The sequence below is a fragment of the Mustela erminea genome, chromosome 8 (genome assembly GCF_009829155.1).
Source record: "Mustela erminea isolate mMusErm1 chromosome 8, mMusErm1.Pri, whole genome shotgun sequence".
Taxonomy (NCBI): domain Eukaryota; kingdom Metazoa; phylum Chordata; class Mammalia; order Carnivora; family Mustelidae; genus Mustela; species Mustela erminea.
Genome location: NC_045621.1, coordinates 79,543,059 through 79,615,147, shown reverse-complemented (window position 1 = coordinate 79,615,147; position 72,089 = coordinate 79,543,059).

Genomic DNA, 72,089 nt, shown 5'->3' with positions numbered 1-72,089 from the left:
TCATACAGTTGACTCAAGCTCTATTTAGAATCATTTATTACTGTTGAAGCTGGCTTACAGTAAATACTTGTTAAATGCCACTGTGGAAGATTTGGCTGGTCATATTTTTATTATTTAGGATTCTTAGTGCCTTTCCTCCAGTTTGGTGATTTTAGATTAGTGTATGTTCATATGCTCATATGCGTATGTCAAAGGTGCCTACCTGTAACATAAAATATGTTGACTACTTTTTTTTTTTTATAATAATCTTATTAGACTAGCTGACAACTGAGTATTCAGCCCTATGTCCTAGGCTACCAACAGGTGACCAACAGGTCTTTGAATGAATTGGAGACTCTAGGTCACACATTTACCCCATTACCAATATAATGAGACTTATTGTCTTTTTTTAATTACATGGAAATTGCTTTGAGGCATTTCTAGTCATAACCTCAACTAACTTCATATTTTCAATATATTACTATTTAATTGCTTTAGGATACATTATCAAACGAATTAATTCAGCAGGAAATCCATCCTTAAGGAAACTCTCTGTGCATGATTTACTGAATATTCTCTTACCTAACACAATTTTTTTTTTTTTTGGTCAAAAAAAGAAAAAATCCTTACATGTGTATTTTAGTTATATCAAATGTCAAAAATAATCCATATGTACCAAACATGATTAATTCATAAGAACTAAACGAAAAAGGAAATGAAAATTCCCATTTGAGTTCCCTTGAGGAGAGAGCAGTTGTCGGTATAATTACCTTCTCTTTTACATTCATAAAAGTAGATCCCTGAAATTAGACACTCTATATTGCAATGTTTCAAGTGAGCTTTCTATTTATGTCAGCTTCTAGAATGAGGCAAAATTAGTTTTGGGAGAGAACTTAAAGGTCATGTACTCCAAACAGATAAGAAAACAGTTCTGTGAGGTTTGATGATTAATTGAAGACTGCATGGTTATTTAAAGATAGACACAATGTTTGAATACAAGGGAACGAGTAAGAGGGAATAGTCAAAGAAGAGTTGTCAGGCTAGAAATTACAGAAAGAGAAATGAGAAGGCAGAGATGATTTTTCAGAAGAGTGAAGAGCGAGCTTTTAGATGTGTCAAATTTGAAATAGAAATGCCCAGCCGACAATTAAGAGATACAGGCTTGAAATTTAAAGTGGAAAGATTAGAGATGAAGATGTGGGCTTTAGGATCAGCCTCAGAGTAGTGACTGTTAAGCAATGGACTCAGAGAATTCTCTGGGGAAGGTTGGACTGAGACTAAAAATTTCAGTAAGCATACATTAGGGGTGAAAGAGTGGAAAGATATAAAGTGACTTCAGGAGATTTTCTCTCATTTGTCTCGCTGCTGCCTCTGTATTGAGTTGCCCCTTCTATTCTTGTTCTTTTCTAACATTATTATAAAGAGTACTAAGAATCTACCATCTTTAATACAAAAAGAAACAATGTCCCATTTCTCTGGACAAGCCAGTGTTTCAAAGCCACCTTTCTTAAAAGATTGTGAATTCACCATCTTCACTCCCTTCTTTCTATATCTACCTCCCCACCCCCACCAACTCCTATACTCTAGCTTAAGCTCCCACTTCTCTACTCAGCTTTATAAGGTCACCAATCAATGCTTCCTCATAGTAACTACAAAGAACAAACTTCAAGGCTTATTCTGCTTGACTTCCTGGAATGAAGTGATTATGTTAAGCACTTTCTCCCATAATATTCTTTTTCCTAAGCACTATGCCTGTCTCTTTTGCTTATCTTTTTCAGTCATCACTTTATTGACCCTTTTTCCTTTTCCTCAAGTGTTAGTGTTCCCTGAATTCTGCAAGAGATATATCTCATTTCTTATCGAAGAACCACACCTAGATAATTTTACTCACAATCTTTTGTTTAATTGAGTTAACATCCATAAGAACTAATACAGAGTAAGTGCTCTACAGGAGGGCAAAAGGCATTATTGTCACCTACGTGTTATTTAGTCATAGGTTACATCTCTGTTTTTTCCAGGAATTTTGCACTTGAGCAAACTCATGTTTTCTAATACGCAAAAGCCCTAAGAAATGCATTGAGCAAAGATGGAAGTATACCCATATTGAACCCCACAGGCAAGCCATTTGGTACTATAAACTATACATGCTTAAAACTGATCTGAGGACTCAGCCCCCAACCTCAGTTTTTTCTTTCTGTGGAATACTGATCTCTTTATGTGAACACATGTGCTATGTGGAATTATCAGCCCTTCTGCATTGTGAAGTGCTTAGAATTTCCAAGCTTACAAAATAAAATAAACTCCCTATTGATTTGTAAATAAGGCTCACATGAAAAAGGCAATGTCATTTTCCAAAACCAAGTCATTAACATGTTTTTAAAAAATATATTTAATTCATTTATTTTGCAGATTGAGAGAGAAAGCACACGAGTTGAGGGGGAGAGCAGAGAGGGAAGCAGGCTCTATCTGAGCAGGGAGCCTGACATGGGGCTCCATCTCAGGATCCTGGGATCATGACCCGAGTCAAAGGCAGATGCTTAACCAGCTAAACCACCCAAGCACCCCGAGTCATTAACATTTTGACATAAAAACAATAATTTTTAAAGTGTAGAAGAGAACAAATCTAAATTTAGAGTGTAGTTTTTCATTTGCTTATGTGAGGTTGAGGGGAAAAACACACATGTAAATTTATCAGGTTTGTTATCATCATATTTAAGTCAATGTTGATTTTTTTCTTTCACAGCAATATAACCATAAAGAGATAATATTTCAAGTTGAAAACCAATTGTATCTTCATACATTTCTATTCCTCCTACTTTATGGTAAAATCCCAAAGAGGCTTTAAAGATTTTGAGACACTCAATAAATTTCTGATGTGTCAGGAAGAACTAAGAATTACAGCATTAGAGATTTAAAAAAGACACAATTTCTTGAAGGGTAATCAATGATTCAAAGAACAGAGAATATGATTAGCAAGTAATCAATGGCCTTTGATAGGGAAGGTTAAATTGAATGGTGGGATGGTGGGATATGAAATTAGAGTAGAATAAATGAAAAGATTAATAGTTATAAAATTATGCTAAGAGAAAGTATGATTAGGATAGATGTGATATTATTCAGGGTAGGCTAGATAACACAAAAAATAACTCCTCTTTGGGAATTCTTTTTTTTTTTTTTTAAGATTTTATTTATTTATTTGACAGAGAGAGATCACAAGTGGCAGAGAGAGAGAGAGAGGAGGAAGCAGGCTTCCTGCTGAGCAGAGAGCCCGATGCGGGACTCCCTCCCAGGACCCTGAGATCATGACCTGAGCCAAAGACAGAGGCTTAACCCACTGAGCCACCCAGGCACCCCTCTTTGGGAATTCTTAACATCAAGATTGAATTCCTTTTTATGGTTGGCAAGGGTTCTGCTACACATAGTCACTTAGGGATCCAGCTGACATGGGATTACCCATTTTGTAGCTGTTAAAATACCTTACATTTTCACATTGGAACACTGTAACACACAGCCTCCTTAATATTTGTAGCTAGAGACAGGAGCTGAGGAGCCAGCACTGGACTTTTCCTGAATCACTCTGGAAGGTTTTAGACTCCAGATCACTAATCAGAACTAATCACGTGGCTTGACAGTGTGGGAAATCAAGAGCAGATAATAGAATACTTGGTGAACTACTGTGATTTCCATAGGTACTGAATTGCAGAGCAACTTACTTGACAGAATTAAATTCAGCTTTACCCCCTCACAATATATGGCAAGTCTAAAATAGAAATGGTTTAGAAAAACATGTTACAATGGCTAGAAAGAGAGATTATATTCAATATTCAGATGTGACTAACATTATGGCCTAAACACAGCTTACTATTTACTCTTTTCAATTTCCTTTATCTGTTCCTTTCTTTTCCTTTCCTTTCCTTTCCTTTTCTTTCTTGATTCATATCTTCAGTTTCTGGTTGCTTCAATCATTCCAGGTTATTTTCATGACTGTCCTGATTTCTTTACTTTTTTCTTAACATTTTACCCTATTCCATAATGCACCGCCTTATTCCTGGGACCAGCCTAGCTGTCAATTACCCTTCTGATAAAAGACTTTAAAAAATTTCTCAGTTTTTTTTTTCTTTATAAACCACCTCAGTAAGCAGCCCCAAGTGGTCTGTAAATAAAAGCAAGATATAAAAAATCAATATCTTTCTGAAACAGCAGGTTCAGACTATACAGAAGCACCCTTTATTAGATTTTTTAATCAAATGTGTTAATTTGATCTAGGTCTACTTTCAGTCATACCTGTTATGTGATATACTCTTTTTAAACTCTGGGAAATAGAGATGAAATAGTAAGATTGCTTCAAAAATCTCACTTTTATGTCATTACAGTTTCTGAAGATAATAAAATTGGTTATCAGTCATATAGAAAACATAGTTATGGGAGGGTTACTTGTTGTTTTGATTTGGTATACACCCAGGTCAGGAAAAACAAACAAACAAAAAGTATTACACAGAATTCTTTATATTTTAAAAAACACAGAAAAATTGAATTCAAAGAAAAATTAGTCAAAAAATAAACAACATGAATCCTTCTTAAAATGATCATCTCAGTGTAAGAGAGGAGGAAAATATGATTAAGGATTAAGATTTAATTGTTTTGTGTTTTTTATAATAAAGACAGGGACTATGATTTTGACAAAGTTTTATTTTTTTACTTTTAAATGATACAAAGATATATTTTTATCAATATATTTTCATTTGTACTTTTATAGTGTAGCTTAAAAAACAGCAAATGTGATTTTTAAAAGCCCATTCAGTACTTTTTGTCAAGTAATGTGCTGTACAACTTTGAAAAGATAGTCCATTCAATGTAATTTATCAAATTAATAAAAGCAAGAGTCTTTTCTATAATTAAAAGATTTTACTTATTTATTTGACAGAGAGAGATCACAATTAAGCAGAGAGGCAGACAGAGAGAGAGAGAGGTAGAAGCAGGCTCCCCACTGAGCAGAGAGCCCAACGCGGGGCTCTATTCCAGGACCCTGAGATCACGACCTGAGCAGAAGGCAGAAGCCCAACCACCATAGCCACCCAGGCACCCCAAAGCAAGAATCTTAATTCAGACTCTGAATGGCTGAAAAGGAAGTCTGGAAAAATTAAACTTGAAAAGTGAGACACAAGGCAAATTACGCACATTTTGTTTATTACATTTCCCTCTTACTTTACACAAAATAATTTAATTCTGTGGCAAAATATATGTACAGAAATAAAATGACTTAACGTGGGCTTCTTTATTGTTGTGGCGCCTGGGTGGCTTAGTGGATTAAGCCTCTGCCTTCGGCTCAGGTCATGGTCTCAGTGTTCTGGGATAGAGCCCCACATCAGGCTCTCGGCTCAGCAGGGAGCCTACTTCTACCTCTCTCTCTCTGTCTGCCTCTCTGCTTAATTGTGATCTCTCTCTCTCTGTCAAATAAATAAGTAAAATCTTAAAAACAAAACAAAATAGCAACAACAACAACAAAAATGGACTTCTTTATTCTCTAGAGAATGTACTCCCATATAACCACTTTATAAAAATATTTCTTATGTTAACTATACTGAAATTAAAATAAAATAATAAGGGCTGGGAAAAAACAAAAATAAAATTAAAAAATATTTCTTATGCTTTATTTGCAGTATTTGTCCTATTTGAGATGTGTTAAAATGTTATAACCATGTTAAAAAGATCATGTAGAAAGTTCAATAGACCACTCATTTTTCAACTTCAATATATTTACCCAAACAGGTAAGAGCAATGAATTATTTACTGGCCTCTTAAGTCAAATTTGGTATGCTATCTAGAGAATTAATGCCTCTAGTTGTTAAATTCTTATTCTATCATAGAACACAATAATATTTACTTACAGGATGTTTGTCCAGTCATGTTTTGACAAAGTCACAAGCTTTTCCAGTTGGTTTCACACATATTAGAGAAAGAGAAAAACACTTTTCTGTTATTTGTTTGATTGGCTTTTGTAATTGGAAAGGAATAATACCACGAGAATTAGGTTATAATTAAAATGGCACTATAGAAAGTAGGAATAAAGGGAACCCCAAATGTCACTGTCATTCTCATATGACAGTAGAATATTTTTCACAACACTCTTAACAAGTGACAACTCATTTCTCTTTCAACCTTTCATAGGAAAGAAAGAAGAATAAAATAGAAAGAAAGAGAGAAAAGGAAGAAGGGAAGAAGGAGGGAAAGAAGGAGAAAATAAAAGAAGAAAGAAAAAAGCAATCAAGCAAGCTTAATATTCCTATAAAACAGAGAATGTGGTCAATGAATCTGTATGTCACAAATTACTTTTAGTGAGGAAAATATGCCTCTCTTAATTTCCATTTATTGATCCAATTCCTAAAATTATGTGAGAAATAACCGTTAATTTTGGAAGGAGCATCTTCATAGCTAGCATTGAGCACCATTTGGCCAAATCTATGAAACACTTAAGCTAAATTGTTCGTAAGTTGACCCTTTTCCTCTGACATTATGTCAGATTCTGGAATCTTATGCCAAGCCAAGGTATACATTTGGACAAAGGAGGGTGAAAGGATTAGATTGTAATTAATTAATCAGAAATCCCTTCTCTAGAATGCTTGTGAAATGGTAACTGTGAAGGTGGGAGGGTTCTCCTCTGTCAAGTATTTTACACACTAGAATCCCTCTTCTTGCCTCAGTACTCTTGAATTTCTCTCTCAGACCTGTATTTCCCCCAAACCACCGAGTAGGAAAGGGTTTTTAGACCTTATGATTTTCCAAGATTTTTTTTTTAAACCCTCTAACATTACCCAAGGATTTAGGATTTTTCAATAAAAAGCCAGAAAAATAGTGAGATCTACCTGTGCTTTCTGCTCTGCCACAAACTTTAAGTCAATGAGAAACATTGAATTTGTGGAAATATGAGAAAAAGGTTATGGAGGAATAAAACAAAAAACAGAAATAAAGATCCCAAATTAGTATCGAGTATATGAACAATTCAGGTATTGCATATTATCTGTTGCTGCACATAAAGATGTCATTAATACCTACTCCACAGTCCTCTTCTTTTACCACCTCAGATATGCCAGCATATGATGTCATTTTCTGTCTTCCTATTCCCAGTTAATATTCTGATATATTTCCATGAGTCAATATCCAATTTTAAATGAGGCTCCCTCCCTGAACATAACCCTCCTGATTAGATATGACAGTTAACATTACAGAAGGCAAAGATGCCACATTCATACATGACTTTTCTGTCATAATGACACAAAATTTTATCTTAAGTTTAATATCACTGAAAAGAGAAAATTTCTTTTCATATTAACAAATGCTAAGATTTATATTCAATAACCTATGTTGTGTATTTAAATTTACCATAAAACTTTCCACTTACCTATATTAAATTCATTGGCATTTAATTATTAGCTTTAACACTTTCAAAAGTGGTGGAAGAAATTTCTCCTAGGTTATCACACCATGTTTATGAACAAAAATTCACCAATTTGGATAGTACTATTCTCTGAAGTATTTTCCCATTAATAAATTAGAAAAGATACTGTTAAAGATAGCTTTGAAAACCTATGGGTTTGACTTGCTGTATCAGTTGAGTAGACATGTATTTTAAATATACAGTATTACTTATGTTCTTTTTAAGTGAATTTATGCTAATCTTTCATTATTTTATATTCTAAGGGCCTATGGAAATAATACTCATATTCTAGAATATTGTGGGATAAATTATAAGGTTTGTTGGTCTATAATTTTAAAAATTTATCTTATAAATTAGGTGATTAAGTTCCAAGACTTAATGACCTCTCATGTTATACATTAATGACTTCTTTTATATACACAGTCGCTAAATATTTTTCAGAAGGAAGGAGAGGGGAAGAAAGAAGTTATATTCAAGTAAGTGAGTTGGAAGGAGTCCTTCAAATAATGTAGTCTTTCTTCTTTCTGGAATTAAAAAATATAACCAACAGATACTTAAAAGATAGTCACAGAGCCTCTACTTAAGACAAAATAATGAAAAACTACCTATCTTATTTCAAAGGAATTTAGAATATTTCCAAATAAAAAAAATCAGTATAATATTTTACTCTCCACTGATTTTGTTATATAAATGTCACTTTTCTATCACTGCCATTTATGTAATATTTATTTAAATAAAAATTTTAAAGGACTTTATTTATTTATTTGACAGAGAGAGAGTACAGGTAGGCAGTGATAGGCAGAGGGAGAGAAAGAAGCAGGCTCCCCACTGAGCAGATATAGCCAGATACCGGGCTTGATCCCAGGAACCTAGAATCAAGACCTGAGCTAAAGACAGACACTTACCCAACTGAGCCACTGAGACATCTCTATTTAAATAAATTTAACACAGATCAAACCTGTTTCACTTTTCAATGAATGGTTTAATTTTATAAGTATTATAATGCAATAAAATAGTGCAAATGTGAAAGTGCTTATACATACATCCTGGAACTTATTAAACAATTAATACATATTTGTAAAATAAATGAGTACAGATTTACAAATGACTTTTCCAGAAAAATCAACACTGTCAACTCAAGCAAGTCACCTAATATTTTAATGACTTGGCTTCTTGGCTGTAAAGGGAATATAAAAACACCTACTTCATATAATGTTTGTGAAGCTCTGACTAAATAAGTATATGAAAGAGCTGAACTTTAAAAGATTTTTTTTTTTAGGCTTTTTGTTACACTATTACTCTATATCGTTCCTATTTCATAGCCAAGGTTCTTGAATGATTGGTCTAAATTTATTCTTCTTTACACCTCCATCCACTAAAATCTATTCTTTCCTTCTAAATTATTTTGTTCAATTTCTTTGTGAGCTACTTATTGATGCCTGTCCTTTAATGATGATACTTTGACTCTGATTTTAGTCTCATCTTGTTCATATTTTTTAAAAAAAAAACCTAAAATTAAAAATAAAATATGTCCCATGACAATCTTATCTATTTTTATGTTATTGTTATTATTTTTTGTGGTGAGATGATTACCATGTACACAACTATAGTCTAAACATTCTTTTTGTTTTTTTAAGATTTTATTTATTTATTTGACAGAGAGAGATCACAAGTAGGCAGAGAGGTGGCAAAGAGAGAGAGAGGAGAAAGTAGACTCCCTCTCAAGCAGAGATCCCGATGCAGAGCTCTATCCCAGGACCCTGAGATCATGACGTGAGCCAAAGGCAGAGGCTTAACCTACTGAGCCACCCAGGTGACCCAAGTCCAAACATTCTTGAATGCAAGGATCATAATCTTATCATCTACTGAAACACTCTAAATAGATGCCATATGGTGTCATCAGACAGAATATGTTGAACACTGAATTCACTTTTTTTTTTTAAAGATTTTATTTATTTGACAGAGAGAGATCACAAGTAGGCACAGAGAGAGAGAGTAGAGAGAGAGAGAGATAGAGGAGGAAGCAGGCTCCCCGCCAAGCAGACAGCCTGATGCGGGACTCGATCCCAGAACTCTGAGATCATGACCTGAGCTGAAGGCAAAGGCTTAACCCACTGAGCCACCCAGGCGCCCCTGAATTCACTTTTTAAAACCAGGAGCTAGGGGGCCTGGGTGGCTCAGTTGGTTAAGTGACTGCCTTTGGCTCAGGTTGCGATCCTGGAGTCCCAGGATTGAGTCCCACATCCGGCTTCCTGCTCAGCAGGGAGTCTGCTTCTCCCTCTGATCCTCCCCTCTCCTGCTCTCTCAGTCTCTCTCACTCTCATTCTCTCTCTCTCAAATAAATAAATAAAATCTTAAACAAAACAAAACAAACCAACAATAGGAACTAGAGGGATGCCTGGGTGGCTCAGACAGTTAAGCAGCTGCCTTCAGCTCAGGTCATGATCTCAGGGTCCTGGAATTGAGTCCCACATCAGGCTCCTTCTTCAGGGGGGAGCCTGCTTCTTCCTCTGCCTTCAGCTTCCCCTGCTTATGCACACATGCTCTCTGTCTGACAAATAAATAAACAAAATCTTTAAAAAATGTTTAAATATAAAACCAAAAACTAGATAGAGTTTAGATATTTGAAATGTGTGGGCAAGAAATAGTTTTAAATGTTCCAAAACAAGAGATGAAGATCAGGATATTAAGATGAGAAAAAAGAATTATGAACTCTGATCAATTGTTAAATGAAAATTGTAGACATGGAAGATACAGTTATTGAAATATAAGAAGAAAACAGAAACCTACATTTAATAAGTGGGTTAAGTGGTAGATTCCACGCAGATGAAGACAGAATCAAAGATTTGAAAATGGCAGAGGGGCTGGGTGGCTTAGTTGGTAAGGCCTCTGACTCTTGATTTCTGCTCAGGTCATGATCTCAGCGTCATGAAATAGAGTCCCATGTTGGGCTCTGTGCTCAGTGCAGAGCCTGTTTGTCCCTCTCTGCCCCTCCTCCCCACTTGCTTCTCTTTTCTCTCTCTCTCAAATGAATGAATGAATGAATCAATCAATTTTAAAAAGTGTAATAGCTAAAATGAAATTAAAAAGTATGATACTTCAATGTTAACAAAATTTTGAAACAATGAAAATGTTCATACCCTACAGATAAGTTAATTGGCGCACCACTTTGGAAAATGGTTTAGCGATTTTTAAAAAAAATTAATCACATATCTACATAATACTGAGTAATTCTATTTCTAGATATGTACCCAGAAATAATGAGAATACATTTGTACATAGACACTTGCACTCAAATGTTCATAGGTGTTTTATCTGAAATAGCCCCAGTCTAGAAGTAATTTTAATTTCCATTAACAGGTGAATGAATAAGCAAATCTTGTTATTTCAATAACAGGCAATAATACTCAGCAATAAAATAGGAATTAATTGATATATACAATAGCTTATATCATTCTGAAAACCATTATTTTGAGCAAAAGAAACCAGAGAGAAACGAATGCATGATTCCATTTGTACAAAAGCCCAGAAAATGCAAACTAATTTATAATGACATAAAGCAGATCAATGGATTTAAGGAGTGAGAGTGGAGAGAAAAATGGATTACAAATTGGCATAAATAGGACTCCTAGGTGGTTCAGTTGGTTAAGCGTCCTGTCTTCCACTCAGGTCATGATCCCAGGGTCCTGGGGTAGAGTCTGGCATTGAGCTCCTTGCTCAGCAGTGAGTCTGCTTCTCCCTGTGTCCTGTGCCCTGACTTGCACTTGCTTGCTTGCTCATTCTGCTCACAAAAATAAGTAATAAAAAATATTTTAAGAATGATATGAAGAAACTTTGGGGGAAGAAGAAAATGTTTATCTTGATTGTGGTGATGATTATGCAATTTATACTTACATGAGTGCTCATTATTATTTTAACATAAGCACAATTTATTATGCGTCAGTTATAACTTAACCAAACTGTAGAGCAGAAACAAACAAAAAACCTTGCATTGATTTTCTTAAGAATAAATAGGATATGTCAGAAAAAATGTTCAATGACTAAAGATAGGTAAACAAAATGTATCCTAGCTGGTGAACACAGAGGAGGGAAAGAGGAAGATGTATAAAGAATCTTGGGGACTATGGGACTATAGCAAGTAGTCTGGAAATCATGAAATTGCATCTCTACAGGAAGAGAGAGATAATAGGGAGGAAAGTATGGTAAAGAAATAATGGCCGATAATTTTCCAAAGTTATAAAAAACAACCTACAGAAATCTAGCAAATCCCTAGCAAGAGAAATACAAAGTACTTTCATAATTGAACACTACAAAAAAATCCAACATAAATAGAAAATCTTATATCAGTCAAAGAAAAAAGAGCCATTGCATACAAGAAGGTGTTTTTATGAACAATGGACTACAATTTTGGACTAATACACCAATTTATAAGACTTATTTTAGAAAAACATATTCCACAAAAGTAAGATTCCATATTTTCTCCAAATTTGATTCAAAAATATCCCAATCAAAATACTAATAGATTTTTTGTAGAGAAACAAAATTTTATGTAGCAACGATTCTGAATTTTATGTAGCAATGCAAATGACCTAGAAGAGACAAAATATTTTTGTTTAAAAAGGGAATAAAATGGAGATTCACACCAATGTCTTCAAAATTCATTATAAAATTGGTGCAAGAGACAGAGTGATCAGTAGTGACACTGAGTAGAGAATCCAGTAATAATTTTAAGCACAGATAGTGAAATGATTTTTGACAAGGGTCCCTCACACCTTTTTATACAGTAAGGGAAAACCCTTGGTTTTTGTTTTTTGTTTTCTTTTCTGGACTAACTAATTAAATGAATGAGAAAAGTAACCTTGAGTCTTAATAGAATATACTGAAAAATTAGTGCAAGGTGCATTATAGACCTAACTAAAAATAAAACAAAAAATGTTTTAAAAAATGAACAAATAAATGTCTCATTAATAAAATGGTCTGAATACAGGAAACCCACTGGCATATAAATTTTTATAACTTCTTCTAAAATAAGTCACTGATGTTAAACATATAATATGCTATACTGAGTTTATTGACTAAAAGTGAATACAGTTAAGGATTTATTTTATCTTATAGTTTGACTTTTATTAGTTAATATAGTCAATATCAAAACACAACTTTCTCTTTTCCCCTTTATATAATTTATTGAAACTTAAAGGAATATGTATTCTTCAGTGTTATTTAAAGTAGTGTTTATTTCTTTAAGAAAGTAGTTTATATACCCATCAAAACATCACCAACATTTTTCACAGAGCTAGAGCAAACAATTCTGAAATGTGTATGGAACCACAAATGATTCTAAATTGTCAAAGCAATCCTGAAAAAGAAAAGGAAAGCTGGAAGCATCACAATTCTGGACTTCAAGTTATGTTACAAAGGTGTAGTCATCAAGAAAGTATAGTACTAGCACAGACACATAGATCAATGAACAAAGTGGAAAACCCAGAAATGGACCCTCCCCTCTATGGTCAACTAATCTTCAACAAAGTAAGAAAGAATATTTGATGGAAAAAAGATAGTTTCTTTAACAAATGGTATTGGGAAAACTGGACAGCCACATGCAGAAGAATGAAACTAGGCTACTTTCTTACACCATATACAAAAAATAAATTTAGAATGGATGAAAGACCTAAATGTGAGATGGGAAACCATCAAAATTTTAGAGGAGAACACAGACAGTAACTTCTTGGACAGTGGCCATAACAATTCCTTTCTAGATATGTCTCCTGAGGCAAGAGAAACAAAAACAAATATAAACTATTGGGACTACATAAAAATAAAAAGTTTTTGCTCAGCGAAGGAAACAATCAACAAAGCTAAAAGGCAACTTACAAGATGGGAGTATTATAAATGACATATAAAGGATTAGTATGCAAAATATATAAAGAATTATTGAACTTAACACCCCCCGAATGAATAATTCAATTAAAAAGTGGGCAGAAGACATGAATGGATATTTTTCCAAAGAAGACATCAGATGGCCAACAGACACATGAAAAGATACTCAACATCATTGATCTTCAAGGAAATGCAAATTAAAACTACAATGAGATATCACTTCATATCAGTCAGAATGGCTGAATTCAACAACATAAGAAACAACAGATATTGGTGAAGATGTGGAGAAAAGGGAACCCTCTTGCAGTGTTAGTAGGAATGCAAAATGATACAGCCCACTCTGGAACACAGTATGGAGGTTCCTCAAAAAGTTAAAAATAGAACTACACTATAATCCAGCAATCACATTACTAAATATCTATCCAAATAATAGAAAAATACAAATTCAAAGAGACACATGCACCCTGATGTTAACAGCAGCATTATCTACAGTAGTGGAATTATTGAAACAGCCCAGATATCCATTAACTGATGAATAGATGAAGAAAAAAATACATATGTATGTGTACACACACACACATACACACACACACACACACACACACACAATGGACTATTACTCAGCAATAAAAATGAATGAAATTTTGACATTTGCAAAGACTTTTGCTTTCTGAAATTTAGCTCAACTAGAACACTAGAACTGCAGGGTGATGGAAAGGCATGGAGGCAAATGGCCTCTTAGATAAAACAATTACTGTAAGCCCATCCACAACCGTGGAGTTCTAACAATGGAGCAGAATTCTACCTATCCCTTGTATTGCCTATAAGTAAGTATGATCCAAGGCATTGGTCAACAGCATTACATTTTAAATATGCAGTGCTTAATATATTTTAGCCTAAGTGAGGTCTAAAACAAACAAACAAACAAACAAAAAAACTAACTTTGGGAGCTTTTCCAAAAAGAAATCAAAATAAACTATGAATTTCAGTTCTCAGTTTACTAACTTTGTGCTCTTGGTTCACCAAGTAGATCTGACAGTAATTTCCCTTGCTACTGAACTCTCCTCACTCAGGTTTGTATCATTGATGTGTCTTACTGTTTGTTATAGCATATTACCACAGACTGGGTATATAAACAACTGAAATTTACTTTTCATAGTTTAGGAGGCTGGAAGTCCAAGAGCAGGGTGCTAGCATGGTCAGGCGAGGGTCCTCTTCTGGGTGGTGGAAGACACAAGGAATCGTCCTGTTCTCCCTGAGAAAGACTCATTTGGCCATTGCTGACTTAGGCAACAGAAGAGGGTAATCCAGGTAATGAGGGTAGCTTCTAGAAATTGGAAAAGGCAAGAAAATGGGTTCTCCATCAGAGCCTCCAGAGAGCAACACAGCCTTGTTGACACCATGATTTTAGCCCCATGAGGCCCATTTAACACTTCTGATCTCCAGAGGTATAAGATAATAAATTTGTGTTAATTCCTTTAAAGATTTATTTATTTACTTACTTATTTATTTATGAGAGGAAGAACAAGCAGGAGGATGAGCAGAGGGAGAGGAATAAGCAGACTCCATGCCGAGTGTAGGGTCTAATGTGGGGCTCCATCTCATGATCCTAAGATCATGGCCTGAGCCAAAATCAAGAATCAAGTGTTTAACCTACTGAGCCACCAAGGTCCCCCAAATTTGTGTTATTTTAAGCCACTATATTTGTGGCTATTTTTTATGGTAATTGTGAAGCAGCAGTAGCAAACACATACACTACAATTCTAATTGTTATTCTTATAGAATCACATTTCCTATAAGGGCACTCCCTTCCTAGATAAAGTGTTGTTCTTTCTACACTATAGTCATACCAACTTGCTGAACTCCCTCTGGGCCAGAAATACACATTGGTTGTGCAGTCAGAATTCCCAATCTTCACAATTATTTCCACGTTAAAGCTTAGTCTGCAGTGGACACAGAACTAGCTCTTTTCTAAAACTATTCTTGAAATTTCACTTTAACTCTTGTAAAACTTCTCCCTATTCCAACACACCAATAACAGTATTGTTTAATTTGGGGGCTAGGATAGGCAGTGGGGCCCCTGGGTGACTCAGTGGGTTGAGAGTCTGACTCGTGGTTTTACTCAGGTCATGATCTCAGGGTCAGGAAGTAGAGCTCTGTGGGGGCTCTCTCAGGTTTAGATTCTCTCCCTCTGCCTCCCCACCATTGTACCCTGGTGCACCCTCTCTCTCAAATAAGTAAATAAAATCTTTACAAAAATATAGGTAGCAAAGGAAGCATTGCTTTTACTCATTGTATGCTTATATCAACTGCTAATGCTCAGAATGAGCTCCAATCATAATTTCAAAAGTAGCCATTTAACATTCTAAAGTTGAAAGAACTTTTTATTTTTCTCTTTTACTTGTTTCACAACCTTCTCCTAGGGAATTACTGGAGAATGTCAAAATGTTTGAATGTAAGAAAAGACATAGGCTGAAAAGACACAATTAATAATTAAGATTACCAATATATTCTGTATTCACTTTTGTTAAAATTAGTTACATTTTTTTCTGAGAATATTTGTCAACATATGTCTATACAGAATTCTTACATTTGATATTCATAGTTATATTTTTTACTATCTCTTCTTTTAATGCTATTATTCTTTTTTTTCTTCTCATCGATCTTTGAATGATGCAGAACAATACATTCACAAGTGTTAATGCCTCTCTTGGACAAATATAATGAGGGCTACATACAGAAATCAACAGATGAATAGTGTTAGCTTCTAATTCATTTATTTCCATAGTTCTAAAATTATCATTATTAATCAGATCTAGCTTTAGAACAACATAATTTATATCCTCTTAGTTCTTCTATTAAAATTATTTTATTCTTTAAACATTAGCATATTCAGGAACTGAAACAAATAATCTAAATGTTAATAAATGTGTTATTGGTAATACCATGTTTTATAAACAAATTAACTGAATTGAAAGCACTCCCAGTAATCAAATTATAAAATTCATTTTTGAAAATCAGAACAGTTTCATATTTTTTTCAAAATTGTTAGTTTTCTAGCACAATATTCATTGCCAATGTTTTTTAATCCAACTTTTATAAACTCGTATCCCTGATACTTGTTATGGATGGCTAATGTATGTTGTTTCTCTCTTTCTTTCTTACTTTGGAATGGAAGTACTTTTTAGCACATTGAAGAGGATGTTAATGTGGTGGGTATCCATAATCCAATTTTCATTATCAAGACTTATTTCCAATGACAACTTCATGGAAGGGAAGCAAAATTCACCATAACATGAAAAATATTCACAGATTAAACTGATAATAAGAGATAGTTTCTACTTAAACACAGGTCTTGTTTAACCCTAGGGCCTTTTTTTAGTCTTTCTAGGGAAGGTTTTAAAAGTCAGTATCCTCTACCAAAAAAAAAAAAATAAATAAATAAAAATAAAAGTCAGTATCCTGTCAACTGACAAAAATGCAAATCGATTACTAAATGAAATAGTTTATTTTTCAGCAGATGAAACATTTCATAAAATTAATTACAGTGTTTTTGAATATGATCTCATAAGCAAAGCCAAGGCTGGTAATCAGTTGATATGCCCTTGTTCCGAACCTGTTAAGATGCTACATATTCATGTCATACCAGTTATAAATATTTTGCATAAAACTATTTAAAAGATGTTGGCATCTACAGATCTGGCAGAGATAGACTAGTGATCAACTGACAAAGAGCAAATGGACAAAGATGATGATAGTAGATATGGTTCAAAAGAAAATGATTATTATATGAATAGATTTAGAGTGGTCTTTGGAAAAAGTGATAAGGCTTCAGATAGTTTGACATACTATTTTAAGATCATGTTCTGGGAGGCTCCTGGAAAGATGATTTATTTTGTAATTAAATGATTTTGTCTGGAAAAATCATCCACAAAAGTAAACTTAATTCATTTTTATTCATTCATTTGTTTATTCATTCATTTATTCAATATGTAATCATAATTTGAAGAAATACATTAAATATATATGTTCACTGAAATGATTTTAATCTCATTTAATTTAATTCTGTTTGCTTTATAGTTACAATATAATTTTGACCCCATGCCAGAGGATTTACATTAAGTAGACTTTTTCATTGTAATAATTTCCCATGATTGGTAAGAACCCCCTCAAATGACAAACTGTGACAAATAAAAATGAAGGAAATATTAAGAACTCATGGAGAGGATTTTTAGGGCAGTGAAACTACTCTATATGGTACTAGAATGGTAGGTATATATATGTCCTAAATTTGTCCAAACCCACAAAAAGTATAACAGCAAAAGTGAACCTTCGTGTAAACTATAGACTTTGGGTGATAATGATGTGTCAATGCAGTTTCATCAATTGTAACACATGTACCACTCTGGAAGGAGATGCTGAGAATAGGGCAAACTATCCTTGTGGGACCAGATGATACATGGGAAATCTCAGTACCTTCTGCTCAATTTTGCTGTGAACCTAAAACGACTCTAATTAATAAATTCTATTGAAAAGAAAATCCCTGGGAACCCCCAACAGAGGTACCTTTCTTAATCATGGAGGATTGGGAGACCTCACTAAGAATATTTTTATTAGTCTAAAATGTGTATGCTGAATAAAGCAGGAACAGGATTCAGAAAGATGCAGCATGTTCTTCAGAGAGACAGGAGCTTGTGAGAAAACCTATTGGTAGGACTAATTAAGTACAATACCTTTAGCAAATGGAAATAAAATAACCTGGCCATAGCATGTAAAACAAGAAGCATGACAGAATTGAGAAACACAAAGAAACCAGGTTTGAGGTTAGTGTATTAGTTACTATAGACAAAACAAAACCAATTGTAGACCTAGATATATTGAATAAATAAAGATATAAATAAAGAATTTAAGGAATTGGTCCAACACAATTGTGGGGGCTAACAAGTCTGAATTCTGCAGATCAAGCTGGTAGCCTGGATCCAGGAAAAAATTAATGTTTCAGTCTTGAGTTTCAGGCAGTCTGAAGGTAGAATCTCACTCTTGTTTCTCTAAGGCCTTCAATCAATTAGCAGAGACTCACCCTCATTATAGAGGGTAATCTCATTCTCTCTCTCTCAATTTTTTTTTTTTTTTAATGGAGTTTCTACTTCCAACATGGGGCTTGAATTCATGGTCCCAAAATCAAGAGTCACCAGTTCCACCAACTGAGCCAGCCAGGCACCCCACAGAGGGTAATCTCTTTACTCAGACTACTGATTTAAATGTTACTCACATTTAAAAAACATCTCCCCAGCTACACCTAGACTGGTGTTTGACCAAACATTTAGACACCACAGCTTTGTCAAGTTGACACATTAAAATTTAACATCACAGTTAATAATGGAGAGCAGGAAAAATAATATAATAATATAGGTCTACAATCCCAAATCTGAATCCTGGGACCATATATGTTTAGGAATTCAGACTGAGGTGGGTCATGAATTAAAGAGATAATAAGTTGCATCTATTGCATATTTAACTACACTGCAAAATAGACCAGGCATGGAAACTCATGAATATTCAGATTAAATGGGATAAGTAAATAACATCATGTCAGTTAAGATAAAGTTTCATTACTAATGGATTTTGGCAATAAACTTATAAAAGATGTGACAGATCAAGATTAAAAGCAGAAACACACAGTATTAGGCCACCTTTTTTCTTTCCCTCTCTCTTTTCCCTTCAAGTGTGTGTTTCTTCTCTGCTCTGTCCCATATTATGACCATAAATATTGAATTCTACTTAGCCACCTCTATATTCTTTTGAACTCTTGACACAATTAACATTTGGCATTTCAGTTTCTTCTAACTACCTCTAGCATATGTCCCACATTGCTGAGTGGTGTTCTGGTTTAAAATTGTGTCCTCTCTCACCTTCAATACATTACATAGTGACACCATTACTAAGTCAAGCAATTAACCAAAACATTTTCTCCAAGTAATGGCATTTTTTTCTATGTGAAATTCTGATTATATCGATATATTAATTCAGTTTTCTCCTATTAAAGTGACTGGAGTAGCTGGTGAAGTGTATTTGTAATGTGAAACATGAAGGACCAGAGGACTGCAGTTAAAAGGGAAGGAAACCCTTTTCCTTTTCAAAGTATCATTGCGATCAACCTGGGGATTTGCCCCAGCTGAAAGCCCTAAAACTCTGTTGTCCCTTTCAGTATAACTCCAACAGATCCTTCTATAATCTTAGTGAATTCAACCTGGCCTGCTGGAGCTGCTTCTATTGGCTGAAAAATAGATAATGTTGTTTTAGATATAAGAGAATATCTGCTCCAACAGTTTAACAGTAAAGGGGTACAGGAGTTGCTGGTCTCTTCATCAAGGTAGCAATAAAAAAAGATGTGTTCTTGATATACCAAATTGAAATTTTGAATGAACTTTTCTGATTATTTATTCAGCGACTACTTGGAAATATCTATTTATATATTAGATCCTATTCTGGGACATGGCATACTGCCCCGTTCATGTACCGCTTATATTGTAGTAGGGAAAACAGACAATAAATGCTATACATGGTAAATGTGTAAACTGTATAGTATGTAAGAAGTTAATAAGTGCAATAAAAGTTAAAAAGTAGGGCAGAACATATTACTCAAGATGCCAACAGGAAAAAAAAAAAACACACACGCAGAAATGTGATTAAAAAGAAGTTAATAATTAGACTATTTCAAAAGCGTGGACATAGTTTTGGACTCATGTAGGGACTAGCAATACTGGAAAACCTTTACCACACCCAGACCTGAAGTGACGAGGGAAGGGAGCCATAAAGCACCATGCGGTGGGCACTGTACCTACGGGAATATGGTTGACCCACAGAAACCATAGTCGTAAATTAAGGAATGCAACACTGCAAAACTAGGGAATAACAAGAAAGGAACCATGGGATTAAATATTCTGGCTTCTCTTATTTTCTAATCTCTTGCGAGTGCGATATAATAGTCAGCCTCAACGTGGAGCAAGGGAGCCTGAAATGCCAGAGCACAAGGCAAGCCAGTACCATGAAGCTAGAGAAGAATGTCCCTCAAGACTAGAGTTATTGAGAGAGTGAGTCACTGTGGTATTATGGGTAGTTTGCAAGGTTAAATAAATTAGCCTAGTTTCATCTCACTATTGAATATGTTAGTCATGTTCTAAAACATTGCTAGCAAAACATTATAAACACTACATATATTACATTGTTTACCATAAAGCTTAGTAAATATGAAAAAAATGTTTCTGGTGAATAACTTCTGTTTATCAACAACCTGTTTGTACATACATTTTTATACCATTTGTGCATGCATTCTAAGCCTTTAAATAAATTGGGTATTTATTATATTTAAGCACTAGAAATCAGATCATAAATTGTTATTTTGGTAAGCTATCAAGTGAATAGTGTTTTTGCTCTGTTTTTTCGTTCACTCTTAATATAATCATGCAGTTCTGTGAAAGCTCTGCTAGTTTCAAGAGTTAATATATGAGCAAGAAATATTAATAAAATTGACCTAAATTAGATGTGACTGGATAGCTCATCACAGACAATGTGATAAAAAGGAAAAGAAAAAGATATCTTTCCTTCTCAATTTCAGACTTTCCTACCCTAAACTCAAAATTATTATTTTGTTTTGGATTTCAATATACTACTTAACTATAATTATAGCCAATTAAATCACTATAATTTTATAGTCCAATGAAGCATTGTTCTATGAAACTAACAATGAAACTATTGTTCATATAGCATGTTCTGATTTATTCAGTAAATACTGGAAACCTGAGACAACAGATTACCAAAACCTCAAGGACATAGATTGGGATGATACCATTGGTAGTGATTTGAATTATTCTCTGAAACCAATTTTAAATCTCCAATTTTAAGAAATGCCACAAGAAACAACTAAATATCTTCCTTCATTTAGGCACTGTAGTTGGGTATTTTGCTATTTTTAGTTGATGACAATGCAAATGGATACAACAAACTTGGTCTAATAAGATAGAGGTACATAAAAGAGACAGAGATTGAATACTTGCAATGATTTAACATGTAAAGGTATGGCAATATGAATTCTCTGAAGATGGTACTAAAACCTAGTTTTGAGAAGAAAATTATGTGTTAAAGTTACTTCAGAGCTGAGTTATTAGATAAACTAGGAAACAACAACATTTTGGAGAAAGGAAGCCATTTGAGCAATGCCAGAAAGGTGAAAAACCCTATTGTCGTAACCCCAACTATTGGGTGGGGAACCCAATAGATGGTTTAAATGTTACACATTAGTTGAATAAAGAGATAAGCCTAGAATGCTAAGAAAACGCAAGATCACAGGGGGCATTTTATTGTCTGCTAAATGGCAGAAATTTTATCCTATGTGGGGAACAGGTTTTTGTTTTGTTTTGTTTTGTTTTGCTTTGCTTTGATCAATTATCCATATTTAAGAGATGGAGTAAAAATATCTCAGAAAGAGAAAGAGAAAAACTTTGGGGAAGTATGAGAAGAATTAGGAGAGTTTAGTTATATAGCAGCCAGTTGGCAGGGAGCTTCAATAATGATTAATACAAATAACCGTTCTTAAAATTTGTGTATTACTTTTTAGTTTTGTTTTGTTCATGTACCTGCATTTTCTAGTAAGCACTTTGGAATGTACACTAAATGCATATTTAAAATTAGATTGCTATTATAAAAAGTTTTTAAAAAGATCTTTGCAAATAAATAATAATCATCTAAGTGTAATGATTTCTTCTTAGCCCATTTTTATATGCTTAGAATGTGAAGATGAGCTGGCATTCCTGAGTGAATGACTTATCTGTCTCTTAACAGATGTGAGGAGTCCTGTGTTTTCTAAACATTACACAAATGTGTTCTAGTTAGTATGCCTTTGATAAACAATGATTCGGTAGGACAACAGTGTGTATGGAGGTTATTTGAATATATAGCTTAAGTATAATCTCAATTACATTAAACAAAACTACATGGATTCATGGATTATTTTCAAAAGAAAAAAGAAAAGGATGATTCTACATTAAAAAAATAAGTTCATAAAAGAAAACATTGCATCTGGAAAAACATAGGATATAGGTTTATAAATATTAGTTTTTAAACCTTATATCAAGTATTAGCAGTGCAACTTTCTGTCATGAATGCATATTAGAAAATGAAATGTTTTCATTTCCTTTGAGTATCTCATTCTCAGAAGTAAATTGCTGGGGGCACCTGAGTGGTTCAGTCAGTTAAGCAACTATTTTCCAGCTCAGCTCATGATCCCAGAGTCTTGGGATTGAGCAACATGTTGGGCTCCCTACTTGGCAGGGGAGTCTCCTTCTCCTACACCCACCCCCCCCCCCCCCGCCAATCATTTGCTCTCTCTCACTCACATGCTCTCTTTCAAATAAGTAAATAAAATCTTTAAAAAAAGAAGTAAAATTGCTGGATTATATGGTAGATCCATTTTAATTTTTTAGGAACTCCATATTGCTTTTCACAGTAGTTGAATCAATTTACATTCCCAGTAATATTGTATAAGGGTTCCCTTTTCACCACATCTTTGCTAGCAGCTCTTGTCTCTTGTCTTCTTGGTAACAGCCATTCCAGCAGGTATGAGGGGATATCTCATTGTGGTTTTGATTTCTATTTCCCTGAGATGTGTTGCATCTTTTCATTCAGTTTTCCTGCCATTTTTAAAATAAAACTTTTTTTTTGTTATTGACTTATCTGAATTCTTTATGTATTTTGGATATTAACTTCTTATTTGACATGCAGTTTGCAATTTTTTTCCAATTCTATAGGTTGTCTTTCATTTTGTGAATTGTTTCTTTTACTATGCAGAAACTTTTGAATTTGATGTAGTTCCATTTGTTGATTTTTGTTGTTGTTGATGTTTGTGCTTTTGGCGTCATGTCCCCACAAATTATTGCCAAGACCAATACCAAGGAGCTTCTTGTCTATGTTTTCTTCTAGGAATTTTACAGTATCAGGTCTAATTTTTATGTCTTTACTCCATTCTCAGTTGATCTCTGGGAATGGTATGAAATGGGGGTCCAATTTTATTGTATGCGTGTATTTCTTCAGTTTTCTCAGCACCATTTATCTAAGACACTATCCTTTCCACATTGAGTATTCTTGGCTTCCTTGTCAAGTATTGTTTGACCGTATATGCTTGGGTTTAACTCTAGATGCTCTATTTTGTTTCATTGGTCAATGTCTATTTTTGTGTTGGTACCATATTGTTTTAATTACTATGGCTTTGTAATATAGTTTGAAATCTAGAAATTGACATCTAATTTGTTATAGTACAAATTTTTGGTTTCTCTTAACAGAGCTGATTCACTGCTAAGGTTGGCATTAAAAAACACTTAAAAGGAAAGATTAGCAACAGAGTAGGGGGAGGGGTATAGTTAGCACTTGGAGTTTTGAGTGTGCCCACATCCAGCTTGGGGATCCTCAAGTGGGAAGATTCCATATGTCTTTAGTCAGTCTTCTTGTCTCCTAAGGTAGACAGCAGGAGATGCTTTCTTTCGGTTCTCTTTGCTTACTTCCCCTTCTTTTCCCTCCCTCTAATCTCTATAATCTCTCTTCAGAGAAAGCAACTGGTCTCTCTACCCGAAGCACATGTGATGGGCAGATCCTCACTGCTTAACCCTCTACCTCTTCTACTTTTACGATCACGCTGGCTCACTGCCTGGCTGGCTGCTGCTGCCTTCTCTGCCTTTACTAGTAGGGCAGTAGGGCTCCATCACCACTCGCCCTAAACTCTGTCTCCTGCATGCTCTAATCTACCCACTTTTGTGTACACAGGGACATGGATATCTCAGGTGTTCTGGTATGTTGTGCAGAGGCATATATCATCTATCTATCTGTCTGTCTGTCATGGTTATGGATACCCAAATAATTGCAAATCATTTGCAATAATTGCAAATCAAAGGGGAGAAAAAAATAGGCATAAGTCACACTGTCATGATGCTGACCTAAACACCACTTTTCAAAGTTGAGATTTAAAATCTAACAATTAGATTGACTTCCTATTAATTATGGCAAACTAAACACATGCCCAAGTTTCCTCCTAAAAATTTACTAAATTGACAGTAAAATGTTCATATAAATAAATAGTTTTATTTAAGAAAATATAATAAGAGTGATTTATAGGCACACAATTTTGGAAGTTGAAAAGAGCACGAATTAATGGAAACTGGTTTAGCAAGTTGGAGAAATAGTACTTGCATTGTAGCAGAAGAAACCCCAGAGTAACATGATCTTCACTGCAAAAGTCATTAAAATCTCAGAAATTGGTAGCTCAAAACATGGAGACAAAGTTGGCTTGACAGCAAAAGGATTTGTTAACTTGTTGAGTTCTTTTTAGAAAATGGTTTGATCTTCAGAGTCTTCCTTTACACTAGAGTATCCGTATGGAGCACCCCAGGAACATCTAACTTCAGGAGCACAGTAGTGAAAACAATAGGATATGTTGTCAACCCAATTTTTTTAGAGGAAGTACATTCTGATTTAATACAAATAGATGTAAAACAGGCATTTGTCATGGGACAGGACTCATTTCTAAAGAAAGAAAAAGAGAGTTGGATTCATCACTACTGAAAGAAACAGAGACTTATTACTTAGGGAGGGAACTTGGTTTTTCCAAGAAAGGGGTCCATTTCACCCACACAGTGGAGCTTGATGAAATGATAAGGGAGACTCTAGGTTACAGTAGATGAACAACCAGCACCATGACAGTGCTGTTTCATCTTTGGAATTGGCAGCAAGTCTTATAGCCTTCTGGGAGGGAAAGAAGATTTTTACCTGAATATTTTAGCCAGTCTGAATTATACCTTTGAAGATGCCCCTAGATTATTGATTTGAAGCCTTTACTTAATAAGCTTTGCCTAAATACACCAAGCTTCTGCTCAACCTTTTAATGCCTACCTCTTAACCATGAGTGTATAGCCACAAATCCCCAAATATCTGAGGAAAATTAATAAAAATCAGATACTGAGACACACCTGCAGGAAAAATAAGATTGGATGACCAACAACAGTGTCCTCAGAGAGATGAGAAAGATATATTCCTGTGAAGAAAAGTACTCAGAGTATAAAACAGGAGTTCTTTGAATTAAACATACTATAGCAAAAAGGTTTTTTTTTTATTAATAATTTTTTGGAAAAATAAAATCCAAAACATTCCTTTAAGAAGGGAGAAAAACATACGCAGAGTAATAGAAATAGGATAATAAATTTGAGAAACACTTTGGGTCTCTAATACCAAATATCTGAAATTCCAGAAATAAAGAAAAATTTGGTCATGATGCACACCTGGTTAAGCTGGAGGTTGATTAACATTTGCTGGGTTGGTGTATCCTATTATTACCTTGTTGTAAATTTCCCTCAATAACTTCTATTTCTAATTAAATAATTCTTAATTATAATTTTTAAATATAAATAATCTCATTTTATCCTAGTGCTATGCCTGTGGCCTCTATGCATATCATTTCAGTGGTTATGACTTAAAAACCTCACCATCAGCATTTATTCCTCCCTTTTTTATATATAATATTTATCCAAACTTACCAAGTCCTTCCATTTTTGCTGCCAGCTACATATTTCTCAACTCTATCTTCTTTTCCATCACTCCGATGTTTGGTTAAGATTTATTTATTTCTTGCTTTATTGTAGGGGATGGCAGAAATATACAATCTAATGTGATTTGACTGAATTTAGTATTGGTACTGTTTGCTTTCTGCCTCCTTCTTTAAGAAAAAGTATATGTGGGAGGGATTCCTTTTGATAAAAGCCAGTAGAAAAAATCAGATTGAGATTAATATTTTAGAAATGAAGCTTCACAGAAGTATTCTCTTCATTTTATCACACAAAATTACTTCTGCTTAGACATTATCGAGGTTGGACATTATCAAGATGTAGTAGAGGCAACAAAAATCTGTATTTGGAAGTTAGGGAAAATGACTTTTCAAAAGTACATGCTGTATGCTATTGTTCTACAATGAAGGAAGGGTTAGGAAATTTTATTCAGGACATAGCAAGTATGAAGTTTCTCATTGACTCCTCTCAAACAAAGATTCATCTGACTTCAAGAGAGGAGCAAAAGCACAGGGGTTTTGAAATCAAGTAGAGTGAGCATGTAGACATGCCCTTTAAAGGATCAATAACCCAACTGGTAATGAGAAGTAGAGTCTATTTCAAGAAGTCTGATACCAAAACTCATAGATTAGGGGTTTTATTGTACTTAAACTTTCAAACTCAAACAGAAGAGCTAAAGAATTCATAAGAGAACGAGAGAGAGTCGATGGTCTTTAGTAAATCACCCTGTGACTTTCTCCACCACCAGTGAAGTTCCTATTGCAAAGACTAAATTAAGATCTAAGTTTCACAGCTTATTTTGAAGATGTTTTCAGGGGAAGAGGCCGAGGCAGTCAATTTTCTTTTTAAAGGAACAACACCAGCAAATACTCGTGCCAAAAAGCTTGAATATCTTCCTGGATAAAACAGTCCTTGAGGCAAGAAAAATCAAACAAAAATCTGTCTTGAGCTTTGATGAGTCTTGATCTTTTCAAATTTTATTTTTTAAGCGTGAGCAAGGTTTTGTGAAGTATACACTGTATTTTTATCTAAAAGCAATATATCTTATGTTTATAACTGTCACCTTACTTTTGCATTAATTTTTATTATATAATTCTCATATTAATCTGGTAGGATATTAGGTCTTGTCATCATTTTTCTGAGTCTTGAATTCCTTTTCACACCATGGATAGTTTCCCTTGTTCAGTTTTAATTATATTTCTCTCACAAGTTTTTCCATTAGTTTCTAAATATGATAAAACATTTTAATGAGCGAGGGATTATCATAGGATTCTGGAGGATATGGGGGTTCAATATAAATGTCAGTATCCAAGCATTCTCAAGAAAGAAATAAGATCCCCTTTTTAAATTTATACTTTGGGATTATATGGTTATATTCTTTAAAAATACTTTTTAAAGCAGTTTTCCATCTCATTCTCAGGAAGAACGAAAACACACACACATACACACACAAAACATACATGTTTTAAGTTTACAAAAAGATAATTTAAAAGTAATCATTGATAAATACTGTATTTATGACTACTGTACATATAACACTTGTCTAAGAATCCCTTTAATTTGAGGTAAAAATGTCAACTAGCAAGCCAATGACTATTTCTCAGATTCATGGATTCAAGTTGAGGAGATAATCTCCTTTTTAATTTTTGCATGCCAAACTGTTCTGTGATGAGAGGCATATAAATTTATCAAATTTTTGAAATTTGTGGCTGTACATAAAGTTGTTACTATGGTATTGGAATGCTCATTTTATGCCCATAAATTTCTGACTACAGATCTCATGAAAGTGATATTTGTTCTTTAATAATTGATTTTCAAATAGTTTTGCACCTCTGTTTAGTTTCTGACCTTAGTCCAAGTTCTTTATCTCTCCCTGTGGCTCAACGTCCCCTTCTGTAAAATTAAGAAATAGAAACAAATTGTTATTGACCCCCATCTCTAGTATTCTAGATTCCATATCCAAATTATTGGTCATCTGAAAATATGTTACAGTAACATGCATGAAAGCTCTTATTTTCTAAATACTTACCTGTCATAGACACTGGAATAAGCTCTTTCTATTATCCTATTTAAACTTGATAGCAACCATACACATTATGGCACAAATCAGATAGTTCAAGGAGAAATAGCAACCATACACATTATGGCACAAATCAGATAGTTCAAGGAGAAAAAAATGACTAAGAAATAGGACCAGTGACACATACAATACAAGATATGGAAGATCTGTGTTTGATACCAAGACCACACTCATTAACACTATCCTATACTGAAATTATTGTTCCTGTTCTGTGGACAAATTGTGCCTTAAAATTTAAAGTTAAATATCAGAAATGTGCCTTCATTATCTTGGGGGTGGAAATACAAGCCAACAGTTTCTTTCTCTCTTTTTGTTTTTCATTTTCTATATCCAGTATTGCAAGATTCCCGGCCCAAGTACCTGGCCCCTAATAAAACTGAGGACAATGGTGACTAGCTATCTAAAGACAACCAGGAAATTTTCTGATTCCAGACCTAATACTTCTTATTTCCATTCGTGGCAGGCTGAAAGCCAGTTTCCCAGTTGGTGCTTGGAATAATTCACCAGAGGCATCACACCAACCCCTTTTCCTGTTCTGTTTCTCTGGCATGAGATCCCACTAATATCTAAGTAGTAAAATTTCCCTTCCAATTCAATGTGAGTATTACCTCCTTCAGTGGAAACATTCTTTTCAGCCAGGCCCAAAGTGCCTTACAGAGGAATAAAAATTATTTTTATGGCACTTTGAGTTTTTTTGTGATAGCCTCTCCCACACCTTGATTCCCAGACTTGTGTATTTTGACTACAGGAAATTGAGGCTCATATATTATAGTCACAACTTCAAAGTTTAGAGATCATTTTGTAAAACAGCACACCAGGTTTTCTGGGTATTGTCTCCCAGATGGTAACACGAATAAGTGTTAGAAAGTATTTTTCAAAATGATAATGATTGATTTGAGAGTAATTCTAGACTCGTTCAGAGAATACCCAAGTTACACTTGGCCTGGTAGAGCTGCTGGTATTCAAGCTACCTCATATTTTTTTTTTAAATTAATTTTTTATTTTTTATAAACATATTTTTTATCCCCAGGGGTACAGGTCTGTGAATCACCAGGTTTACACACTTCACAGCACTCACCAAAGCACATACCCTCCCCAATGTCCATAATCCCACCCCCTTCTCCCAAACCCCCTCCCCACAGCAACCCTCAGTTTGTTTTGTGAGATTAAGAGTCACTTATGGTTTGTCTCCCTCCCAATCCCATCTTGTTTCATTTATTCTTCTCCTACCCACTTAAGCCCCCATGTTGCATCACCACTTCCTCATATCAGGGAGATCATATGATAGTTGTCTTTCTCTGCTTGACTTATTTCGCTAAGCATGATATGCTCTAGCTACCTCATATTTTGATACCATTTTGCATTCATGGTACGGGTACAGCATCGGTATGCAGTAGGAGCCAAAATATCATGTGTTCGGTGAAACCATCAGTTGGTCATATTCCACAGCAAAGCTCAGTCTGGGTGTGCCATAAGACTTCTGACAAGCGTTATCTCTGAAGTGTCAAAGGACAGTCTGGTGGAATGAGGCAACCATATCATCGCTGTGTCCGCTGCCCTCAAGCTAACCAGATTCTCTTGCCACATTCCATAAAGGCATTCCATCGCATTTACATTCAGTGTAGATGAAAGAGCAAATCAAATGATATTTCAGGTATGTGGTAGCAATCTTCTACCCATCACACACAGACAGCTGTCTTAGCAATGTGTCATCTTGATTCATAGCCACACAAGCTATAGGTGACTGGATGTTCGGCAATTTCCACCTGGTGCCAATCAAAGTAGTATCCGTCTTGGGTTATCAGAAAAAAGAAGCAAATTAGTAAATATAGCCCAGAGATTGTGAACCAGATAGTAGGTCTAACTTGCTACCTATCAGTTGAGTGATCAGGGGATTCTGTCAAATCTTTTCGCCAGATTATCCAGATTTTGTCTTTAGACAGAGCCCATGAATCTTCAGGAGTCCCCTTTCCCTTCTATCAGCACCAGCTGTCTTTCAGCAACAGACTGAAAGAAATAGAGTATTATTTTCTTGCTCTGGGACACTCTCATTGGAAAAAAAAAAAAAAAAAAAAAAGGTGTCGAATTCTTTTCATTACCCAGCCTGTTATAACCTACAGTCTCTGCGCTCACTACATTCTTTCTCTTTCCTTGTTCATTTATTACCCGTTTTAACTCATACCCTTCATTCCCTGGTAGCATTTGCTGGCTTGGAAAATAGGTATTGTTTCATCAAGGTTTAAGAAGATGCTGGAGGATGTGACAGGAAAATAGTTAGAGATCTAATCCTGCCACTTGGTAACCTGGCCATATTCAGGAGAAGTTATAATGTACTCTGATAATCCCCTAGAAATGCATGCATACAATTGAATTCAGAAGCATGGACATAATATCCTGTGGATTGATACTTCTCTTTCCCTAATGGTAATGTATCAAGTGAGTTGAAAAAAAAAATTGGAAGATGAAAATGTTATAAAGTTGTGTGGTTGTAGCATTCCTCACCTTCTCATTCCTAAATGCTAAAAACATTTCCAGTGAAACTTTTTCTATACTGCCTCTCATTTGTGAAAACATTCATTTAGGCAGTTTAGGTAGCCAGTCAAGCCTTTTATACCACTTATTTTAAGTAACAAATATCTAGTTGTCCATTTCATTTCAGTGAGACCAATGAGACCAATGTTCTGAGGATGATAAAGACTGTGATGTTTTTACATGAAATTATGTTTCTTGCTTATACACACTACTTATCTTTGTACAATACTAATATAAAGTGCATACCTTGATCTCAGGAAATGCATGCATATGAGCAAATCGAAAGACTATTTGCAGCTACAATCCTTTAATTAGGATTAATTATTCATTGTGGTTAGTTCTGATACAGAATAAGGGAAACCTAGAATAGAACAGAAGATAAGCCACAGATAAGAGAAAACATTTGAAGTTTATATATCTGATAAAGGTCTTTTATCGAGAATATATGAAAATTATCAAACTCAGTAATAATTTTTTAAACTAGTAGAGGTTTTAAACATACACTTTACCAAAGAAGATAGAAAAATGACAAATACATGAAAATTATATTAAAGAAATAGAAATTAATTTGTATAACTTGATTCCTAAAAAGAATTGGGAACAGTTTTATGCACGAGAATATGCTCTATCTTAGGAAATACTTTGTGTGCTTTTCAAATGAGCGTGTATTCTGCTACTATTTTTTGCCTTATCCTAACATCTTATTTAAGGCAAGTTAGTTGTGTCTTTCAGATATTCTATATCATTACTGATATTTTCCTACTTATCCTATCAATTATTTAGAGATGCATCTTAACATCTCTGAATGCAATTGTGGATTTGTTTATTTTCATCTTTGGTTTAGATCAATTTTTGCTCCATTTATTTTGAAGTTATGTTATTAGATGGAAACATTTAAGATTATTATATTCTCTTGAGGAATTGATTTCTTTGCTATTACAAAATGTCATTCTTTTTTTTTTTTTTTTTCCAGCATAACAGTATTCATTATTTTTGCACCACACCCCGTGCTCCATGCAATCCATGCCCTCTATAATACCCACCACCTGGTACCCCAACCTGCCACCCCCCGTCCCTTCAAAACCCTCAGATTGTTTTTCAGAGTCCATAGTCTCTCATGGTTCACCTCCCCTTCCAATTTCCCCCAACTCCCTTCTCCACTCTAAGTCCCCATGTCCTCCATGCTATTTGTTATGATAATGTCATTCTTTATCATTGGCAATACCTTTGCTCTGAAACTTGCTTTTGATTTTCTGAATTGTTTTTTATGCTCCCAATATTGTTGATTTTTGCTCTAACCTTTATTAGTTTTTTGCTTCTGCTCACTTTGGGCTAATTTGCTCTTCCTTCTCTGGTTTCTTAAGGGAAAGCACAGGTTACTTACTGTTAGTTTTTTCTTTTTCTGGTATGAGTCTTTCGTGCTATAAATTTCCCTCTAAGCATTGCTTTAGCTGTACTTAACTATATTACATATCTATATTTCAATTAGTTAAAAATATATTATTTCTTTGGAAACTTCCTCTATGATCCATGGTTTACTTAGATAAATGTTGTTGAATCAGTTATTAGGGGCTCGTTTCAACCTATATTCCTGTTACTGATTTCTAGTTTGTTTGATTTTGTATGGTTTTATTTTCAGTTGTTTTAAATGTGTTAATGTTTGTTTCATAGCTCATTACCTGCTCCATCTACTGCATTGAATAGTTGTTCTTTGCGCACACAAGAATAATCTGTATTTTTGTGTTAAGTGGAATATTTCTAATACCCATTAGATCTACCTGGTTGACAGTGCAGATTTTCTGATTTATTTTATTCTATCAGTTACTAGAAAAATGTTACATTTCCAAGTATAATTGTGGATTGTCCATTTTTGTCTCATGTATATTGTAGCTCTGTTTTTAGACACATAAATATTTATAGCTATTATGCTTATTTTCCTTGGAGAATTAACCTTTTTTTAAAAAAGTTATTTATTTATTTATTTGACAGACAGAAATTACAAGTAGGCTGAGAGGCAGGTGGAGAGAGAGGGTGGGGAAGCAGGCTCCCTGTTGAGCAGAGAGCCCGATGTGGGGCTTGCTCCCAAGCCAAAGGTAGAGGCTTAACCCACTGAGCCACCCAGGTGCCCCAAGAATTAACCCTTTAACCACTATGCAATGCCTCTCTTTATCCATATTTTTTTTTTTTTGGTCTTGAGACCCATTTTGTCAGAAATTATTATAATGTTTCCAGCTCTCTTTTGGTTAGAGTTTGCACACTACATCTGGCTTTTCCTTTTCCTTTTAACTTGTTTATGTCACTCTGTTTAGAAAAGGTTCTTTTAGATGGCAAATTCAGGAGTTTACTTTCTTACTAAATCTGACAAACACGTTCTCTTAACTTGCACTTTTAGACCATTCATATTTAAGGTGATCATTAATATATTTGAGTAGAAATCTGTCACCTTGAAGGTTGATTTTTTAAAATATTTATTTATTTATTTATTTATTTATTTATTTATGCTGACTGTTTTCAATTTTTTTCCAAGCATTAATTCCTTTTGTTTTTCTTTTATTTTCTTTCCCTTCTTTGGCTTTAACTGGATATTAAAAATATTTTTTTATCTTTCCTATCGACTTAAAATTGAAAAAAAAATAGTGCTTGCTCTAGGGATTACAATATAAATATTTTTTAAATATTTGAGTGCACATTTATATACTATTATAAAGTTTCAAATATGGCATAAGGACTATGAAACAGCAAATTACCAATTCCTCAGGCCCAGTCCTTGAGCCATGAGTTTTGTTTTTACATATGCTATAAGTACATTATAAATTTGCTTTAATATTCAGTTCTTTCTAGAGCAATTAAAACAAGGAAAATAGTTTTTTATCATATTTATTTCATCTTAACACTTTTATTCTTTAGTGTGGATCCTGATTTCCAACCAGTATCATATTCCCCTGCTTGCAGAATATTTTTTAAATATTCTTATAGCCTAGCTTTGCTGGGATTGTATCTTCTTACTGTTTTCCTGAGAAACTCTTAATTTCTTTTTCTCTTTGAAAACATTTTTAGTTGGTATAGAATTATGGTTGGAAAGGGGTTTTTTTCCTTCTTTTAGCATTTAAAGATGATTTTTGCCTGCAAGTTTTCTGATGAGACATGTGCTGCAATTAGTATCTCTGCTTCTCTGTAAGTGAACTTTGTTCTGTGGTTGCCTTCAAGATATTTCCTTTCCCTTTATTTTCAGAAATTTGAGTATTTTATACTTAGATATTTTTGTGGAAGGGGGAGAGAGTAGTGGAAGCATTTATCTTGCTTGGCATGTATCTGAGATTTGGTATCTATCACCGATTTTTGAAAATTCTCAACAAGTATTTCTTAAATTATGTCTTCTGTTTAATTTTATCTTTCTTCTTCTGAGATTCCAATTACATCTATGTCTATGTTAAGCCCATACATATAGTACTTCAGCTCTTGTATGGCTCTATTCTGTTTTCTTATTATTTTTCTTTCTGGGTTGCAGTTTGGGTAATTTCTTTTGACTTATATTCAAATCTACTGATTCTTTCCTTAAACTCTACAAATGAGCCCTTCAAAGACATTCTTGATCCCTGTTACTATATTTTTTACTTATATAATTTTTATTTCACTCATTCTGATTTTCATCTCTCAGCTAGAATTACCTTGTGATCATTCATATTGTTGCCTTTACTACTAGATCCTTTAGCATATTAACTAGCGTTATTTTAAGTTCCAAGTCTGATAGTTACATCATCCTTTTCATATATGGGAGCAGAGAGGTCTGGTTCTGATAGGTGCTCCGTCTGTGCGAAGTGTGTTTTCTCTTACCTCATACATTATTTTGACATTATACATTACCTTATATATTATTTTTACATACATTACCATATACATTAGTTTTCGTAGTTGTCTGAAAGCCAGCTATATTGTTTGACCCAGTGACTATTAATATTAGTCCTTTTATGTTTGGGGACAAGCACATTTTTCCTTCTAGGCCTTCAGTGTGGATCTTGTTAAGTTTGGGCTGAGTTTGAAGCTTGTTGTTATTATGGTTTTCTTCTTCACACCCAAGGCTTCTAATTCCCCCAGGGACAGCTTGTGTTCACGGTGGGGGCTAATTAACCAGAGAGCTTCTCTCAGTGTGTCCCCCCACCCTCATTTGCCTTCTTCCCACTTGTCTTCGCATCTATTCTCTGCTCTGTTTCCCAGAAAGAATCTGTCTTCCAGCATTCTCTGATGTATCTTTCCCACTTAGTTTTACCTGAAGCCTGTCAGCCTCTTGATGTGGGTGAGGGAAAGCAGCTTTCCCTGATACTCTGAAGCTCCGGTTCAGACAGGACTGGGGCTCTGGGGTGTGGACGCCATACATTTCTTCCGCTCTCTTCCTGATGTAGCTCCAGGCCCAGTGGTACTCTTGGCATCTCTTCCACCAATAAACTTCTTTCCTTCCTTGTTTCCTTCCTTCTTTGTTTGCTTTGCTTTCCTTGCTTTGCTTTTTCTCTTTCTTATCTTTAACTGTGGCTCTCCACGAATTCTCTCAGGATACAGCTTTTATTGCTCCTCACCTGCAGACTGAGAAGGCTGTTTTGTGGGGAGGATAAGGTAGATGGGCTTGAATACATTTTCTACAGTGACTGCCATTCCCTTCTCTCAGCTGCAGTAATTTTCTAACAGTTCATTCAATTTATAGTTACCATTTCTCAGAAACCAAAACTTTTGTTCTGTAGAGGAGGTGAGGGAAATAGTTCTTAATGGAGTTTGGAAGTGGCTGCCACTCTTCCCCACCAAACCCCAGGAGGGTAACTTTCCTCCTTGTGCATGTCCAGTGAGGTTCCTGGAGAAAAATCCTGCATCAGGCTGTGAATTCCTTTATGTCTGCAGTCTAGAGGATTGACAGTCTCATGCTTGATTCACACGTTGTTGAAAATGCCTGGTGAATAGTCTTATTGGGTTATAGAGATGAGTTGGCCTCCCCTGTCTCCTTCCGTCTTCCCAGTCACCTCCCACCATGTTAATCAAATGCTGGGTCACACGGTTTTCCCTTTAAGCATCTTTCTTTTGTTATTTTCAAGTTAATTGTTTGACCTGATACCTTACTTTTCTAACATATTTAAGACAAACATTAATTTACAGTTTTGTTCAGATCTTTTCTTGTTTTAATTGTATTAACATTCTTTCCAATTTTCTAAGGCTGTAATCTAAAACTGCAAGTCCTTTTCTGAAAAATTATATATGTATATATATGTCTCTAATATTTTGTAATATATTTAATATCACATAGAAAAGTGATAAAAAGTAGTTATTTTCATCTAGGTAAGATTCATTTAAAATGCTTGGCTCTAGATAGTAAAAGGAAACTAATCATTTCAATGCTATCCTATTTCTGTGGGTAAATATTTCTTAATGTGCATGTATTCCATAACTACTAATGCTCAACAACTTGAAAAGTCGTATTGAGAACCTGCAGTGAAATATGGTTATCTTGAGTTGTAATATATTCATCCACATTTTATTTACAGGAAACTTTCAGGATGTAATCTTGCCTATTTCAGGTTGCTTCAGATTAAAACTTGGCTCATGGCTCTAAGTTTTTATGCACATTTTATTTACAAATTATTTAAAATTGTATGTCTAACTTTGATTTAGAGATCAGTAAAATGAAACCTCATGGCTTTGATTGATTTTTAGTATTCTCTAGATAGGTCCTAGTTTGGGAAAAAACACAATTTTGTGAGTATTTAGATTTTAATGTTGGTATATTGAAGTAAAAGTGCCTCTAAAATCTGTTCATACTTTTAAGTATCAAAATTTATTGCTGGGCATATGCAGTGGATAATTTTATTTTTTTTCTCTCAAATCAGCATTGGCAACATATTACAATCTTGTAATGGTATAATTAACCAGATTATTTTCTCAGTTTCACATTTTGACTATTCCTAAATACACTAACTTCAAATAAAATATTTAAATATATGGACACAGAGATATAAGTGAGTTAAAAAAAAGAACTCATAACAGTCTAACAACATAAATCTTGTGTGTTAAAAATAAATACATTGCTATATCATATGTAATATGATTTTTAAGTGGAATATATTATGTTACTATGTAGATACACTTTCTTCTACAATGTTATAGAAGTCATATATATGTGATTATTTATATCCATATTTTCTGAGAAACTCACATTTATATTGGCAGAAAAAAACCACATTTCTTGACTTTCCTTATAATTTGGAATAACTTTCCTATAAATGTTTTCTCCACTGTATCATATTCTTGGCCATTTTTTATGCTTCTATGCCTTCTTCAGGTGGGTCTCTGGCTTTAGCAGGGAAAGAGCACAGCAATCTCCACCAGCCAACCCAGTGGTGGGTGGGAGAGAACTTCACAAGCTCTTCACTACAGCTGGTTTGCTACATCAAAATTTGCTCCAAGGATGAGGTAGCATAAATATTAATTGTAAAGAAAGTGACAATAATATGACCTTTTATTTCTACCTTAAACCATTTATTTTTAGATCTAATAGAAAATTATATTGACATCATTTAAGTGTTAGGCTCATTTACTTTGTGCATAAAACAAATAAAATGATGTTTCCTTATATTGAGTTTGCTGTAATAAAGCTTGGGGATATACTGATGTAATGAAACATGGGATTATCATAGGGATAATACCTGAGGCACAGGGAATCGTATTATATTACTGAGATAGCCAATCATCAAATCCTCCTGAGTTTTTGATAGCTATCAATTTATAACTGGCTCTGATTTTTTTTAATTCCCCCTAAAAACTGTCTCTAGAAACCTAATATTAAGAAGATTTTTCATTTTTGAAAGTTTTTATTTTAATTCCAGTTAGTTAACATAGAGCATTATATTAATTTCAGGTGTATAATATAGTGATTGAACACTTTCCATACACACCCGGTGCTCATCACGACAGGTGCACTCCTTAATCCCCATCACCCATTTCTACCTACTCCTCCCTCCACACCGGTTAACATCAGTTTGCTCTCTATAATGAAGAGCCTGTTACTTGGTTTATTTCTCTCTCTCTCTCTCTCTCTTTTTCTTTTGCTCCCTTGTTTCTTTCTTAAATCCTACAGATGAGTAGAATTATGGTATTCGTCTTTCTCTGGCTGGCTTATTTTGCTTAGTGGAAGACTCTCTAACTCTACTCGTGTCCTTGCAAATGGCAAGATTTCATTCTTTTTTATGGCTCAATAATATCCATTGTCTATATATACCACTTCTTGCTTATCCGTTCATCAATTGAAAAACACTTGAGTTGTTCCCATATTTTGGCTACTGTAAATAACATACGATAAATATAAGAGAACATGTATTTCTTTGAATTAGTAATTTTGTATTCTTTGGATAAATACTCAAAAGTGTGATTGCTGGATCATAGGGTAATTTCTATTTTAAACTTTTTGAGGAAACTCTCTACTGTTTTCCACAGTGGCTGAACTAGTTTGCAGTCCCACCAACTGCGCACAAGGGTTCTTTTTTTTTTTTCCACTGAGGTGATATCACATTGTAGAGTTGATTTTGAATTTCCCCGATGATGAGTGATGTTGAGCATCCTTTCACATGTCTGTTGACCATCTGGATGTCTTCTTTGGAGAAATGTCTGTTCATGTATTCTGTGCATTTTTTAATTGAATTAGTTATTTTTGGGGGAGTGTTCAGTTTGATAAGTTCTTTTTTTTTTAAAGATTTTATTTATTTACTTGACAGAGATCACAAGTAGGCAGAGAGGCAGGCAGAGAGAGCGAGAGAGAGGAGTAAGCAGGCTCCCCACAGAGCCCAGAGCCCCATGTGGGGGCTAGATCCCAGGTCCCTGGGATCAGGACCTGAGCTGAAGACAGAGGCTTTAACCCACTGAGCTACCCAGGCACCCTGAGTTTAATAAGTTCTTTATAGATTTTGGATACTAATCCTTTATCATATATATCATTTGAAGATTAAGAGGATCCATCTTGTTCCTCTAAATGCATTACTTCTAAAGTTCTCTTTCTTTCTCCTTTACTTCAGTAAGCTAAGTAAATCTAATTTTTTACTTCATCTAGGTGAAGGGTGTTCTTGATCATCCTTATTGATGAGCGTTGATAATCCTGGAGCTTTCATTGAGATTTTGTTAAAATCTTTTTTTGACACAGATAAATACCTATAATTTAGAAGTAGTGTGATCACCTTATGTCTAAAACTGCTAAAGTCAAACTTGCCCGTAATAGTAAGGGAAGTTAATGCGGTATCTTGCTCCAAATATTTCATTGACCCATTCAAGGTTCTTTTTGTTTCTTCCTCAAGGTTTAAGAACCCAGAAATCTTTGCTTATCTGAGCTGTTTCTACCCATTTTCCTTGATAAAAGTCTGACAAATCTTTGATCGGTCATTAATCACTCTTTTTGTTTGTTTGTTTGTTTTGGTACTATCATATTTATTAAAGGAGTTCAAGGCATCCATAGGTCTGAAAAATGTCTTTCCAACTGATTTTGAAGTGTAGAAGCTCTCCTTAGACATTATCTTCTTTAGGACAAATTTTCCTCATGTTATAAACACAAGGAATCAACACTTTCCTGGGTCTAATCTATATACAAAGTTGGAGATGTTTTCTCCCTTGGGGTCCTTGTGTGGTGCAGTCAGTTAAAAGGCCAACTGTGGATTTCTACTCAAGTCACCATCCCAGGGGCATGGAATAGAGCCCTGCACTGAGCTCGCATTCAGCCCAGATTCTGTTTGTCCCTCTCCTTTGCTTCTCCGCAGCACACTTTCTGTTTCTCTTTCTCAAATAAATAAAAAATCTTTAAAAATTAAATAAAGAGGGCTCCTGGGTGCCTCAGTTGGTTAAACAACTGCCTTTGGCTCAGTTCATGATCCTGGAGTCCCAGAATCAAGTCCCATATCAGGCTTCCTGCTTTTCGGGAAGTCTGCTTTTCCCTCTGACCTCTCCCCTCTTGTGCTCTTTCTCTCTCTCAAATATTTTTTTAATTAAATAAAGATATTTTCTCCCACAAATTCCACTCTCCAAAAGACTCTTTATTTCTCAGTTCATCAGGCAGAAGCAGCGTGACCTTAAATTTCAGGATCAAAGATATGCACAAGAAAAAAAAAAAAAAGATATGCACAAGAGATACTTTTACTATTGGCTGATTGTCAACTATCCTGCAATAGATGGTCTGCTGGTAAATTTATTCTCTCCTGGCACTTGCTTCTGATTATCTTCCTATTTATTTTTCCAAAAGGCAGGACTATGCCAAGGACACTTTAAAATGGTTATAGTCACTTTGGAGAACTTTAAATATAGCCAAAATTGTATATTTGGAATGCACTCACTTGAAGAAGAAAAGAAAGAAAGAAAGAAAGAAAGAAAGAAAGAAAGAAAGAAAGAAAGAAAGAAAGAAGAGAAGAAAAGAACCTTTAGGTGGAAATATAAACCATAACCCTGAGCGACAAAGTATTTCACTGGAATCATTACATTGTTTTCATTGGAACCAAGCTCATTAGGAATTAAAGCAGATACTGAAACAAACCTGTTTCCTTCTGTGTGTTTGCAACAATGATTCAATTCAACAGAGGGAAGTTTTCTACCTCAAGAGACCAAGAATCAGTAGGAATCAGTACGGAAATTCAGAAACAGTTTGTTCTAATTTTTTTTTAAGATTTTATTTATTTATTTGACAGACAGAAATCACAAGTAGGCAGAGAGGCAGGCAGAGAGAGAGAAGGGTCAACAGGCTCCTGCTGAGCGGAGAGCCCTATGTGGGGCTCGATCCCAGGACCCTGAGACCATGACCTGAGCCGAAGGCAGAGACCTAATCCACTGAGCCACCCAGGCGCCCCAGTTTGTTCTAATTTGGCAAAAGGAAGATACTTTCTTCTTTCTTGCCCAGACCTATGTGAACTCTTCTATACTTTGTCTTAATATTGTCTCCAGAGATGTTCGTCATCTTGAAATACTACAAATATATAGTGTTGATCTATTGTATTATTGACATTATACTCATGCTACTGAGCAGAAAATAGAAGCACCCTATATTCCTTGATAAGATGCATATATGCCAAAGAATGTAAAATAAATCTTGTGAATGTTGGTCGACCTGATTTCGGGCGTGCAGAGGTATCCTCTTTGAAAAGAGAGATGAAATGTTGCACAGTATACGCCTCATCATGAAAATAAAATAAATTGTTGCCTCTTTGGGTTTCAAAGGTAACATGTATCGTATGTGCTTTAATCTCTTCATTGGTAACTCTTAGGGCTGCCCATTTCAAGTGGTATCTAGAGCAAAATATGGCTTTGCATCACTGGCTCAGACGCTATCCTTCCTGTAACTTTGACTTTACCACCTAGCAGACCAACAGAATCAGAAGTGGATCTTGCAGACAGACACGATACACCGAATCTTAGGAAAGGCCCACAGAGCTGGAAAATCTCAACTAAGACTATTAAGATTTTGGAGAAATCTATGCCACTATCTGCTGAAAATCATTGAAAAGTAGTTCTAGGATTGCTGCTAGACCCTGGTAGAGACTGAAACCTTGACCATTAACCACTGAAATATAATATTGGACTTGCACAGAATCATTCCTTCATAAAAAGGAATTAGTATATTCCAGACTAGGTCAAGTTGCTAAAAAATCTTCATAAAATATGGTCTTACAGATTTATTGCTTCTCCCTCAGTCCTGAACTAATGCTTTTTGGTGAAATTGCTGTTATTATTTAATAAAGGAGAAAGTGCAGGTTGAATCATGTTTGCATCTGTGGGATATGCCACAGCCAGTCAAGATGAATGGCATTTATATTCTAATCTCAATGAAGAGTGACCTTTAAGACATTGATAAAATGAAGTCCTTTCTGTGGGTTGTCTTTAGTTAGGCAATGCATCTCATTGTCTACTTCATATGGCTCGAGATATGGTTCTCAAATAACTTATGGGTAGTATCTAAGGGATTAGATTGCTACTCAGGACTTGGAAAGAACAAAATTGGAACAAATGGTGACAAGATCATGTGGCTGGGTCTTTCAGAATGTACAGAGTGTAAAGATTTTTCTATCCTCCTTAAATGTCCACCAGACAGCATCCATGAAGAAAAGCATTCTTAATATATAGATAGAAATACTGATCAATTTTTTCTTAGTTATCTTAGTGTTTACTCAGAAAACATGTATGAAGTACCCATGTGAAAGTAATAACATGGTTTCAACCACCTGTTTTCCCCGCAGATCATGGCTAATCTGGCCATACTCACCAATAAATACTGATATTGTACTATTTCCTGGTTGATCTATTACTAGATATTATTCTTTTCTACTTCCTAGTTTAACTACCTGGTGGGAGATAAATTTTATTATACTGCTCCTATAATGAACAAGACAACCTTCTATTCCCATAGAGTTGGCCATATATTTCAGATATGGATTTGCATTCCCTGACCATAATATTCTGGCAGCTCCATCATTAATAAATTTATAGAATTCCTCATTCAGCACTGTGGCATTGTGCATACATTGTCTCTATCCAAGGAACAAAGTTGATTCTACTAGGCAATATAATCTTTCACTAGGCTATTTTGTGTCCCTCATGTCTTTGAACCAATAGGGTTGAGGGGAAGGTGGTCACTAGATTGTTTTGAAAGATAAATACCCATTACAAGTGGTAAATCAGGTTGCTGTGTTCAATAACAATAAAGAGTACTATATTTGGAACTAAGAGGATTAATTGGTATGCTTTTATTTTATTTTTAGTATCTTTCTCAAATGTACTGGGGAATAGCGAATTAATAGCCAGACTGATTTGAAGGACTCAGATTCTGAAGTATTTAAGACTTGGACAAAAATCCCTGTTCAGCTGAAAGGCTGGCAGACGGTGAAGGGAACATAGAACGGGCAGTGAAAGAAGACAACCAGGGTAAGTCCCCTAAACCTCAAGACCAGTTTTTCAACTTTCTTTGTCTTTCAAATCAGTTTTTCACTCTTCTTTTGCCCATTAAATTATATGAAGAACACAAGTGATGGCAAATATTTTAGGATTAGGTAAGTATATAAGTGACTGTCTTTATGTCTTTGTATGCCTTATATGTCCATTTATATGAAGGATGATGGAATGTGTGTGCTTTGGGACAACTGGGTGAAGGCAATATTTTTCTTTTTTAAAAGATTTTATTCATTTACTTGAGAGAAGGAGAGCATGAGCAGGAGGAAGGAGCAAGGTGGGGGCAGAAGGAAGGGAGAAGCAGAAACCCTGCTGAGCAGGAGCCCCATGTGGGGATCAATCCCAGGACCTGGAGATCATTATCTGAGCCAAAGTGAGACACTTGACCACTGAGCCGCTCAGGTGTCTCTGGGTGAAGGTAGCATCAATGGACTGTGATGGATACCTTTTATTCTTATTCTTACCCCTTCTTACTAGCTTTCTAATTTAAGAGGCTGGCATGTATGGCTTCCAAAAATACTTCTCGTATCTCTTGGCTTCCAGTTAACTTCCCATTTCCAATGAGAAATGTGGATAAGAAAAGGGAGGAGAGTAATATCAGGAATTTATCCCCCTGGTTCTTTTCTTATGAGGTTAGCAGAGACTCACCATTCCCATTGACATAGTTTCACTGATTCTCTCAAAAAAGTCTATTCTATCCAAGTCACTCGGATTTTGATAATCATTCTCTCCACTTACATCTTTAGGCCTTGGATGAAAAAAAATCTCTGATTCTCTTAGCTCTGGGTTGCTTTCTTAAACCATCTGGTCACCTTCCACACCCAGAAACCTTCTCAGTTTCTAATTTGAATGCTCCATATAATTCTAGATGGGACCTAGAGGTTGAAAGGGTGGCCTATTTTGAAAAGCAAAACTAATTTATTGCATTGATAACTAGTCTTAAAATTATTTTATGAAATTGGAGACTGTGATTTAAATAAACTGTAGAGGCCTACTATTGTAAAAAGTTCCCCAAAGGCCACAATGTCCAACAAAAGTAGAACATATTACTTTGAGGTTATGCTATAGAAATAATGGAGGAAAGTTTAACAAGAGGGATTTGCTAAGAAAAAGAAGAATAGTAGTAAACATAGGGACAGAGAATTTACAAAGACTTCATGAAGGGAATATCTTATTCTATGTAAAAGAGATAAGGCAGAATGTGGTACTCATGGCATATCACAATAATAAGAGAGAGAAATAAATTACACATATTTAAAATAAGGATAATATAAGCTATTAATTCACATGTAATGCATATGATTAGGTGAAATTGATTTTTTTAAATTTATTTTTTATTTATTTTCAGCATAACAGTATTCATTATTTTTGCACCACACCCAGTGCTCCATGTAATCCGTGCCCTTTATAATACCCACTACCTGCTACCCTGACCTCCCACCCCCCACCCCTTCAAAACCCTCAGATTGTTTTTCAGAGTCCATAGTCTCTCATGGTTCACCTCCCCTTCCAATTTCCCCCAACTCCCTTCTCCTCTCTAATTCCCCATGTCCTCCATGCTATTTGTTATGCTCCACAAATAAGTGAAACCATATGATAATTGACTCTCTCTGCTTGACTTATTTCACTCAGCATAATCTCTTCCAGTCCCATCCATGTTGCTACAAAAGTTGGGTATTCATCCTTTCTGATGGAGGCATAATACTCCATAGTGTATAGGGACCACATCTTCCTTATCCATTCATCCGTTGAAGGGCATCTTGGTTCTTTCCACAGTTTGGTGACTGTGGCCATTGCTGCTATAAACATTGGGGTACAGAGGGCCCTTCTTTTCACTACATCTGTATCTTTGGGGTAAATACCCAGTAGTGCAATTGCAGGGTCATAGGGAAGTTCTATTTTTAATTTCTTGAGGAATCTCCCTACTGTTCTCCAAAGAGGCTGCACCAACTTGCATTCCCACCAACAGTGTAAGAGGGTTCCCCTTTCTCCACATCCCCTCCAACACATGTTGTTTCCTGTCTTGCTAATTTTGGGCATTCTAACTGGAGTAAGGTGATATCTCAATGTGGTTTTAATTTGAATCTCCCTGAGGGCTAATGATGATGAACATTTTTTTCATGTGTCTGATAGCCATTTGTATGTCTTCATTGGAGAAATGTCTGTTCAATCTTCTGCCCATTTTTTGATATGATTGTCTGTTTTGTGTGTGTTGAGCTTGAGGAGTTCATTATAGATCCTGGATATCAACCTTTTGTCTGTACTGTCATTTGGAAATATCTTCTCCCATTCCGTGGGTTGCCTCTTTGTTTTCTTGACTGTTTCCTTTGCTGTGTAGAAGCTTTTGATTTTGATAAAGTCCCAAAAGTTTATTTTCGCTTTTGTTTCCTTTGCCTTTGGAGACATATCTTGAAAGAAGTTGCTGTGGCTGATATTGAAGAGATTACTGCCTATGTTCTCCTCTAGGATTCCGGTGGATTCACTATCTCAACTTCCCCTTTTCTCTGGGTAGAAATATATAAATAATTAGGGTAATAATAAAATTTAAACAAAAATGATGCAAATATAGCTGTAAGTAAATGGTTACTCTTTGAGTAAGAGTCAATGAACAGTAACAAAAAACCAAAACTCCTCACGTGATTACAAAAAGCTGAATGTGGTTGTGAAGGAGTTTAAATAATAAGATTAGGATTGTGACCAAAATGCAGGTACTTTTGGGATAGTTCATGATCAGACAATCTTAGAGAATTGTCAAGGGTTGATATTTGCTAAGACCCTAAATTTATCTAAGCAAGGAGTTCTTGGTCAGAATAAGGTAGTGAAAAGCAACATTTCTATTTGTCATCACATTATGGAATATTTTTCACTTAAATTGTTTTATTTAAACCTTGGACAGTCTGTGATTTAAGTATTAAGATTAAATTATGTTATTATTCCTTTTGTATAAATGTAGGAACCAAAGATAAAAAGGTTGAATTAATTGCCAAATAGATCTGGCAAATAGGTTATTGAACTAAAGCCAGACTTCAGTTTCTTTTCTATTGTTTTTCACAATATCATGTTTTTCCATATAAAGTGTTTATGTTTTTTTGGATGCACCATAGGAACTGAATGGTTGATAAATTTGGCTTTGGATTTTGTTTTTAATATATTCTGTAATTACACTGAAACTATTCCTAAACATCATCAAGTTTACTCAAACTATATCAGCATTTCATGAGAACACCCTGTTTTCTAGTGTCAATAAATAATTGGTTGTTAACTTAAATGTGTATTAGGTATAATGCAATTTAGGTTAATGTCAATGATTTCATACAGTCTAAATTATGGAATCTCTCTAAATTGAAGGAAAAAACTCCTATATTTCTTAGTGGCAGTTGCATTTTTAGTTGCTTTTCAATTAAACAGACAGGATTGAATTTGAAGATCTGACTTTACCTAAATAATCAAAGTTATTAGTTCATTACTAGAGGCATAGTTGTGAATTTAGAACACAATCAGGGGCATCAGTCAAGCATAACAGGAACAGTTCTGTTCACATATGTTCTGTTTTAAAATGGAACATCCATAACAGCTCAGTGGAGCTCAAAATTACAGCTGAGAAGTGATCAGTTAACCACCCCAAAAAACTGCATATGGGAAGTAGACTGAAAAATTAGTTTCTTAACATTGACATGTTGCTGCAACATTATATTCATGGAAAGATCTAAAGAACATTCTCCTCAAAATAAACCATATATGTATTCAAAATATATTAAAACTTTAAAGGAAAAATAAGAAAATATTTTTGGAATAAGCATATATTTTTAAGATCACATTTTAAAAAACAAATTCTAAAATCAATGATAGGAAGATAAACTAAGAAAATGTATGGCATCTTGTTTATCATTTTGATAGGTATTGAGGGCAAGAAAGTTAATCTAGAAACTGGTTTCATGTTTGCAAGAAAACATTTCACATATGTTTACATTTGGGGGTTTCTTATTTATTGATTTTCAAAAAAGTGATTAGATGTTCATAGTGTATAGAAACAGTTACGTGCCAAGAAAAGAAACTGTGCCATGAAATCTTGCACTTTAAAAAAATTGTTCTTCATGACAAACATCATAACAGCAGCTCTAGTTTGTGCCAGTGCTGGTTGGGTGTTCCAGTTAATTGGAAAGTACACAATCTGTAGAGAAGAAGCAGATAAGAGTAGAAATGAAGACCATGGTCTATCAACCTCTTTTTGTCATTGCCAATCAACAGCAACAAAAATAACTGGACTAAATTCACTTGGCAGAGAAACAGTAGAGTACATTGGTCAGGAATACAGACTCTAGAATAACCCTAGACCAACCATTTACTGCCTATGAACAAGCTCATTATCTCTGTTCCAGATTCCCATTTATAAATTGAGGATAATAAAAAAACTAATAAAATAATAAAAAAAAAACTATTATCTTCCATAATAAATGGAAGATAATAGTAGCCTCTGATGGAGCTGTTTTAAAAATCAAATATTGATTGACATAAAATGAGCTGAGAATAGTGCTTGGCATGTTGTAAGTGTTATATAGCTATCAATATATTATTTTTATTTCATTAAATATACATTTCCAAACCACTAACGCTTTTATTTTTTTTAAATTTATTTATTTATTTAAAAGAAAGCCAAAGTTGGTGGCATCACAATTCCAGACTTCAAGCTCTATTACAAAGCTGTCATCATCAAGACAGCATGGTATTGGCACAAAAACAGACACATAGATCAATGGAACAGAATAGAGAGCCCAGAAATAGACCCTCAACTCTATGGTCAACTAATCTTTGACAAAGCAGGAAAGAATGTCCAATGGAAAAAGGACAGCCTCTTCAATAAATGGTGTTGGGAAAATTGGACAGCCACATGCAGAAAAATTAAATTGGACCATTTTCTCACACCACACACAAAAATAGACTCAAAATGGATGAAGGACCTCAATGTGCAAAAGGAATCCATCAAAATCCTTGAGGAGAACACAGGCAGCAAACTCTTCGACCTCAGCTGCAGCAACATCTTCCTAGGAACATCGCCAAAGGCAAGGGAAGCAAGGGCAAAAAATGAACTATTGGGATTTCATCAAGATCAAAAGCTTTTGCACAGCAAAGGAAACAGTTAACAAAACCAAAAGACAACTGACAGAATGGAAGAAGATATTTGCAAACGACATATCCGATAAAGGACTAGTGTCCAAAATCTATAAAGAACTTAGCAAACTCAACACCCAAAGAACAAATAATCCAATCAAGAAATGGGCAGAGGACATGAACAGACATTTCTGCAAAGAAGACATCCAGGTGGCCAACAGACACATGAAAAAGTGCTCCATATCACTCGGCATCAGGGAAATACAAAATCAAAACCACAATGAGATATCACCTCACACCAGTCAGAATGGCTAAAATCAACAAGTCAGGAAATGACAGATGCTGGCGAGGATGCGGAGAAAGGGGAACCCTCCTACACTGTTGGTGGGAATGCAAGCTGGTGCAGCCACTCTGGAAAACAGCATGGAGGTTCCTCAAAATGTTGAAAATAGAACTGCCCTATGACCCAGCAATTGCACTACTGGGTATTTACCCTAAAGATACAAACGTAGTGATCCAAAGGTGCACGTGCACCCAAATGTTTATAGCAGCAATGTCCACAATAGCCAAACTATGGAAAGAACCTAGATGTCCATCAACAGATGAATGGATAAAGAAGATGTGGTGTATATATACACAATGGAATACTATGCAGCCATCAAAAGAAATGAAATCTTGCCATTTGCGACAACGTGGATGGAACTAGAGCGTATCATGCTTAGCGAAATAAGTCAAGCGGAGAAAGACAACTATCATATGATCTCCCTGATATGAGGAAGTGGTGATGCAACATGGGGGTTTAAGTGGGTAGGAGAAGAATAAATGAAACAAGATGGGATTGGGAGGGAGACAAACCATAAGTGACTCTTAATCTCACAAAACAAACTGAGGGTTGCTGGGGGGAGGGGGGTTGGTAGAAGGAGGGTGGGGTTATGGACATTGGGGAGGATATGTGTTTTAGTGAGTGCTGTGAAGTGTGTAAACCTGGCGATTCACAGACCTGTACCCCTGGGGATAAAAATATATTATATGTTTATAAAAAATCAAAAAAAATAAAAATAAATAAATAAATAAAATAAAATAAATGTATTTATTTATTTGACAGAGAGGGATCACAAGTATGCAGAGAGGCAGGCAGAGACAGAGAGAGGGAGAAGCAGACTCCCCACTGAGCAGAGAACTCAACTCAGGGCTCGATTCTAGGACCCTGGGATCATGACCTGAGCTGAAGGCAGAGGCTTTAAGCCACTGAGCCACCCAGGTACCCTAAATATTACTTTTTAATTGAGGTCTACTTTGATATCCAGTTTAAGAATTTTCTGAGACAGAATAGACTCAGCTCTGAAATCAGTCTAGACTTTCCCCCAAAATACCCTAATTCATTTAGTAGAGAATGATACATCAATGAACTCACTATCAATAGTCAGTCACTCATTGCTTCTATTCCAGTTGTGATCTGATACCATATGTTGCTGTCTAGACTTTTTGCTTTCTATATTTGTCACTTCTGTCTACAACAGTGAGAAATCCAAGGTTTACTGTCTTCAATATATTTATTTCTTTAAATTTAGAATTTTAGACATTAATTTAATAATTGTTACCCTATATCACTATGAAAAGCAAGCCTTTATGAGAATTCAGTATTGATTTTCAAAGTAAAATTTGCATACAGTGAAATGAGCAGATCTTAAGAATATAATTTGTTTTGTTTTGACAGATGCAGATGCTCACTTAACTATACCCCCATTGATGTATACATTCACATCCTCAGAAAGTCAATTCCCTCAAGAGGCAATCACTTTTTAAAAAATATATCTTTTTGATTAGTTCTTTTCTGTTCTAGAATCACAAATAAATGGAATCATACAGTATGAGCTCTTCAGAGTCTGCATTCTGTCATTCAGCATTATGTTCAACAGATATGTCGTTTAACATGCTATTTCAAAGGTTGCACTATTCACAAAATGTGTGCAAAAAGAAATCAGTGGAAATCCATGGTTTGTATCCATCTTCGAGGAATTACATTCTGAGTGTATCCCCTGAGGCAGAAGTGTTTCTATTGGCTCACCTGCCCTTTGTTCCCTTTGAACCAAGTTTTCTACACAGATAGACAGCTTAACTTCATTGCTGTCTCTTCTGTTTTTAGCACAAACATTTATTAACCTGGTCCCAGATTATTTGTCTTGTTAATGACAAGTCTTTTATACTCTAAGGACATTTTATAGCTACAGAGGATTAAAATATGTTTTTTTAAAAGACTAATAACATAGATTCATTGAAGTAGCCTGTGGTGAAATAATGAAATTTACCTACTGTTTCCAATACACATCTCGGGCAATGTTTTGCTTTTAAGGATATAATAGTAGGAGTTATACTCTAAAAAAAGACAAAAATGAGGAAACTGAATTTTGTCTTTCTTTTTTTTAATTTATTTTTTATTATGTTCAGTTAACCACTGAACCATCATTAGTTTCTGATGTACTGTTTGATGATTCATTAGTTTTCATCTACAGGAGGAAGAGGATAGGAAAATACAAATGAAAGTGCTTTTAAAATTTTGATTGGGAAAATTATTTCATTTGAAAGCTTATAACAATTAATACATATTTTTAAAAAAGATTTTATTTATTTATTTGACAGATAGAGATCACAAGCAGACAGAGTGGCAAGCAGAGAAAGATGGGGAAGCAGTCTCCCTGCTGAGCAGAGAACCCAATGCAGGGCTGGATCCCAGGACCCTGAGATCATGACCTGAGCTGAAGTCAGAGGTTTTAATACACTGAACCACCCAGGCACCCCCAATGGAGAATTTTATTAAAAAAGTAATATTTGAGAACCTGAATGGAGTATATAAAAGTTGACATTTTTAAGTAGCTATCTTTGGGGTTCATAATCAGAGGTCCCTAAAGGCAGTAATGGTAGTTTTTGGAGCAATAACTTTTCAGTCTCATTAAAATAATTTTCACCAATAAATCCAGTTAAGATCAAAATTTTTTGACTCTATCTATTTTCTCTGTCAGTAAATAAGAAGATAATAAAAGTACTATTAAGAAATGAAAGAAAGATTGTTTTCATAATATTAATGCTGCTCTAAATTTTGAGGCTATAAGAATCAAAATATTTGAGAAGTTCTTTATGGATCCTGGATATCAGCCTTTTGTCCATATTGTTGGATGTCATAATTCAAGCTGAACCAATCTTTGAGTTTCAAAAATTCATAGAGATGATTTAAAAGACATGTTAGGACAAGCTAAATTTGCTGGTGATAACTGCAACTCTTCAATTCCTTCAATCTCTGAAGGAATTGGTTGTACAAAGCCCTAACTAGGACTTTTGAAGTCCATAGTGTTTGCTTTTTCACCCTTCAAATAATTTATCTTTGAAATTAACTAATATTTTGACTGACACCCTGTAGGGCACTACATTCAGACAGACTAGTGATATTGCTTATTTTATTATTAAATTTTCCTCCTTTTGGCGCTTGCCTCTTATGAACTTTCAACATTTACATATGGTGAAGTTTTTGATATTCTGCACTTTATTCCTACCTTTTAAACACAATCAGATCATTTACATGTAAACTCAAATAGTAGAACTATAATTATTCTACAAATAATGTAAAGATGGACAATGTCTTCTGCCTGGAATGCAGATCTACTGCTCTTATAGCCAACAAGTTTTAAAACAACAGCATTTCAAATGTCTGTGGACCACTAAGAGGTCCTCGAACCGTTAACTCTCCATCCAGGCAAGATAAGGAGTTTGAGCCAGAAAGCTCATCCACCACATGACTAAACACATGGGTCATGTAGCCCTCCCCATTTTTTATTTTACAGGAAGACTTTCTCTAAATAGAAAGTAGTGCAACAACTCACATATTGATGCAAGCTCCTGAACTTGTTGCAGACTCGCACTTGAAAGTAGTATTTCTTTAAACCAGAGTTCAGCAAATTTTTCAGTACAGGCCCAGCTAGTAAACATTTTGGACCCAGGGGCCATACAAGTTCTGGGGCAAAGATTCCACTCTGCCACATAGCTTAAAAGCAGCCATAGACAATATGTAAGTGAGTATGCCTGTCTGTATTCTAATAAAGATTTTTTATGGATGATGACATTCAAATATCATAAATTTTTACATGTTACAATATACTCTGAAAAATTTTTTTTCTCAACCATTTTAACATGTGAAAATCATGCCTACTTCATGCACCCTAGAAAGGTAACTAGTCTAACTCCCACTCTCAGCCACTTTCAATGATCAGGTTATCACTCATAATATAAACCCTTCCATAATTTATTCAGTCAGACTTAATATTTCTTCTACAGTTTCTCTAGTATTCATGTGTACCTGTAAAGGTTTACTGAGTTTCATTTGTATGACCCTTTTATTTTTTTTCCTCTGGAAGACTGAAGTAACTTATTTGAGTTTCTACATCTATTAAGTGTGATTAGAATTTGAACCCAAAAGTCTTGCAGCAGAGTGTATTATTAGTCACAATAGCAAATGTCAACTCATATACTATCTATTTGCTATCTAGTACAAAGCAGGGACTGAGAAACAGAACTGGAAAGGTGAAGAAGGAAGCATATTTTGGGGATTCTGTGAGTAACATTTAGTATATCCATATGTCTAGTGGTTTTGTTGGACTCGGGATAAGTTATTTAGTTTTTGAGTTTCTGCTACTTCATTTGGAGATGTAAAGGTTATTATATGTTCTCTAAATTTCTCTCATTTTACCCCATTTTTATTATACCAGTTTATCAGAACACCATAGAATCGGGGAATGGTTTATACCGAAAGTATCCAAAATACATTTGCATATTGATAGGACAAGAAAAGGAGAATGTTAAAGAGGTTACACCAGAAAAACAATATTTTTTTAATGGCTAATTAATCAATGTGAGTCCTGGAAATAATTCTATAAACACATTAGTATATGTTACACTGGTTTTACCATTAAATTAATGAAGCTGGAGTCTGGAACAGTGCTGTATTGCAGCATTTACAGGTAGGGCTTCTGCAAACTTGGAAATTATCCATGCACCAACATCAACATTTTCAGACAAACTCTACGATTGTGTGATGCTCTGCCTAAGCTAATTGACAGCAGCAAGAGACCAGAACAACCACAACAACAAATCTAGTTTTGCCAGATCTCTGACAGTAATTCTTCTGATTTCAGTTTATATTATTGTCAATGATGCCATGCAAACGCAATTCTGTTTGGAGTTTTGAAGTATGTTTATCACATCTTGTCTAATATTTCTGTCATGACTGGTCAAAATCCATAGTAAAAGCCCCCTTAACTTCTATTCTCGTGTGCACGCTACTTGGAGATTGCCTCTTCACCTAATTCAAGTTCCCCACTAGCTTCCTCCAGAATTTTTCCACTGGGGTCTCTGCAATCCTTGGTTTAATAGTCACATAGGATATCAAACCATTCAAAGAAAATAATAAATGAACCCCAAATTTCCTCCACAGGAAGTATAGATGCTGCTAAATTTTCTAGCTGTTATATTCTTTGAGACAAGTTAAATTCTTGTTGAGACAAGAGGTAAAGTTGGCTTCATTTTTGTTCTCAAAAAACACACTCCAAGATTGTCTCACCTGACACTATTTTTAAAAAAACACTCTATTTTTGCTTTATTGCACTAGTCATATGCCATCTATTGCCTTCCTGAGCATGGAGACATTCCTAACTGATTTTATTTTTTTTAAGATTTTATTTATTTATTTGACAGAGAGAGAGATCACAAGTAGGCAGAGAGGCAGACAGAGAGGGGAAGCAGGATCCCTGCTGAGCACAGACCCCCCCAATGTGGGGCTCGATCCTAGGACCCTGAGATCATGACCTGAGTTGAAGGCAGAGACTTAACCCACTGAGCCACTAGGTGCCCTCCTTACTGATTTTAATACTTGATTAAAATTTACTACTCTATTTGCTAGAGATAAATCATTGGAATAATACTATAATGAAACCATTTCCCTAGTAGGTAGAATACATGGGTTGCCAGAATTATAAAATAAAACATAGAATACACAATTAATGTTGGGTTTCAGATAAAAAGAAATTTTTAAAGTATAAGTGTCCCTGTGAAATACTGGGGATATATTCACATTAAAATAATTATTTGCTGTTTATCTGAAACTCAAATTTAACTGAGTATTTTTGCATTCTATATGGCAACCTCCCCCCATAGATGGGATTTAAGGCATATTATAAACTGAAATATATAGATATATTTAATAAGGAAAATTAATTATGAGGATGTGTGTGTGTGTGTGTGTGTGTGTGTGTGTGTGTTTTGAGAGCAAGGTAGATGCCACTTTTATTTTCCATTCCTAAATGGTATGGATTCCATAGATATGCACCTGTTGCCATATTTCCTTTATGTTAAAATGAGTTCCTTAGTCTGAGGCAATATGATGTGGAATCATATAGACAAATCCATACCCAGAATACATGCTAATTCTGATAAAGATGAATTATTGTTCTTACTAGGATGAAATGGGTTTTAAGGGATCAACATCAAGTTGTTGGTTGGACTCTATGACAGATCATGGTATCCCAGGGCTTCAGAGCCTAGAGTGTCTGCTGCTGACAGATTGGATATTTAGCACCTTTAGTGACTAGATCAGTTTTAGTGAGAAAGACTGTGTATTTTGGTCTTGCACAGTTTCTATATCTGCCACCACGACTATTCCATTTGTGTGCAACCCCTGGAGTTTTGAAGGGAAAAGACTTGTTGATATCTACAGCACATCATCTTTACCACCTGCTTATTGAGTACTACTCATTTGGCAGATCCTCTCTTGGGTGCATTAATGGGTGCTAGAAAGACCCTCACATTTTGTGCCTACTCCTATAGATACATTCATATATCTATTGTTCACACTTCCTTGTCTATGCACTTCTAATCTCTCTCATTATAAGTCCTGGCCAAAGGGTCTACAGCATGTTCTTCATTCAGGACTTATTCTTACACAGGTGGATGGCCAGATATATAAGCCAGACCATTGTCCCAAAAGTAGTTCTTTTACCACTGCTTTTCCAAAAATAGCCTGAGAGAGAGTGTCATGAAACAGCTAGAGATATTTGGCTCAAAAAATATACCAAATTAATCAATTAATCCAATAAAGATACCCTCCCCACTCTCTGTTGATTATCTGTAAGAGACCACATAAGAGGTCATAAACATAAGCTGAGGGAGAAGCATTAGAATAAAAAAGACAAGAGGGCAAGAGGGGAGGGTGAGGTGTAGAGTTAAACTTCCAGGGAGATCTGATTCTGCATATGCATGGAGCATATGGCTCCAGTAGTCTGATGACAGTCCTCCAAATTGATCACAGTAGCAGCTGTTGAAAGCAATAGCACACAGAAGTCAGAGGAGGGATGCATAGAAGGGTAAAATGGATCTTAAAAGGATCAGAGTAGAGCACTGACAGTGTCTACACATTTTATAACCCTGTTCTTTAAAATCTGTTCAGCAACCACCCACACAAATTTTAGTAAGTTCTCTAATTCATGGAGCTAAGCAAACTGGAAAAAAATCACTGAACTATCTAGAGAGAAATTATTACAAGTTTACTCTTCTAAAAACTCACCTGGGTCTTCCCTGTGACTGTTCTTGGTCAACAGTCACATGATAAACATTCCAAATCCACAATCATTACCTTAAATCCCGCCTCCATTATTCTCAATAGACAACTTTAAAACTGAGGTGATCATGGGCGTTCTTCTCAGCTTGCTGTGCCCAGATTCAAATATTTCCTCACTACCCTTCTGGTCATAGGTGGTGAGGTATTCTTCTCAGAATTAATCTCTCTACTTATATCAACACCATTAGTATACAGTGTCTACCTCTCTTTTCTTACCTTTTTTTTTAGCCTAAATTTATGAAAATATATTTTTATTAAGAAAAAAAAAATCCTTGGCCCTACAAGCATTCTAGTGATTGTCTAGTACTCTTACTTATGTTTACAGTATAACTCATTAAAATAATATCAAAGGGAGTCTTAAATAGTTATTGAAAGCACTTTGATGAACTTTAGTCTCTAATCTGTTAGAGTCTGAGTTACTTCTCTTTCAGGTCTGGAAGCTACTACGGTTAAGGTCCCAGTAATTTCTGATTAACCAAAACAAAGACTGGTTCAGTGACTCTCTACCGGGATATCACCCAATCATTAACACAGTTATACATCTCATCTTTAACATAGGTACTCCCTCTTCAAATATGACACCATGTTTTCTTTGACTCTTCTAAGACTGTCTAGACAATGAATTTTTCATGACTTCTCTTCCACTGCCTAAGAGACGCCACAAATTCTCCCCTGACAATCCCATTTACTCTAAAGGTCTTGGAACACCACTAATACCCCTATTTTAGACTGGTGGGTTTCAGGCTCACATATGCAACTTTTTCTTGTAAACAGCTACTTTTATACTCATGCTAACACAAAATTATTCAAAACTGAAATCACAATTTCTCTGTTTAGTTATCTACTCTAGTGACCAAGAGGTCATCCTTGACTCCTGTTTCTAATTCCATGACACACATTCAGTTTCTATAGCTACATTCAATGAATTGTCAAGTCCTGCTGAGTTTCTTTCTTATGCAATTTTCAAACCCATCCTAACTTATCCATTCCTACTTCAACTACTCTCATTCAAACCTTCACCATTTCTTACTTAAATTACTATAATAGTCAATACCTCTTTAAGTTTCTAGCTCCATCATGCTAATGTGCTTTTTCTGTGACTCTGCATGAAAGATTTATCTAAAACATAAACCTAACTTTCTTTGTTTGACTTTCACCAGATGCAGACCAGGAACAAGGCTTTGAGTGCAAGTAGTTTAAATGGGAGAATGGGAGGCGATCCCAGGAAGTATCATTATGAAGTGAAGTGAGACAGGACATGGAAGAAAGTCAATAAATGACGTATTAAAAAGTTATCTTCTCACCTTGGGAAATGGGCTCAACCTTGTTGAGGACCCTGTGAAAAACATGCATATCATACCTCAGAGTCACTCTACTGAGGGTAAAGAAAGCTTGACAGTTCATTCACAAGTTCCCGTATCTCGCTGGTTGAGGATCACTCCTGGTCACTTACCTTCCTGGAAGTCTTCCTTCCATCTACCCCTTAGGGAGGCTGAATAGAGTCCCATAATCAGGGAAAGTGTCCAACAGAGAGAAGCAGATGCTTGGTATTAGGAAGCCATTAGTGGTTATGGAAACTGTAACTGAAGCTACAGGTGACCTCCACATTGAGCTAAGGGGATGGAAATGAGGCTTTGACAGAATCCGCTGCAATTCCCATGTTACTTTTTTATTTCAAACTCTCTTGCGTCTTTCTATCACATACAAGATGAATTCTGAAGCTCATGCTTGGTTACAGAAGAACTTCCACAGATTCCTCTAAGAATGCAACAAATCAGTTCTTATTACTCCTCACCTCATGCATTTTACTACAGCACAATGAAGTTGCTTGTAGATATTAAACATATCTCTGCTACTTGTACATGTTAAACACATACTTTTGTATTGCCCCAAACTCATTCCCAACTTTTACCTGGCTAGTAATCATTGTTCATGATACAGGTAAAGAATTATCTCTTCCAGGATGCCAAGCTAGAAACTCTCATCTTTATTTATTTATTTATTTATTTTTAATTTATTTGTTGGACAGACAGAGATCACAAGTAGGCAGAGAGAGAGGAGGAAGCAGGCTTCCTGAAGAGCAGAGAGCCCGAAGCAGGGCTCGATCCCAGGACCCTGGGATCATGATCTGAGTCGAAGGCAGAGGCTTTAACCCACTGAGCCACCTAGTCGCCCCTAAACTCTCATCTTTAGTGCTTCATTTTTTCCTCCAATACCATTCCCACAGTCATGTGACATGTTTTTCCCCCAACATGTCCGTTATGCTTAATTTATCTGTGCTTGTTTCTTTTAACTTTACTTAAATTTGAGCTCTTTGAGGGGAAAAAAGTCTATATCTATCTTATTTATTAACTTTTTTTTTTTTTTTGCAGTCCTAGTATATGGCTTAGTGTCTGACATAGCAAATTGTTCGTACTTACTGAATAAAACATTAACTTCTTGGTGTCTCATATTTAGAGGAATAATTCAATCTGAGCAAGTCACTTTTAGAGCACAATGGGCCATAACTCAAAGGTATATTAATTTTCTATGTGAAAATTCTTTATGGTTTTAGTTCCATTTATGTCAAAACATCTCTTCTATACTCAGTCTTAAAGTATGCATTGTATAAACATTTCAAGTGCTCATCTAAGATATAGGAATAAATCAATGCTACTTTAGCTGTCAGTAAAAAAAAAAAAAAAAGAAGTATTAAAGGCAGAAGATTTCTACACTACTTATTGGCCCACTTGTTAGATGAGGTGGCACTAGAAGATAAAATGTAGAATTTGAATACCTGTGGAACATGATCATTAATTTTCTTGGAATTGAAGAAAATTCTTTCAGCTTAATTTCTGAGATATCTATTTTGCTGAATTCCTTCTAATAGCACTTTCAGAGTGAACAGCTTTATTTTTCATGTATGATGGATATGCAAATATTAATTTTAATTCATATCTTAAAAGCCTATTCTTCTTTTACTTGAAGCACTATAGAAGACCAATGCTGCACTTCCCCACATCTCTACCAAATAATTTTATTTCAATGACCAAAAACAATTTTACTGAAGACTCATAGATATTAAATCAGTAATAATGCATATTGCCATATATATTTGAAATATATATTAGTTACTAAGAAGTTTAGAGGAACAAGATAACTTAAGAAAATAACAGTGAAATGGTTGAAAGCATTTTGTATAAAATGTGATATGACCAGTTAGAACAAGTATCAATAACATATAACAGGAAGGAAGTGGCTCCACCTAATTTGATTTCTCTTGCCAGCTAGTGAAAGGATGTTTCTTGAATTATCAGAATCTCTGGTCTTTGTTCTTTCTGTTGAGATCTGACAGATGGGAGCTCAGTAGCAGCCACACAGAATGTTGCTGAATGTGACATGTGTACAGATCAGATAAGACCTTCTTTCCTGGGAGGCCCACTTAGTCTCCCTCAGCACCTTTGACCCAGTTCATCCAATACAACCTCACAAAAAGATTATCAGGCATTTGTGGAGTTTTCTATGAATGAAAATAAGCCTAGGCCATGCATTGTTGTTTTTTCCCCTTGTTAAATATGAATAAAACCCATCTTTTCTCACATAAGCATTAGTTATATATTTCATTAAGTACTGATGACCATTTTTCCTTTACATGTTATCAATGAATAGAAATCTGTTTCTAGGAGGCATTTGCGGATATATATTTAATGACAGGTACACAAACCCAGTTAAATTTAGAATATATTCCAAATATGCTGACAGATTCATCTTTAGGTAGTGTTCTGTCTTTAGGAAGAGTTTTAAATTTTAGTAATCACCAATATTGGCTTATTTTAAACTCACTAATGAAGAAATAGTGACTTTAAAAAGCATTCAAATGGTTTGTATGGAAGTAGAATCTGGATAGAAATCCCTCGTGTTTCTTCTTGCAACTTCTTACTGAATGAAAACATGGAAAAACAAAATGAAACACAAACAAAAGACTGAACACTCAAAATCAAGACTGACAGAAAGCATTATGCTGGAATTGACAGTAATTTTAAAGCAATCAAAACTGGATTTGGAAAAGCTTAACCAGAGTTAACAAATTATGGTTTCACATCATGAAAAAGAAAGCCTGAAAAAAGAGAGTTAATTTCTTTGTGCTTTCCTAGAATGCCCTTTGACTCAATGGATCAGGACTTGCCATAAAAAGATATTGAGAAACTGCCCCACCCTACCTTTCACTTGCTGCTTTGTTCCACAGTAGCAGTGATGAGTTGTGTCACCGTTTGTCTTATAAATCCTGGTCGGTTAGAGATTGAAACTGCCGGAAAATTCTGACAAATTATAAAGGCACACAGTCCTCTGCATTTAAGGAGATGGGTGCAAAAATGGTTTACTCCTTTGAAGAAAGAAATTATAATCAAGGAACAATAAAATATATTCTGTGAAATAATATTATTACTAATTAATAATACTATTATTCTGCTAGATTCTTTGTTTTTGTAACAGTTTCATTGACATCTAATTTATATGCCATACAGTTCACCTATTTAAAATGTACGATTTAATTTTTTTTTTTGTATAGTCATGGAGTTGTACAACTATCAGCATAATTAAAAAAAAAATACATTACTTCAAAAAGAAAGACTGTACCCTTTAGTGATCACTCCCAAACCCTATTATTTCCTCCAGGTTTAGGCTATCACTAATCTACTTTCCTTTTAATTTTTTTAATAAATTTGTATGTATTTAAGTTGTACAATATGATGATTTCATATACAGAGTGAAATTGTTACTATTTCATTGTTACTATTTCAACTAATTATCATGCCATCTCCTCACAGTTACCATTTCTTGCATATGTGTTGACAATACCTAAAACCTACTTTTTCAGCAAATTCCAAGTATTTATTATAGTATTGTTAACCCTTGTCAAGATGCTATGCATTAGGTCTCCAGATTTATTCACCCTTCATAACTGCAACTTTTGGTCTTTTGACAAACATCTAATTCCCTGCTTTGAAAAAGTACTGCTTTATTTCACTTAGCACACTGCCCTTGGGGTCCATCCACATTGTTGTAAGTGACAGGGTTTCCTTCTGTTTCGTTACTGAATAATATTACATAGACTATATATATATATATAATACATCTTCTTTATTCATTCATCTGTTGAAGGAGGCATAGGTTGTATCCATATCCTGGCAATTGTGAATGATGCTGCAATACACATAGGATTTCAGATATCTCTTTGGTATTGTCTTATTTCCTCTGGATATATGCCCAGAAGTGTGATTGCTGGATGATATGGTACTTCTGTTTTTAATTATTTGAGGAACTGCCTCACTGTTTTCCGTAGTGGCTGAACTACTTTATATTCCCACCAATAGTGCACGAGTGTTTTCTTTTCTGTACATTCTCACCAATACTTTTTATTTCTTGTAGGTTTTTTTGACAATAACCACTCTAACAGGTGTGAGGTGATATCTCATTGTAGCCTTTGATTTGCATTTCCCTGATGAATAGTAAAGTTGAGCATCTTTTCATGTATCTGTCAGCCAGCTCTATGGCTTCATTGGAACAAACGACTACTTTGGTCATTTGTTAGATTCTTTATAAACCTCATCTTATTTATGAGATTTATTGTCTCCTGAACAATTGTATGGGGAATGATTATGATTCCCATTTTATCAGTCAGAAAGAAGAATGGCAAACATTAGTGAGCTGCCTAATTTCATACCTCTGCCCCTAACTCTGCGACAGAATTGATTCTAACCCTTGTGGAAACTTTGTCTAGTCTGTGCCAATCTGATTTTCTATCTTTGGAATTCTGAACTTAGTAATGGAACCATTTAAGTTCTATATGTTAATGGATTATAAGATAGCTGAGTTACCATATGCTGCTATATAGAAATAAAGATAATAAGAAGAGCAAGAGAGAAGAGGAATAGCAGTAAGAGGAAAGGAGAGAGAAGGAATGAGAAAATGAGTCTGGATCCATTTCCAATCTCCTTGCTGCACCTACCTGACATCAAGATGCATTCTAGCCCTTGCTTTGCGTCTACCAACTCTGTGATCATATGTTTTATATCAGCTAAATTTAGATAGAGTTGTTTTATATCATAGTTGTATATGTTAATAAAAAACAAACTGAAAGATAATATTGGTTGTTATTTTGAGATGGGATTTGTTAATCCATTTTTTGTTTACTTGTTATGTATTTGTCAAATATTCGACTGCTCTAATGAAGTAAATTAAGCATTAGATTAAACAAAGAGAAATTTAACTACTATAGCTGGCAAATACACATTCAGTTATATGTTAAAATTAAGGATTTACAAAACCTGTTTGACAGCAGTGGAGAACTACTGAGCTAAAATCAGAAGTCTTTATGACACAAACTTTGCAAAAATATTCAGCTAATCATTTGTATTAATCTTTTTTGTATATACCTATTTTTAAGAGACCTTTTAGAGTTATTGTTGTGTGTGCCTGTAGATGTGTGTATACATGTATACACACAACTTTAATTGAAAAATGTATTATTTTATATAATTTTTTTTCTTAAAGGAAAAGTAAGACAATTCATAACAAGCCATGCAAAAGATAATATTTTAATATTAGCAGACAATCAGAAAACACAAAGGATATTTTTATGTCTAGACATATCTAAATACAAATAGAATGATAGTCCAGTAAATGTTAAGTCTTAAAGTTGTAGATTTATCGGAACCTGCCATTCCTTATATATTCTTAACTTTTAACTATTAAAAATTAAACATAATGGGGCACCTGAGTGGCTCAGTCATTAAGCGTCTGCCTTTGGCTCAGGTCATTATCTTAAGGACCTGAGAATCAGCCCCACGTCGGGCTCCCTGCTCTGTGGTAAGCCTGCTTTCCCTCTCTCACTACCCCTGCTTGTATTCCTGCTCAAGCTGTTTCTCTGTCAAATGAATAAATAAAATTTTAAAAATAAATTAAGCATAATAAACATAAGAATTAAACATAATTCTTCAAATAGCATTTCACAGTTTCTATTCTAATATAATGACTAGCCTAAGTCTTGTCATTACAGTATATTATCTGATTACAAGGTTCAGTTTTCTCAATTAGTAGGCATACATATGTACTATCATAGAAAAATGTAAGGCTTGGAATTAATATAATATGTATTTTCAAGATAGAATAATTGTCTATTTCAATTTCCAAGCTGCCATTATTTAACATCTTCAGAGTGAAGACATAATTTTTATTTTACATTTAAAGACACAATCTTGGGTGCCTGGAAGGCTCAGTGGGTTAAGTCTCTGAGATTGGCTCAGGTCATGCTCTCAGGGTCCTGGGTCCTCAGGGTCCTCAGGGTCCTCAGAGCCTGCATCAGGCTCTCTGCTCAGCAGGGAGCCTACTTCCCTGTCTCTCTCTGCCTACTTATGATTTCCTCTGTCAAATAAGTAAATATATCTTTAAAAAAAAAAAGACAAAATCTTAATAAATTGGTTGCAGTGGTTTTCAGAAAGAGTACTGATATATAAATTTAGAAGGCAAACTATACGTTATTATAACTTGTTTTTAATCTCAATAAAAATGAATAAAATTATTTTCTTCTTTTAACTATCCCAAAGTGTCTATTTCAATTTTATCAATATTTCTTACATGAATTCCTAAATATGATCTTTTAAAAAATATTTTATATACTTGAATCTTGTTTCAGAATGGGTAACAAGTTTAAAATCTACCGCATGTAAAATTTCCTTCTTACGAAATAAACATTTTTTTGTATGTACTTCTCAATTAACAATTGCAAAGTGAGATGTTATCTTTTAGTCTGAATTTCACTTATTATTGGAAATATGATGGAGACAGATTGGCTCCTGGCTTCCTTGATATAAGGCATGGCAAAATCATCAGTTCTGTCCCATGTGAACCAATTAATTTCACATAAACACCAATTTTTTTGCCTCAGAGTAAAACTATGTTTCTATCGACTTATTGAAAAAAATCATATACCATTAGGTTCAAAGTATAAATGGCTCAAATGTCATCTTTGAGTACCTGACAGTATGCTGTTTATTTATGAAGTTAAGTCCAGTGATTTCTCAAGCAGTGAAGGCACACACCTAGGAATTAAGATGGGGTATAGAACTGCATTTATGAAGGCTTGGGTTTTCAACCCATTTGATTTTTGGGGGATTTTTATTGACTAAGTTTCTTTAAGTCTTGTTTTTCCTCTTTAGAGTAAGACATAGTTACCTCTACTCCTGGAAAGGAAATATTTTGGTTTTATATAGTGAGGATAACACATTTTGACAATGTAAAATACCTTTACCCAAGTTACTTTGAGAAATTATTAACTTAATAAATCATTGTTTATTTATTTGTACAAAATGCCCTGCATTATGCCCTGTTCCCTATACATAGGTGTATTTTACTTCATCTCCCTTGGCAAGCTCCAGACAGACCTACCTTCTGTAGAGTTTGGTATAGTTGGTCTAGGAAAATTCGGAAAAAAACAAACAAACAAACAAACAAAAAAACACACTAGCCCATGTAATTAGCATGAAGAGGATTCATATATTTCTGTTGGAAGCTATATCCAAGCTTTGACACCTGAAATTCTGCTTATTTATAAAATTAAATAAAAAATTACTCCCAAATTATGAAAAGAGCCCAAAAGTTCATCTACTGATGAATGAAGAAGAGGTGGGGTGTGTGTGTGTGTGTGTGTGTGTGTGTGTATGAATATTACTCAGCCATCAAAAAATGTAATCTTTTCACTTGCAATCACATGGATGGAGTTAGGGTGTATTATGCTAAGTATAATAAGTCAGCCAGAGAAAGACAAATACCATATCTTTTCACTCATTTGTGGAATTTAGGAAACAAAACAAGTGAACAATGGGGGTAAAAATAGGAAAACCAAGAAACAGAGCTTAACTATAGAGAAAACTAAGAGTTACCTGGAGTGAGATAAATGGAGGGATAGGTTAAATGGGTGATGGGGATTAGAGAGGGAACTTGTGATGAACACTGCTGTTGTACATTAAGTGATGAATCACTAAGTTCTCCTGAGACTAGTATTACACTGTGTGTTAACTAAAATTTAAGTAAAAACTTGGAGAAACAAAAACAAACAAAAATGAAATTATATGAAACATTTGCCACATGCAAAAAATCACACCTATAAAACTAGAAATATGAGTACAAACTTAACTGAGTTTAAGATCAAGAAAGAGAATAACAGATAGGAACAGTTATAAGCAGGAATAAATCAAGTCATAAGCAAAAAACATCAGAGAAAAATCTATAAAATCAAAAGCCTGATCTTGGAAAAAATAGAATGTACATGTATGAACTTCTAATGCCATGGATAAGAGAAAAAAGAAGACAAATTTGCCAATACAGGAATGAAATAAGGGAGAATCACAACAGATGATATAGACATTAGCAGAATTATAGGGGACATTATGAACAATTTTATGGCAGTAAACTTGATATGTTATGTGAAATGGATACATTCCTTGAAAGAGAAAAACTAAGAAGAAATAGATACACTAAATAGTACTGTATCTACTAAAGATATTGAATTTGTAGTTTAAAACTTTCCAACAAATCTAAGCACCTTGCCCAGATGGCCTCACTAGAGAAATCTACCAAGCAGAATAAATAATGCTAATTCCACAAACATTTCCAACTCATTTTAAGAGTACCGCATTACACAGATACCAAAACCATGAACAAACATTACAAGAAAGTAAAACTACAGACCACATGGATATAGAAAAAAGCATTGCCATCATCATTATCATTCTTCAGTCTCTCTCTTTTTCTCTCTGTCTCTCAAATAAATCATATCAGAGTAAAATTATGTTAGAATATTTGTTCAGCTCCCCATAATTAATGTAATTAATGTAGCCTAAATGACTAGAATAATAAAAGAATATAGATTCCTGTTGGTAGATGCAGTGATGCATTTGGCAAAGTTCAGTATCCACAGGTCATAAAATTATCTTCATAAGCTAATGAAAAGGTAATTTCCTCAACTTGAGGGTGGTTGGGTTATGAACATTGGGGAGGGTATGGGTTATGGTGAGTGCTGTGAAATGTGGAAGCCTGATGATTCACAGACCTGTATCCCTGGGGCAAATAATGCATTATACGTTAATAAAAATAATTTCTAAAAAAGTGTCTCATAAAAACCTACAGTTAATATGATATTAAATGATCAAAGATTGATTGTGTCCCTCTAGGACCAGAAACAAATCTAGGATGTCTGCTTTTACCATACCTTTTTAAAGTTGTACTGACTGGAGATTCTTGCCAGTAAAATCAGGGGAAAAAATTAAATAAAACATTCATTTTGAAAGGAAGAAATAAAATGTCTCTATTTGCAGGTGACTTTATTGTCTAAGTAGAAAATCTCAGATCTAAAATGAGCCACCAGTCCTAGTAAGTATGTTTAGTGCTGTTACAGGATGCAAGGTCAATAAATAAAAATCAATTGTATTTTTATGTAATGGCAATCAACAATTGGAAATTGGAATTTTAAAAAGAGCTACTTAAAATAATACCAAGTAACTTTAAGTATTTATTATCTGTTCTGCCAAAATATTTTGAAGACTTTTACACTGAACCATAAAATATTTGGTGATAGAAGTCAAGTAAGACCAAAACTTATGGAGAGATACATGTTTATGGTTGAATAATTAAAGTAGACAAAATATCAAATGATACAGATCATCCTTGACATGATCTATAGATATAGGTCTATATATTTATATCTATATCTGTATCTATATGTATATCTCAACCAAACTCCAGCAAACATTTTCATGCAGAAATTAAAAAGCTGATTCTAACATTTATATAGAAAACAAAGGATATAGAATAGCAAAAATAATTTTGAAAAGGAAGATCAAATTTACATTGTGTAATTTTAAGAATGATTATAAAACTCCAAAGATCAAGATAGTGCTGTGCTGCCAAAAGTATAAAAACACAGATCTATTAAACAGAATAGAAAATTCAGAAATAGATCTACAGAGATATATGGTCATTTGATTCTTAATAAAATTGTCAAGGAAATTATATTAAAAATAGATAGTCTTGAGAAACACAAAATTCCACATATGATTTCACCTCTATGTGGAATTTCTAAAATGGGACAATTGAATAAACAAACAAACAGAAGGCAGAATCAGACCTATAAATACGGAGAACAAACCTATGGTTGTAAACAGGGAGGAGGGATGAACTGAGTGGATGAACAGAGTGGATGAAGGAATGGCAGATATGGGCTTTCAGTTATGAAATGATTGTCATGGGAATAAAAGGTACACCACAGGGAATATAGTCAATGATTATTGTAATAACACTTGTATGACAGATGGTAGCTACAGTTGTGGTGAGCATAGCATTATGTATAGAGATGTTGAATCACTAAGTTGTACATTTGAAACTAATGCAACATTGTGTGTCAACTACACTCAAACTAAACCAAAACAAAAGGAATAGATAGTCTTTTTAGTAACTGAAACTAGATAGGGCAAACTAGATAATGCCAAAAAAAGGGTATCTCTACCTTTGATTGTATCACATAGAAAAAGGAGCTCAAAATAGATCATAGCCAAAATTATAATATTTCAAGAAAAAAAATAGGAAAATAATTGTGACTTTGGTTTAGGCAAAGGTTTGTAATATAAAACACAACAACAACAAAAGTAAAATATTGACAAACTGTACTTCATTAAAATCAAAATTTTCTACTCTTTCAAACATATACTGTGAAGACAAGGAAAAGAAATGCCACAAACTGGGAAATGTAAATTAAAATCAAAGTAAGATACTACTACACACCTATTGGCCTATTTAAAATAAGAGTCGATAATACTGAATGTTGGCAGGAATGTGAAACAATTGGAAATTCCATATATCGTATATTCAATGATACATCCATTTTAGAAGAGAGTAACAAATTTCATATTAAGGTAACAGGCTTAATACGTGGCCTAACACTCCTACTCTTTGATATTTACCAAAGAAAATGAAGTTATGTTCAAACAACTCCTATATGTGACTATTTATCACAAGATTTATTCATAATCACCAAAAGCTAGAAACAATCAAAATGTTCATCAGCTGGTGAATGGTTTAAAATTTTTTATTTATACGTATAATGGAATGTAACTCAGCGAGGGCATGAATTAGAAATGCATGCAACAGTAAGAATGAATCTCAGAGGGGCACCTGGGTGGCTCAGTTGGTTAAGCCTGAGCCTGCAGCTCAGGTCATGATGCCAGGTCCTGGAATCAAGCCCACATCAGGCTTCTCACACAGCGGGGAGCCTGCTTCTCCCTCTCCCTCTGCCTGCTGCACCCTCTGCTTGTGCTCTCTCTCTCTCTCTATGTTAAATAAAAAATACAATATTTTTTAAAAAGAATGAATCTCAGAAACATTATGAATGAAGCAACTCACCTGGAAAGACCATGTACTGAAGGATTCCATTTAAGTGACACTGAAACAATAATTATAGACAATAAAGGGACAGATATGAGGCCAACAGTTTCCCAAAGGTGTGGTTGGTGTAAGGGAATGGCTACAAAGTTATGAGGGAATTTTTAGGGGTGATGGAATTATTCTGTCTTAATCATGATGATGGTGAAACTTACTTTCAATTTGTCAAAATTCGTAGGACAGTATTCCTAACAAGGTGAATTTTACTTTATGTAAATTGTGCAAACCAACAACCAAATAACGGTATCATTAAAGAAATAGATCATGGGACATTAGGGGGGAAAATATCAAAAAATATATGGGCCTTTTTTTCTTCCTGTAAGTACTCAGCTAAGCAAACTGCTCAATGCCCCTCATCTGTCCCAAACTTTACTCCATCTCTATCTGATTTCTTGAGTTCAGAAGACTCTCAAGCTCAGAAGCCCTTTCCTCAAGACTCATTCTTTCTTTTGTAATCATTTTGTTAATCAATGATATGCCTAGAATTTATGCTTCTCCAATACAATCATAAATACCACTGCTAATTTGGTTGAACACAGATTTTCTTTTTTATTTTTACCAACTTGTTGCCTAGTTGACCACACTTTCCAGGTATACTATATTTGGCTGGCTGGAATAACTTTACATTCCCTGAGGCCCTATCTATCTATCCTACATTAGCAGTATCCATATCATTTTAAATTCTGATTTATTAGCTTGCCAAATGAGTCCTGAGTGTTTTATTTCCAGATCATTATTAATTTTTTTTAAAGATTTTATTTATTTATTTGACAGAGAGAGAAAGAGCCCACAAATAAGTAGAGCAGCAGCTAGAGGGAGAGAGAGAAGCAGGCTCTCTGCTGAGCAGGAAGCCCTAAACAGGGCTTGATCCTAGGACCCTGGAATCATGACCTGAGCTGATGGCAACTGCTTAACCAACTGAGCCACCCAGGCACTCCCAAATTATTATTAATTCTAAAGGCAAGTGCTTATTTTCTTTCTACAGCATGCTGTGTTTCAGTGATTCTTACTCAGCAATGCACAGTAATACAATCTTATTAATCAAGATTCAGGGCTCTACTCCAAACACACAAAATCAGAATCTATGAGTAAGACCTCAGGAAAGTATATCTTTTCATAGGCATAAATAATTTTAATATTTATTGTTGTTTGTGGTATTGTGAGTGACCAGTCTTATTCCAAACAATGAAACTGATACTAATAGTTATTGTATATTAATAAGACTGGAATTTAGATTCTTTTACTTCTAGCTTACTGCATCACTGAGATTATAAAAAGGGAGATCAGATTACAACTAGATATATATTTACATCTAGGCTGAAATATGTGTAACATATGAAAAATGTCAAGTCAGTTTTCCTTTACATTTATAAAATTAATATGAATAATATGCATTGTGCTACTGAAACTGACATTTTATAAGTAAAATTCTACTTCCTATCTGATTTAAAATGTAAGCCTAGACAAAATATGTACACAGTATATATATTGTATGTTTTGTTAATTTTATGTGTCAATTTAGTTAGGTCATATGATCCAGATATTTAATCAAACTTGTCTGGATGTAGCCATTAAGTTTAATTTTAAATTCTTTGAGCTATATTAGTAAAGAAAATAATTTCCATCTGTGGGTAGGCCTCATTCAATCAGTTGAAGGTCTTGAGAAAAAGACTGGCCTTCTAGAGGAAGAGGATTTCTACCAGATGATTGCCTTTATACTCATGCTTCATATCAACTCTTCTACATCTCCAGCTTTCATATTGTCCAGATTTTGGACATGTCAGCCTCCACAGTCATGTAAGCCAATTCCTTAATTTTAAACCCATTTTTCTAGTAAATAAGTAGATAGACCCAACAAGTTGTATGTATTTATACTTATTAATACATACATTATATGTATATATTTACTAATATATACATTCTATCTGTTCTGTTTCTCTGGAGAACCCTGACTAATGAATACATATGTGTTCGCACAGAATCAATTCTGTTTCAAAAAACGTCAGTATAAATTAGTGCAGAATAGGTAAGCTATTAAGATATAACTTTCTATGTTGACTAAAAATTATTTGGTGGCATTCAAATATTTTTTAAATATTTATTACTTGTTTTTCCATAATTCAAATATTATTAATACCCTATTTAAAATAATGTACATTTTCAAGGCATTTTAAAAATATTTTTCCTTTTTTTACCATTATAATCTTGTAAAATAGATATAGAAGGCATTATTGATAAGGATTTCAAGCATGTATTGGAAATAAATATAAAATTATAAGGTAAAAACTTTCAGGCTAGAATCAATCCACTATGTAGAATAATCCAGCTAAGCAAATCTTAAATCAGACACTTGAAACAGAGTAGAAGAGGTTGATACTGAATTACTAATGAGGTATGCACTGTTCAAAAATCCAGGAAAAAAAAATAGAGTAACCATAGCAACATTGGTACATTCAGGACACATTAAACTGAATTCTTAATAAAACAGTTGAACTATAGCTCTATGTTTTCAGTAAAACTAAACAGAGTTCTTAATTATAAGCTGAGGATGGACAGAGGCCTGAGTTTTTACCCATTCCCAAATGAATCAGAAATTACAACGTTAAAAATATCTAAAAAAAGAAATCTCCTTAACTATTTCTCACTAAGAAGTATCCACACCTAGTTTCAAACGTATAGAAATGTTTGTAGTAGAAATTCAATGTTTAATGGAGAATTTTCTTTTTTTACTTGAATTACTGTCAAAATTATTTGGGGGGTATCCAATCATATTACAGATGTTCCCAAACTGTTGTTGAAGTTGAGCGTTCCCTCTAGATATTATTATCCTATTTCTATCTGTTTCTCTTAGGCTTGGTATTGACAAAAAGAAACAAGCACCATGTTAAGCTAGAAAAAGCTAAATTAAGCAGTCGGAATTCTAAGCCAAGTTAAATATTGAAAACAGAGCAGGCTAAGACCTCAAAACAGACATAGCTTGCAAAAGTGTGATGAATCAATTCTAACGTTAGGCATGCAAAAATAGTGTATCAAGAAACATGAAAACCCAATAGCTCTATTGTTTTTCTGTTAGAGTAGAATATAATTATTGACTCCCTGAAACATAAATAACAAATCTACCTCACTGCTAGGATTAATACAGAGTTTCGGGTTGGGTTATCTCAGAAAGATATTGTGAAACAGAGTTTAGTGTGTGAGATGTTCACGGGAGAGTGTTCTTGGGATTGACAAATATAAAAGGAAGGGTGAAAAGGCAAGATGGCACAGTGGAAAAAGCTGCTGACTAGAAATGGTTCTGGAGCTAAATACAGCCTAGAGTTTTCCTGTTTGGCCAAAACTTTTATAGCCGCCCCACCTTCCTTAGTCACTGGATTTTGAGCTCCTCTAAGATAAATGTGTCCTTGAGTGAGGACACTCAGCAGCAGAGGCAACCCTAGGGACCTTTCTGTTGACAGTATGCTCAGCTGGGGAGACAATCCCTTCCTAAAGAGGAGATCTGGGTGTCAGAGCTCCATGTCCATCAGTGCTAACCCCTGTGACTCTTGGATTTCAGCTTCTTTCTATACATTTGTAGAGAGACTCTTTTGCACTGTCTCGGGGTTCTGGTGGACCTGTCTTTGTGGGAGAAACTTAGAAGAGGATTACTTGGAAGAACTGTACCTGCCACCACTACAGTTGGTCTTGGGGGCATAACTGACACTCATTAACTCTCTCTTCTATTTGTTCTAGGTTCCTTCTTCCTCAGCTACCACCTCTACTAACCTTATTTAGACTCTTATCCCTGAGTGATCTGAGTCCCCAAACAAAATGCTCTGCAAAGGCCAGGTATGCTCTGCCTGTTCATTTATGCTCCCAACTGCTCAAGGGTGTAAGTTCCAAGAGACAATGAAGCAGATCATCTAGCTTCAAAACTTATTTTTCTTTGCCTCCATTGTGGAAACAGCCCTTACACATTCTGATAGGTTCCATTACTCTTTCCAAGATAGTGCTTATTATTATTATTTTTAAATCTTTTGGTCCCCAGCTGTAGGGAGGGCAAGGTGCCCCAACAGTACACAGAGGCTGTAGCTCACTAGGGTTCTTACTTTGACTGCTGGAAGGAGTGAGCTGGTTTTGATGACTAAGGCCTCTAATGACACAGAGCACAGAGATATAGTGACGAGAAGCACAGATTCCCGAAAAAGGTCACTGGGAGTGATAATAAGTATAGTCAAGATTTGTGAGGATGTCCTTCCTTGTAAAAGTCTTTGATTTGAGATATATACTTTATATATAGTAGAGAGTGGCTTATGTCCTATCCTTTTGAAGTATCTTCAAGCTGGTGCTCTAGCCGTGCTCTCAACAGACTAAGATTTCTCCTTCCAGCTAGCAGGTCCTAGTTAGTGGAACATG